We start from the raw sequence: 72089 nt of genomic DNA, 5'->3' as shown, positions 1-72089 counted from the left end.
CAATAGCTTTTTTGTCATTGATCATGTTGTAGAAATTATCATGAATGGATCTTGTGGAGCATCCTAAATCATAATTTTTCTGTAAATAGATCAGAATCATGTAAATAAACTATATTTATACAAAATAAATTGAGTTGTTCGAACATATATATGTTTACATTATATTTTGGTGCTTCTTTTTTTACCATTTTTTTTATAAGAAATAAAAAAAAGGTTAATAGGTAACAAGACACTGGGTGCACCTCAATTTACACGAACTACACCGAAAGGCAAACAAAATACACTGAAACACAAACCAAAATATACCGCTATTATTTTTTGATTACATTATACAATATGATTTCAAAAAGACATGCATAAAATGATACCAAAAACACTAGAACAAAATTCTGAGTTGTTACAATAAATCGATGAACAAAATTCTAGATAAATGGACAAAAATAATTGCTAATCACTCAAATATGTACAAAATAACATCAGAAAGATAATAGCAATATTATGTTGTCTAGTTACAGCATAAAGAGGATAACAGCAACAAGTACACTTCAATTCTCACGTAATACACCAAAAGACAAACAAAATACACCAAAACACAAACCAAAATACACCGCTATTATTTTTTGATTATATCATACAATGTGAGTTCAAAAATACATGCAACTCAATGAAACATGCATAAAATGATACCAGAAGCACTAGAACAAAATTTTATGATTTGTTACAACAAATTGATGAACAAAATTTCTGATAAATGGACAAAAACAGTTGCAAATCACTCAAATATGTACAAAATAACATCAGAAGTACAATAACAATATTCTGTTGTCTACTTACAATATAAAGAGGACAACATCACCAAGTATACCTCAATTCACATGAAATACACCAAAAGTTGTCAATGAATACTAGAGACAAACGCAGTTTGAAATATGCAAATACTCAAACATACACAAAAACAAATTCAAATCCCTCAAACACATGTAAATACAGGTTAAACTGTACGACAAACACTACGTAATATTTTTACACCAATCTAACACAGCTATCACCAAATGAAGCGTATAATGAGAACAGTAATACGTACTTCAAGGCAAAAACACGAAATGATTGTACTAAATAAACAGAATTATGACTATGTATTATTTTGCGATCGAAATGAGAAAGATAAAAATGAGAAAATTGGACAATTAGTGAACAGTACCTTCAATAATCTTTCGTGTTTTCTTTCTGTATTTATTGGTGATGATTTTGAATTTAGCTTTGAAATTTCCTTGACTTTTCGCGATAATTTTGAGAGATTATTTTAAGTCTAGTTTGAATTTTGAGCGTTGTGGTTTTGATCCTGGGAGAAGAACCATTTTTCATAATGACGTTCACGTTATTCAATAGTTGGGGGAAGCGCATGTTTATACACACTCTGATCTAAAGTTGATTTTTGTTAGATTTTGACCAATTTAATTGGACTTATTTTAATAAAAAACTTTGTATGTGTAATAGAATTGCAAAAAAAAAAGGATAATATACATATTAATGAGACTCGACCCCGAATGAAAATTTAATAATAAAAACTAGGTCATTCAATAGAAGAACCTTTTATTTACAACTTATAATACTATCGAATTTCAATTAATCAAGTAATTTATTTAAATGATTTCTGACATGTTAGGTCAACGTTTATCAATTACTTTAATAATTGGATATTGGTTAAAGAATTTTAAATTGTAAAAGATCGTTTTATCTTTTAAATAAATAGTCAAAAATAAAAAAAGATATTTACTCTTAATTTAAGACCAACTCTAACGGATGAGTTTCAATTTACTTTTTTTGACAAATTCTGATTCCACCTATTGGGAAACAGTAAAATGAGTTTTCTCACGTAATTCAAGGGAGAGGAGTTCCTTTTCAGAAGGACTCATGGACAGCCAATGGTAACTTGTCACATGGCAAATTATCTTTTAAATAAATAATTATATTAAATTATAATAAATAATTATATTTTTATTTAATTAATAATTTATATTAATTATTTAAATAATAATTAATTAATTAAGTAATTAAATTATAATTAATTTATTAATAATTATAATAATTAATTAGATTAAATAATTAAATTTTTATTTAATTAATAATTTATATTAATTATTTATATCATAATTAATATTAAATATTATTTATATTTATATTATTATATTAAATTAGCCGTTGCAAAACTAGCCGTTGTAAAATTAGCCGTTAGAAACTAGCCGTTACTATGTTACCGTTATTATTAATAAATTAATATTTTTGTTACTCTATATATACCACTTAGATAAACTTCTATTCTCACACTCTCTACTACTCTTCTTCATCTTCTTCCAAGTTTACGAAATCAAAGTTCTGCTACTATTATTTTTTGTTTGAAAAAATGGATCCAAACCAACTCAACTCTTTCTTCAATTACTTACAAAATTTTCCTCAAATTCCAAATACCCAACAATCTCAAACCTCAAACCATAGTTGTAAGAACCGAACCGATGATCGAACCGATCAGATTACTGGTTCATTAGTTTATTGGTTCAACCGATAAACCGCTGGTTAAATCGGTAAATCCGGTTTTACATAAATTCAGCAAGACAAGCATATTCATATTCATATTTCAGCAAGACAAGCATATTCATATTTCATAGATTCAAGCATATAATTCATATTTCATATTTCCAGAACAAATCAACAAAACAACAAATTTTCAAGTTTTTAACAAGCATGTAAAACACAGAACAAATCAACAAAACAACATAATTCATATTTCATAGATTCAAGCTTTCAACAAGCATATTCATCCCAGAAATTTCAACAAGCATATTCAACAAGCATACTCATAACACTGTAACAGCAAGAAGTGCAGAACAGAGCAGACTACAGAGGAGAACTGGAGCTAACCTGTTTGACAGAGCAGAAGAGTGAGGCAATGGCGAGGACGATGGCGCGGCAACGGCGATGGCGATGAGAGATAGCCGCGGGTCTATCCTGTTCCTACTTCCTTAGTTCCTTCAGAGTTCAGACTTCAGAGTTCAGACCGGCGGTGAGACGAAGAGGATGACAGCGAGCGGCTGGCGGCTGGCGGCTAGGTGAGTGACACTGTGGCAGAGTGAGGTGAGGCGGAGAGGGTTAGGCGCCGTTAGGGTTGAGGAGAAAATTGGAAAGTGGAAAGTGGGGGTGGGGTTTGGGGCTGGGGGTAGTACCAGGCTTTTCTTTTTTTTAGAAAAAAAAAATTAACCAAAACGACGTCGTTTTGGAAAAGGATTAAAAAAAAAAACATTTCCGAACCTATCGGTTAACCAGAAATTGCCGGCTTTTCGGTTTTCATCAAAATCAGCCGGTTCAACCCGGTTTGAAACGGTTCTCTTCCTTATCCGGTTACATCACTCAACCGGACCAGTTATGGATCCGGTTCACCGGTTTTCCGGTCGAACTGGCTGGTCCGGTCCCGTTCTTACAACTATGCCTCAAACTCTCAAGTTCCAAATCAAAACTTCACACTACCAAATACATTTCAAAATCCAAATCCACAAAATCTTTCTAATTTCAATTTTCAAGCTCCTTATAATAATCAATTTTCTATTTTCTAACCGCAAAATCAAAATTCACAAACACCCCATTTTCCATTTTCATCCATATTTAACCCCTCTATCGGAATTGTTACTCCAACTTTCTTGCCGTTTTCAACTCAATTCAGCGCATCAAGACATAACTCATCTGGTGTTGGTGGCTCTTCTAACCCATTCTCTCAGACTCCTATACAATCTAGTCCAAATTCGCAATATTCAGATTTTGCCAACCCTCGTGGATTAGATGCTATCGACCTTAATGATGATGATATTAGAGATCGGAGGCAAGATAGTATTCAACACTGGCATTGGAAAGAGGATGAGATGCTGATCAGTGCATGGTTAAATGTTTCAACTGACCCTGTAGTTGGTACCGATCAAAAAAGGGAAATATTTTGGAGTCGAATTCATAGTTACTGTGTAGAATTTTGCTCTGACATGACAAGGGGGGTAGTTGCATGTAAGGAATGATGGTATAAGATCAACAAGGCTGTTGCACAATTTGCTTGTTGATACGATCAAGCTAGTCGAAACATAAGGAGTGGTTCGAACGCTGATGATATAAAGGAGTTGGCTTATAAACTTTATTCCACAAATTATGGTCAAAAATTCACTTTTGAGAGGCATTGGAACATGCTTCGGTTGGAGCAAAAATGGAGAAGCCAACTACCTACACAGAGTGGCGGCTCAAAGAGAACCAAGGTTAGTGCAACTGGAGCATACTCATCCTCATCAAACCCAGAAACACCGTTGGCTGACGAGCCCGGTGTGGACTATCCCGTTCGCCCACAAGGATCAAAGAAGAGCAAGCGAAAAGGTAAGGGAAAAGCACAAGTGTCTGAAGATTTTAGCGAAAGAAAGTCATCGGTTGTTAAAAAATTATCTCTCATGGAAGATATTAAGAATGTTTGAGAAAAGGAACTAATGGATAGGGAAAAAGAAAGAGAAGAGGAGAAGGAACATAGAGCAAAGATTATGGCTATCAAAGAGAAGGAGTTACAAATTCAAGCGGCAATGAAAGAACAAGAATTACAAGCTCAAGCGGCAATGAAAGAACAAGAATTACAAACTCAGAGGTATATTAAAGAAATGGAGATAAAAGCAAAAGAAAGGGAAATGGAAAGGATGGCCAAGGAAAGGAAAAGAGATATGGATATGCAAATACTTAATGCTGACACGTCTACAATGACTGAAAAACGACGAGCTCTTCATGAGATTGCATGTGAGAAAATAATCGCCAAGTGGTTTCCTTAATGGTTCTTTGTATTCGTAGAGTTATGTAGTATGTTCCTATTTTTATTTCATATTACTGGCATGTGATGTAGTTTGTTTTATTTATTTCTGATGTAAGTTTTTAAATTAGTCAATATTATTGTGCCGTTATTGTTCATGAAAGTGACCGTTGCAAAACTAGCCGTTAAGTAGCCGTTGTAGACACACTTATAAATATCAACTATCAATGACTCTGCAACTCCACTTCAACTCTTGTTTCTCACCTCGAAAGAGAACTAAAAATTATATTTCTAGATATGGCTAGAAATTTTGATGATATGTTTAATGAGGCTTTGTACGGCAAAAGAAGACGGCAAAATAATACACTCATAGATAATTGGATCGATAAGTATTTACTCGAAGATTCAGAAGAAGAAGATATCGATAGAAGCTCTATCCCAATTACTCGTAGATGGATCAACAGAGATCGAGAAGCAGGACATGATCGCCTTTTCCAAGATTACTTTGCAGATGAACCGGTGTATAATGCTGACATTTTCCGACGGAGATTTCGAATGAGAAGACATGTGTTCCTTCGGATAGTAGACGCTCTCTCAAACGTCTATCTGTATTTCCAACAGAGGGTTGATGCAACTGGAAGAAGAGGCTTGTCGCCACTCAAGAAATGTACCGCTGCGATACGGATGTTAGCATATGGCGTAGCAGCTGATGCTATTGATGATTATGTGCGCATAGGCGAGAGCGCTACAATTGAATGCTTGGAAAAATTTGTTGAAGGTGTCATTTCAGTGTTCGAGGATGAATACTTGCGAAAACCCAATCCAAATGACGTACAACGCCTGCTACAAATGGCGGAGGGTCGTGGCTTTCCTGGCATGTTGGGTAGCATTGACTGCATGCATTGGCAATGGAAAAATTGTCCAAAGACGTGGAAAGATATGTACATGAGTGGTTATCGTGGGGTTGCAACCATAGTACTTGACGTTGTAGCATCTTCAGATCTTTGGATATGGCATGCGTTATTTGGAGTTTCTGGTTCAAATAACGATATCAAAGTGTTAGATCGTTCTCCAGTGTTTGATGATATTCTAAATGACTGTGTTCCGGAAGTCAATTATACTATTAATGATAATAATTATACAATGGGATACTATTTATCAGATGGTATTTATCCTGAATGGGCCACATTTGTCAAATCAATCTCAAAGCCACAAGGGGATAAACACAAGTTATTTGCACAATACCAAGAAGGGCAAAGAAAAGATGTGGAACGAGCATTCGGAGTGCTGCAAGCACGCTTTGTAATTATACGTGGTCCAGCTCGTTTTTGGAAAAAGAAGAAGCTTGCCAACATAATGAGAGCTTGTATTATATTGCATAATATGATTGTTGAGGATGAAAGAGACACTTATGCAGGAAATTTTGCTCAAGGCTTAGAGTATGATGATGTTGAAAATGGCTTATCACAACCTCAGCTAGGAGGAGAAGATTTTGCACCATACCATCAATTTCTCCTAAGAAATGCCCAACTTCGAAATAGGCAGCAGCATAGACAATTGAAAAAGGACTTGATTGAACACATATGGCAATTTCACAATGCTTGTCGTCAACTATAGAGTTTAATTATGTTTTTCTTTGTATTAAGTAATTTTACAAATTAGTGTAACCCCGAATTATATATTATGTATTATTGTTATATATGAATTTATTTAATATTAATATCTTTTAATAGTGAATTATTTTTAAATTTAAATATTTAAATTACATTATTGAAAAAAATTAATTACATTAATTTCAAGTATTTTAATTAATTAATTAAGTGGGACTACAATAGGGACTAAAGTTAGTTCCTCCTAATGGAGAAGAGAGAGATGCTTTGAGTTCCTATTTATTATTTATAACGCAAAAGCTAATGTAGAGTTACTTTTTATAAAAGATGGACCATAAATAAGAATTAGGATAAGTTCCCTTGAAAATGGTCTAAGGCTACGTTTATCAATCTCTTATTACTTTTGATTAAATTCTTCTTGTGCGGATTGACCTTTTTATTCCAGTATGTGGATCTGAAACTTTTCTTTATATGCAACTAAGAACATAATTTAATTCAGTTTAGAGGGGGCAAAGATAGTAACCTATATAAATTTTTTATCCAAAAAGAAGTTGTTTTCGGTATCCAAACATTCAATCTTAAACAAGCATTTGTGATTTGGTAAATCTTTGGCTGTGTATATACTAACGGAAACATTTCAAGTGCACCGAAGAGTTTCGGTGCACCAATTATTCTAATCGTTGATTTGAATTATAAAAAATATATATAATATATATTAATTGAAATCAACAGTTAAAACAACTGGGCACTTGAAATGTTTCCTATACTAACTCATAGTATTTGTCGTGATGATGAAATTCGCACGTGAAAGTTGAAACAGGCAGGCAGACATTGACGTTTCGCGTCTGTTTCGGCTTGATTGGATTTACTTTCATCTCTTATCCATTCTAACATTTTACTTGGACAATGCAGAGTAAAACAAAAGGGAAAAGAGTTATGAAAAACAAAGCATTATTGTTCATGTCTATTATTTAGCTAAAATTTAAAAATTATAATATTACACGAATGTTCTAATTTCTAAAATGAAATATTGTAATTTTTAAGACAATCGCATAATATTGTAATTTATAAATTTTATTTAAGTAAAAAAATCTGTATTTAGATGATGATAAATATTTCGTAAATTTATTATGTATATAAATATAATTAGAATTTTGATACTGGTTAGATTTGAATTAAATGAATGATATGTATCTAGAGATACTTGTAGACCAAATGCATATTATCCTATGAGTGTACAATTTTACGTGAATAGCCTATTATAATTAATTTTAATAAAAAATAAATGTGCATCGATTTAAATCTTAATTTTAGCATTTTACATCACAATTTTAAATGGGGAGATAATAATAGTAGTAGTAGATATTGTTACTTGGAAAAGTTTAGGAACTAACTAGTAGGGTACCAGTTAACTCCATTCAATTATATTGGAGCAACAAAAAGGCTCAATAACATAAAAGAAAAAATAATTATTTATACTCATGAAGTTTATAAACGGTAACAAAAGTATTTATCAACTAAGTAAAATAACATTGTACTCATAAAAGATGGGTTTTATGTGACAAAAGTATCCAAACCCTAATTTTTTGTTAACTTTTTAATAAAATTTTTAAATTATCTCCACTCCTTTATCTTCAACCTCAACTCCACCACCAAAATAACAAGGACGAACCCAAATGTAATGGCGACGGTGCCAGAGCCCTCCACCGCAAACGATGAAGAACACCACCGCTCCCTTCAAATCAATTCTCTCCATCTCATGAACGAGAAGTTTCTTGACGTAGCCTGTGTAAAGGATGAGAACTATGAACCCAGCGATAATCCTTGGAAGTTGCAACATTGGGAGATTGATCCGAATCCAGAACCAAAACCCGCACGCCCAGATCTTGTTGATATGGACAAAGATGAAAATGAGATGATTTTCGAAGCACGAGCTCAGTTAGCCAACACTAAAGGAAAGAAGGCGAAAAGAAAAGAGAGGGAGAAGCAGCTTGAGAAAGCCAGAAGACTTGCTTTTTTATAGAAGAAGAGAGAACTGAAGGCTGCAGGGATTGATGTCAGGTAGCAAAGGAGAAAAAGGAAAGGCATTGACTATAACGTAGAAATCCCTTTGGAGAAAAGGCCTCCTCTTGAATTTTTTGACGTTGCTGATGAAGACAGATTCGTAGAACAGCCCTAATTCCCTACTACCATAGAAGAACTTGAGGGTAAAAGAAAGATTGATGTTGAAGCACAGTTAAAAAAACAGGACATTGCAAAAAATTAAAATTGCACACAGGCAAGATGCCCTATCCACTATACTACATGCCAATAAGTTAAATGATCCGAAAATAGTAAGGAAACAAACCAAACTGATGCTTCTGCCACCCGAGATTTTCTGACCAAAAACCAGATGAAATTGCAAAGGAGCGGTAGTGTTCCTTGTTGTCTGCAGTGGAGGCGAAGGCGGAGGTCTCTGGAGCCGTCGCCATTGTATTTGTGTTCGCCCCTATTATTTTGGTAGTGGAGCTAAGGTTGAATATAAAGGGTGGAAATAATTTAAAAATTTTATTAAAAAGTCAACAAAAAAATTAGGTTTGGGTACTTTTGTCACAAAGAACTTGTCTTTTATGGGTACAATGTTAGTTTTCTTTGTTGATGGGTATTTTTGTCAACATTCGTAAAATTTATGGATACAAATAGTTATTTTTTCAACATAAAAAACACTTCTAAACCTAACCATAAAATTGAAAAAAACAACCACACATCCTTCCTTCCCCCCCCCCCACTCATGCCTAGTGCTGCACACGGATCGGATCGGATTGGATATGGACAAAATTCAATCCGATCTGCACTAAACTCTTCGGATCGGATCCAATATCCACACTTTTTCTACTCGGATCATATATCAAATATATTAAAAAACTTATTGCTAAAAAAAAAAACCTTTTTTCATTAATCCTAAAATATTATTAAACAAGCTATCACAGTAAAAATAATAATAAAACATATATAACCAATAGTTATTAATCTAAATTTCTAGACATTCCAGAAAATCCTAAAATCAAATCAACTCTAGCAGCAACTCAACACGTAAAAAATAAAAATCACTAATCTTATTTTAAAAAAAATGATGAAGAGCAGCTTGTGATGTAGGTCTTGTAGCTCTGGGTGGTGAATCAGTTCTTTAACTGAAATATTGAACTTTGAAATCTTTTTGTCACATGCCCTAGATGGAAAAATAAGCTGATTATTAATGAATGCTCCGGCAAGATAAGGGGATAGAATAGAGACAAGAAAGGGGACATCCGACGACAAGAACAAACGAACTACGATGAACAGGGGACATATCAAAAGACAAGATAAGAAGATAGAACAGGGATGGTGAGGCAAAGCGGCGGCGAGGCGACGACGAAGGAAGCGACGGTGCGATGATGAAGGAGTCGGCGAGAGGCAACGAGCCACGATGCGAAGTGCTGTTGACGAACACCGCAGAAGAGAAGTGAAACGGCGATAAAGAGAAGTCGAATGACGAGGTTCACAAGAGGAGGAGTTCTAGAGCTGAGGGGTCTGGCTCCGGTGGAATGATTTTGACTCTCTGAGAAGTGAAGAAAGGAACTGGGGGAGGGGAGAGAGAAGCATCATCAACAACTAAAAGAGGGGTGTTTAGAAAATTAGGGTTACTACTATGATAGTATATATATTATTAATGTATTTTTAATTATGGGGTGCGGATCTGTGAATCAGATCCGCGGATACATGTGATATCTGTGATCCGATCCCATTGGAGTGCGGATCGAATTGGATCCGGATATCTTGTGGGTCGAATAATATTCGCAATTTGCATATCGGATGTAGATAAATACCGCGGATCGATGGATCTTTATCCGATCCATGTTCACCCCGACTCATGCTGTTTTTGTGTTCATCTCTCACCATAGCGCCCTCTATTGCGATTCACAGTGCCACCAACCGCCCTCCGTCATGACGAATAGTACCTCTGGTAACCGTAGCTCCCCTACATACGACGCGCAGGGCCTCTGACCACCGCGGCTCCCTCCTCACATCACGTAATCCAGCTGAATGCTGTAACTCACTCCGTCTTAACGTGCAACGCCTTCGACCACTACAGCTCCCTCCCTCGCGTCGCAGCCATCGCAGCTCCCTCCTTACGTCGAGCATCCCCACCAATTCGCAGCGCCACTACCGCGGCTACGCCTTCCACCTCGCAATTCGTCGGGTCTAGGACCACCTCATCACCCTCCCCCTCGTGATTCACACCGCCAACCATCGTACGCCCTCCCCCTCGTGAACCCAGTGTCGTCGACCACCGCAGTGCCCTATCGCAATGCATTCCTTTTTATATTTTTTCTTTAACTATTTGTTTGTATTTTCTTACGAGTAAATAGATGTTTCTTTTACAGAATTTCATATGTTTCTTTCTATGATTTTTTATGCGGGTTACTGGATGTTTGTTTTATAGGTTTTAGGATTTTTTTTGGAGTGCGTTCCTATTGTTTTTTAATTTTTTTTCTTTAACATTTTTTCATATGTTTCTTTCCATTATTTTTTTATGTGGGTTACTGGATTTTTTTTTGCTAGGTTTCGAGATGTTTCTCTTTGAGGGCGTGTTCATGTTGTGTTTGTTTTTTTTTTTTACTTTAACTGTTTTTTCGAATTTTTTTTTATTAAATGGATGCTTCTTTTATAAGACATCAGATGTTTCTTTCTAAGTAAATAGATGACTTTTTTACGTGAATTACTTGATATTTTTTTCCTGTATTTTGGGATGTTTTTTTTTTGGAAGAGAACGGCATGCGTTTTTTAAAAAATTTAAAAAGTTAGTTAGTATCGTAGTTGATTATCTAGTAAGATTGTTGTCACTTTAATTTTGATAATATTATTCCGTTTTTTACAAAATTTATGCAACATATAATATAAAAAAGATTATATATTAAGTGAAATTATCATTAATCTAATAATAATTTGTATTGAATCACAAATGATAGAGGGTTATGACTTTTCAAATTTTTTATAAATATATTTGTAATTTTTAATTCTATATAATTAGCTTAGTTGGATAATATAATTTTTAAAATATTTATATAAAAAATAGTTTTTAAATCAATCGGTATGTATTTATTTGTATATCTTTATATGTATATAAATATAATACAAATTCGTTATTCAATAACTTATTTTTGTGTTTCAAATCAAACTTTTAAATAAGATTATAATCAAATATATTTGATGTTTTTTTTGTTGTCTCACAGTATTTTTAATATGGTAGGTAAATAATTAATTTATCGCAAATTAGAATTCTATTTAAAAATTTGTTATTAATCAATAAATTAATGTATGTATATCTAATTCTATCAGTTGTTTAAGTGGACAAATAAATTGATTATATAATTAATCCAAATTAATTAACATACTTGATATTCCAATCAAATTCGATTATTCAAAACAAACTTTAAAATAAATTACAATTAGACACACTCAAAATAATAATCAAATTCCAAGATCCAAATCAAATTTAGGTCCAACAAAAAAAAGGAGAAGAAGAAGCTCACTCACACAATGAACCTGAGATGTAAAAATCACAAAGAACAAAGAATAAAAAAAATTTAACTATAGTCAAACACAAAGATCTAAATCAAAATTTAAACTTGTATTATAATCAAACATATTTGTAGTGATAATCGAATTCCAAAACTCTAAATTTAGATTTAAAAATTCAATGAGAATGAATGAGAAGTAAAAGCAAAAATAAAAAATATAAGAAGAAAAAGCAACGAAAATTAAATAATACGAAAGATAACATGTGAAAATCAATAATACAACAAAAAAAGGAGTATACAAAATCAAACAATCAGAAGAGACTTCATCAATATACAAAAACAGAAAAAGATGGAAAAGACGAAGCAATAATGGTGATCGAGAAGGAGGAGAGAAAGTGGCTCGTGTTCGAGCGGGATGAGAGAAGAATGTTGTGTCTTGGTTATTAGTTTGGGGATTGGTTTAAATGTGTGTAAAAGTTTATATTTTACTGGATGATTTTTTTATTTTGAGAAAATGACAAATTGATAATTGACTTTTTTTTGTTTGTGGATATTTAAGTTTTTAAAAATTTAAAAATATATTTAAATTTTTTATTTCTTTAAAATTTGGACATATTAATTCTGGATCTAATTTATTTTATTTTAAAAATTTTTTTATTTGTGTATTCGTATCAATCAGATCAGTATAACGTGAATAACGTTTAATTTTTCTGTTGGGTCTGATAGACCCAAGTGAATATAAAAAATTGATATGTCTAAATTTTAAAAAGATCGAAAATTTTAATGTATTTTTAAATCCTTAAAAATTTAAATATTCACAGATAAAAAAATCAAAGACCTATTTATTTTTTTTGTTTAATCTTTTGATATTATACGAAATTTTATATATTTTTATACTGATAATTTATTTATATGACTGATTTTAGTATATTTAACATAATTGTATTTCTTTATAAGACTTTGTTTCCCTATAAACAGCCCATGTTGATATGATTTTCTTTCAAAAGGTTTAACGGAAATTTTTATGTAAACCACACAAATTAAAAGTCCATCATGAACTTTCCATTAAAATTTTTTATAACTAAGAATTCTCTTTAAGCTTGCCACTACGGGTAAGGTCTAATTGAGTTCCTCAAAAGGTATTTGATGAATATAAAATTAAATTTAAATCTCCTTTAATAGATAAAAAATGTTCAAATAATATATATATATATATATATATATATATATATATATTATATTAAGAATACAAAAATAAAAATTATTAAAATAATTTATAAAATTTAAATAAATATAAATTTATTTTTAATAAAATTATGAAAATATTTTTTAGCAAAACTGATATATATAAGCATAACTACATAAGTATCTAAAATTCTAAATAGATAAAAATTTACAATGTAACTATTTTTTATATAAAATTAATAATTAAAAATATTAAATAAAAATTTCATTAAATATATTAAATTTAATAATTTTTAATTATGAAATTTATATAAAAATAATTATATACAAGTCATCATCTAAATAAACAAATATGCAACTCAAAACTCATGTAGTTTGACTTCATTTCTTAAAAAATGGTTAGAAATAGAAAGTGTCATTTAATGCAAAATTAGACCTATTTAATTATTAAAAAAATTAAAAGAATAGAAAATGAATTCGGTGGTAAGTACTGATGAGTGGTTACTGGTGACAGAAAAGCAAGTGAGAGGCCAGGCAGGCAACAAAACTCATTGGTAGCAAAGCGCGATATTTCGCGATTTAGCCTCTCTTGAGAAAAACGGAAAAGAGAACGAGATTTCGCGATAATAAAAGCTGTGAGTGCGAGTACTCTCTAATCTCTATGGCTTTATCGTTTGGCAGTTGGGCTTTCTGACGTACATCGTGCGCACCACACGCTAACCATTCTGTGTATACGCGCTGTTCCAAGGAGCGTGAAGGCGTGACGAAGATTTGTGAAAGGAGAATGTAGCACATGTGGCATAAGACAAGAGCTACCACACCATTGTGGGGCCCGTCATACCCCCATATATTTGTTTCTAGCTTCGGAAAGTTCATTATTATTAATACATGCTTTTAGAAACAACATTAAAAAAGTAATGATTAATATTTTTAATTGTATTTTTAATATTTAAATAAGAAAAACTTTAAATATATTATTTTATGAGAATATTTAAAATATAAAAATTCAATATCCACTAGTAGTTGTTTCTACATACATTTGAATAATGAATTTTCTTCATTTTTTTAATAAAAAAATAAAGTGTAATCTTTTATCATTAATTTTATAAGTGAGACTAAAAATAAATATAAGAAAGAGAGTAATAAATGGTTAGAAATTATACTTTATATTTTCAATTTTTATTAACAATTAAGAGGATCTATTCCCTACATTTATTTGTTGATATCTCTTTTAATTCGTTGACCAAATTTTAAAAATTGAGGAAATAATTAAAATAATAAATTTAAGATTTAAAATATTTTTTTTCGAAGTATTAAGCTTAAGAATTATGTTTAGGATTTCACTCCCATTATCTTCCAAATTTTGTTGACAATCAAGTTCAACTAAGTTGACTCAAATCTAATAAAAATCTCTCTTATTATATGTAATGTGTATGCACGCGTGTTTCACTAACACAAATAATTCCTATCTTCGTCTGTCTCTTCCTCTTTTTTCTATTGGTACTTCTGTTACGTTGCTGTGTTATGTTTTTATTTCTGCTTCTCTTCTTTTTTATGTTATTGCAGTCCCTTATTTTTTTCTTTTTTATTTTTGTTTTATTTCTCTCAAAAAGAGTAAAACAAGAAGAATTATGAGAAAATAAAATAAAAAAGAAAAGATAAAAAAACGAAACAAAAAATAAGGAGAAAGAAGAAGAGTTTTAAATTGTACAAAATTTATCAGAAAAGATAACACCAGAATTTCTTAGCAATAACACATAAATATCGTAGTTTTTACACCGAAATTTTACTATAAAAGTACAAAAATATCTTTTTTAATGGTGCATTTTTTTCTTCTTTTTATTCTTCCTTCTTTCTTTTTTTTTTCTATTGCTCTTACTTCTTTTTTTAGTAGCATTGCTTCTCATATTAGACTTAGATGAATATGCTTGTACTGTATTGTAATCTTATTTAATTGAATGAATGTAAGTTCACACTTATTGGTTTGAATTCTTAGCAGAAATGGACTGAAATTTATTCTTCTTTTTTTTTTACTTAGTTTTATTTCTTTCAAGAAAGTAAAACAAGAATAATTATGAGAAAATGAAATAAGAAGGAGAAGATGAAGAAAAAAAGATGAAAAAGAAAAAGAAGACGAAGTAGAAGTAGAAGATGAGAAATGGGAGGAAGAAGAGTTTTGAATTATGTGCACCTTATTTAAATCCAGAATGCACCGAAATTCTTTAATGATGTCGAGATACAAATAAACTCAGTTACAAGCTTAGACTAGAATGCACTGAAATTAAACTTAGAATGCACCTTATTTAAATCCAAAATGCACCGAAATTACTTAATAATGACGATGCACAAGCAAATTCCTCCTCCTCCTCCTTCTTCTTCTTCATCATTATCATCTTCTTCTTTTCTTATTCATCTTCTCCTTCTTATTTTACCTTCTCATTATTCTTCTTATTTTATTCTCTTAACAAGAATAAAAATAAGAAAAAATCAAATAAAGAAGAAGAAAAAATACATAATGCTGCAAAATCATTAGGAAGAGGAGGAAAAGAAAAAATGCAGCAATAATAAAAGAACTATAGCAGCAATAAAAGAACGACGATGAGAAAAAACATGCGATAATGATAAACGATAATAACAACGATGATGGTGGTGGTGGTGGTGGTAGTGGAGGAGGAGGAGGAGGAATTCAAATGAGAAAAGAAGGAGGAAGGTAAGGAGAAGGAGGAGCTGGTGGTGGTGATGACAACGATAACAAAAGAGAAAGATGACAAAGAAGGAGGATCGGAGGAGGAGAACGTGCGCGACAGGGGTGAAGAACGTGCATGGGTAAATTTAAAACATTTGGTTGAACTTGGTTAAGTATTTTACTTGATTGTAGAGCTTTATTGTTAGGATTTAGTCAACTAATGACCATGTTTATTTTGGTAATAGAATTCACTAAATCTATACAGACCTTTTATAGGCTAAAAAGGAATCAAATCTAATGAATATATTATATTCTATAAGGTAGCGTTTGGAAGAGAGATTAAGACAGAGAGATAGAGACTGAAATAAGTCTCAGTATTGTATTTGGTGTAAAGTGTACAAGACTGAATTATGTCTCAATATCCTGTTTGATTTGAAATAAAAGTAGAGATTAAAATATTTAAAATTATTAAAATACCCCTACTCTCAATCCAAGTACTCTCAATGTCAACACACCCAATTGAATGAGCAGCATCAACAAAAACCTTTTCAACCTCTTCCTCCACCACAAATCTGAACCAATTCCTTCACCGGAATCATCACACACGGCATCGAAGTAACGTGATTCTAATTTTCTTTCCTTCACTCTTTCTTCTCTCTAATACTTTTCTAAATTATGTAACCTTTTTTTCGTTGGAAGCGGCAAAAAAAAAGGAGGCGTACCTCGATGACGTGGCCTCCAGGGCGGGTAACATAGGCCTCCATGGACTTTTTGACGGCGCCATAAGCGTAATGGAGCATGAGGATAACGTCTCCCTTCTGAAAGGTTCCTTCGTAGAAGGACCAAGCGGTGTACTGGAGGACGATGGCGGTGGTGGTGTTGTCAACGATAGAGATCTCATTCACGCTTTTGGCATTGACGAGGTCCTTGACGATGGTGCTACAAAGATGAAGGTGCAACGGCAACTCACCTAGGTCACAGTGACTATGATGGCAATGAGAAGGTGATAGTCCTAGCGACAACTACAGGTGAGGGGTTAACAAACATTTGTGCGTCTAAGAAGATGAGTAGATAGGATAACTTTGGAAATATTAATTTAGAATGAGAGTATTTTGGGTAGAAATTATTATTTAAATTTCATTTTCTGTCTTTAAAAGTTTCAAAGATGGAAGGAATTGAAGTTTTGTATTTAAAAATTGAAATTTTAGTTTTATTCTTAGTCCAACAGATATAATACTAAGTTTCAATTTTTTAGTAACAGCCTCGGTACTTCAAAAGAAATGTTATATCTAAGTGACTTAACATACTATTTTTTAATTTAAAAAACAAAAATATGTGACTAAATATGTAACATGTGAAGATAAGAAAAGAAAATGATGTGATAAAAAAAGTGTATTTGTTGTGCTGAGACCGGAGGTACACTTTGAATTAGTATTATGGCTTGTTATTAATTAATGAACTCCGTTAGAGAGACAATGAAAAATCTTGATAATGTGTACAATGGATTTTGAATTTGGTTCAATACAAAAAAAAATTCAAACAATTATTTCAAAATATTAACCATCTCAACCCTAATTTATCAAAGGAATTTACCTAAACACCCTCTTTCCTCCCCCCTTTTCACCCATTCTCATCAATCATCCCACCTCTCTGGTCTTAGAAGCTCCCTCACTGGCCATCAACTTAAATAAAAAAACCTACTTAGTTATTAAAAAAAATAATCATCCCAAACTCTAATTTATCAAAACACTTTACTCCAATACCCTATTCTTTCCCAACCAACTGCCACCCCTACCTTCATCAATAATCATCTCACCTTACCGTCACTGCTTGGCTTGTCACATGCCGCCACCGGCGTCGCTTACCCATAATGAAAATAAGCATCCACTTAAGAATAAAAATAATCATTCGCATACCTAATAAATTGAACATCCAACATATTTTAATTATATATAATTAAACCCAATCCAATCAAAATAATCATTCACATAACAATTAAAATAATCATCTGCACATCTATTAAAATGGCCATCCTAACCTGACCATTTTTGGGGATTTTCTCACTCCTTCCATTCGTTTTTATGGGATTACTAGCCATTCCTGACTTGAAACCCTCGAGATGGTATGCGACAAATGTGGATGATATTGATTGGAATTTGTATCTGAATACTCTATTCTGGAACCTTAATTATTGGGACACCATAAGTACTCTTGCCGGAGAAGTGAAAAATCCAAAGAAAACTCTTCCTAATGCTCTCTTTTACGCTTTGATCTTGGTGGTTCTGGGGTATTTTCTCCCTCTTCTAGTCGGCACTGGTGCTGTCCCCTCAATCGGGAATTGTGGATAGGCGGATACTTCTCAGATATTGCGATGATTATTGGAGGAGTTTGGATGAGATGGTGGCTTTGGGCTGATCGACGAAGGTGGAGGCGGTGTCCGCGGGAGGCTGCGACGGCATCGATATGGCCGGCTAGGAGTGCAACGGCGCGAGGTGAGGATCGCAGAAGATGACGACGAGTTTTGGACGTGTATGGGAGGTTATGATGAATTTAAGAATAACCGTACGCAGTGTGAATGAGTTCAAATGCTAATCCTAATTTTTTAAATTTAAAAATTTAAAATTAAATAATTAATTAATGATTTAATTTTTAATTTTAATTTTACTTTCCTATTTTAATCTATTGTACACATTGTACACTAAGGTTTGGTTTGGTAAAACTTTTAAAAGAGGTGCTTGTGCTTTTTAAAAGTTCAGACTCTTCATTTTGTGTTTGGTAAATCAAAAGATTATGTGCTTGTACTTATAGCTTTTAAAAGATTGGGGTACTTTTGAAAGCACCTAAGATAGAGCTTTTCAAAGTTAGCTTGTACTTTTCAAAATTTAAAAGTCTAATAATATAACCTCATATATTAACTAATTTTCAAATTTAATACTTATATTTATATCTATTATAGTATTTTTAAATTTTAAAAACTATTTTACCAAACGTAATTATTGTTGCTTGTATTTATTGAAAATTATTTTTAATTTAATTTATCAAACATAAATATTACAACTTTTAAAAAGTCATCTTTTAAAAATTAATTTTTATAAACTATTTTTAAAAAATAAAAATTTTACTAAATTAAACCTAAAACTATTGTCTCTCCATACTTTCTCCTAACTATATCTTCTATTTGGACTATAATTGGTGGTTCGTTATTAAGTTGAATTAATAACTTTACGCAACATTTTATCTATCATAACTTTTATATTCAGAGAGGGGAGGGTAAATTATTATTTTCATATTTAATGTTAGAATAAATTTTTTATTTTATATCTATCGTGTAAGAAAGTCATATTTTAGGCACAAATATTTTATTTAATTATATTTTTGTTCTTTAGTTACATTTTTTAATTTTATTTTTCTTTTATTATTATTATTTTTCTTATTCTTCTATCGCTTTTACTATTAAATCACTCCTACTACTACCATATTTGCCACAATTATAATTAGTGGCTATTTAGAAGAAAATGATAATAGATAAAATAAATATTTTGAGAAAAAAGATAAATAATTTTGACAATAAAATTAAAATAAAATAAAATATTTGAAACAAAATTAGAATAATTTAAATATTAAGAATGGAATTAAACCCTCTCTCTTTATTAATATATATATATATATATATATATATATATTCACAAGATATATCCATTGTGAATAATATATTTTTTTAAAAAATTTAATTAAAATATGTCTCAAGAATATACTTTAAGAGTATAATAATAAAATCTGGCAATATATAAAAAATGTAAAACCTGTAGTCAAACATTTTTTATGGAATTTTTAAAATATATTTTTAAGACACATATTAAAAAATATAGTAAAACGCACGATTAAACTAAATAGAACTCAAAATTATATAATTTTTTTAAATAAAAAAATGTTACATAGATCTTCCATTAGCACCTTTTTATATAAATCGAAGGAGTCTCATTTGATTTGCCAACTCTCACGCTAATTCGAATGGCTAAGTCGAATTACTATGATAATATGCAAATCGAAGTTAACTAACTAGATTTATACATGCATGAAACCTAGTCTAGTAAATCGAATCACATTAATTCAAATTAAGCATGCAATCCATGTCCTAGTAATTCGAAACAAACTGGTTCGATTTACTCCTTGTGTTGTCTTTATATAATTCGAATGGGGCTAATTCGAATTACCATGAAGTAATAAATCGAACTAGGCAAATTTGATTTACTGTGAGGGCAACGTATATAAATTCGATTCACGTTCATATCATATTTATATACGTTGGCCTCACAGTAAATCGAATTTTCCTAATTCGATTTATTACTTCATGGTAATTTGAATCAACCCCGTTCGAATTATATAAAGACAACGCAAGGGGTAAATCGAACCGGTTTGTTTCGAATTACTAGGACGTGAATTGCATGCTTAATTCGAATCAATGTCATTCGATTTACTAGGCTAGGTATTTTGTCGATTTTTAACAAATCGATGATGGTTCGATACCTAGTGGTCTTGGTGCAAAACCTACTCCTCTTTGTGAGTACCAGTTCTATTAAAGTGCATCAAAGACCTTTCGATCGGACAAAAACTTAAGGAAATCTGAAAACAATAAATAAAGACTTTGAAAATAAATTGACTGAATTTGAAATGATTTGCATTGAATTTAAATAAAGCAATAAATCGCCTTCGACAAGATCAAAGGACTTTGAATTTGAAAAGACAAAATACTAAATCTTAAAGAGAACAAGAAAAGTAAATGATGCTTGAAAAGTAAATTTGCAAGAAAAGTAAAGTTCGCAGAAAATGTAAATAAAAAAGTAAAAACAGTGGAAGAAACCCTACAGAAAAGAAACTTGAACGCAGACTCAGTAATTCACTGGGATATAAGTGTGCTTGAGTATTTTCTGAAGCAAAGTTTCAACCCTTATGCCTTCGAGTTTTCTTCTATTTATAAAAATATTCAACCAATCAAATTGACTTGTAACCTCCATGTACATTAATCTATCAGTAACCGTTCCCGTCTCTTCTACTCGTCAAACATAACTGTTAGAAATAACCTTCGAAATCTGTACTCTTCGATTTCTACACATCGATTAGCCTTTGACCAAGACGTGGCAGTTCTAACTCTTGTCAATATTCTTTGTCATAGATTCTCTTTCTCAATGTAAGTTATTCTTCGAAGACACGTGCTTACTGACCTTCGAATTTACCTTGTTGTCGAAATAAATTATTTTCGACTAACACTAGGTTTCATGCATGCATAAATCGAGTTAGCTATTTTCGATTTGCATATTATCACAGTGATTCGACTTAGCCTGATTCGAATTAGTGTGAGAGTTGGCAAATCGAATGAGACTCATTCGATTTATGTAAAAAGGTGCTAATGGGAGATCCATGTAACGTTTTTTTATTTGGGTAAATTGTGTAATTTTAAGCTCTATTTGATTTAAGTGTGCATTTTATCCATTATTTTATCAACTATTATTTCAGCTATTATAATTCATAATTCAAATATAATTGCATAATGAATCAATTATTGTATGATGCTATCAGTTTATTTTAATTACAGTATGTGTATTTTTTTAGTTAACAATATGGCAATTGGTTACTATGGAGACAGAATTATTCTATCCCGTTCCATTGTTCAAAAAATTTTCATGTTTTTGTTTTGTATTTGTGACGGCTAATGAATATTCGATATCCACTAAATATTGGATCCCCCGCAAATATTCACTGATTTTCTTAAAAAAAAGAAAGAAAAAGTTAAAGAAATCGAAAAAAAAAACCTAATACAAATACAATCCATGATATTAGACAAAATCTTAAAAGCCTTTAAATACTTAAATAGCAACAAACAAACATGTTCATAAACCATAAATACATATATAAGATTAAACTTCACAATACAATTAAAATTAAATATAAGGGTTAAGTATGATTTTGGTCTCTAACATAGAGGCCGAAAATTTATTTCGTCTCCGACCTTTTTTTTACTGCAAAATAGTCCCAAAGGTTTCAGTTTGTTTTAAAATCGTCATTTTTACTGAATTTTTAATTTTTATTACTAAATTACCTCTAATAAAAAAAACCCTAATAAAAAAAGAGAAAGAAAACGCGTAAAGGGGAAAAAGGGAAGGGAAAACGCGAAGGGAGAAGGGGATGGGGGTTTCGGGAAGAAGAGGCGGAAGGGAAGGGGAAGGGTCCTCGTTGCCGCTGCTCCTCGTCGTTCGGTCCTTGTCGTCTCCGCTGGATCTCACCTCCAAATCTCGCCGCTACTTTTCTATCTGGCTCGACATCGACGCCAGCAGATCCGCGAGGGTGGACGTTGCGCGCCGCTCGCCATTTCTTCTCCTCCTCCTTGCTCGGTCGCCGGTCATTGCTGCTCCTCGCTGGTTTCTGGTTTCTTCTAGTTCTGCTGCTTCTGCTTCTGATTATCAATTCTTCTGGTTTCTATTTTTTTTTTTGTTCTTCTGATTCCATTATCCATTGTTTTTTCTGAGTTCTGGGTTCTGAGTTTTGATGATGATGATGATTTTCTGAGTTACGGGTTCTTGTTTTTCTTTTGTTGTTGTTGTTGTTCTGCTTTTGTTATTGTTGTTCTTTTGAGTTCAGATGATGATTTTCTGAGTTCTGAGTTCATTGATGTTGCTTCTGTTATGCTTCTGTTCTGCTTTTGCTTCTGTTCTGCTTCAGCTTCTGGTTTAGCTTATGCTTTTGGTTGATTTTGGGGAAGAAGGGGGAAGGGTATTTTCGTCTGAAGGACGATTTTAAAACAAACTGAAACCTTCAGGACCATTTTATAGCGAAAAAAAGGCTGGGGACTTAATAAATTTTCGACCTTTATGTTAGAGACCAAAATCGTACTTAACCCTAAATATAATGTAGGTAACAAGCAGTTTATTACCTCTATTACTATTTTACTAGGATTATACATCAAAATAGAAGATGAACTAATTATAATTTACAAGAACGTAGCAAACCACAAAAAATACCAATTTAATTTATTTCACAGCAACAAAAAACTTCTTAATTTCACAGCAACAAAAACACCAATTTAATTTAATTTCATACCAACAAAAAAAGTAGCCAGCGATGAAAAAGAGCAATCGGCGGAGTAGAGTAGTAGTAGACCAATGGCAATGACGAGACAAAATGGAGTAGGGGTGTTATCGGTTCAGTTTGATTTAGAGTAGTAGACCAACATATAGCGATATGTTTGGTTCCTATAAATACACAACCGTTTGGTTTGCTGTTTTTACAACAACCGAATCGAATCAAACTGAACCAATAGCAATTTGGTTTGGTCGGTTTTTTCAGTTTTTAATTTTTGATTAGCGAGCAGAATATGAATCACAATAAACAGATGTTTAAAATAGTCAATAAACTGAAATAACAAGAGTATATCACATCCAAATTCAATACATTTTCAATCCGAATAACTAAATATAAAACAAACACACATAAATAAACATAAAACAAACATACTTGAAAATGTATGACAAGTACCATCTTAAAATCAAACAAACCAACAAACACTTTAGAACTAAATAACAACGAAATCAACCCCATGATTGATCTGAATCCAAGCCACTGTCTGTTGACGAACGCACCATAGACTTAACATTTGCACCTTCAGCTTCAGATGTGGGTTTACTGGGCTGTTCATTACTTGCTAGCTGCATATATATAAAGATAACATATAAACAACATACAACAAATTATTATACACATAATTTATTATCAAACAACAAGAATTACAACAAATTTTACTAAACAATAAATTAGACCAGCAACTTTAAAAATTAGGGCTGTGACCATCAACAACAGAACCAGCAATAACCACAAATTTGACTCCAAAACTTAAAGTGGTGAATGTACTAACCTTTGAAGAAGACATTGTTGAGTTGCAGGATAAGGCTTCCACTTCTGCTATTTCTCGGCGAAGATAGCCTGTTGCGATGGAGACTTGGTGACGGAAAGGGCTTCTCGGACTTGGTGACTATGACGGTTCGTGGCGCCCTCTGGTCTTTGCTACTGCCGCGACGGAGAAGATCGTTGCGGTTGGGCCTCATGACGGCACGACGAAGAACAATGCAAGGGAACGACTTCTTGGATTGCGTGAGAAGGATGCAAGGGAGGGGGAACGATGCTATGGATGAGGGAAGGTTGGACTGTTAGAGGGAGGTAGCGAGGCGGTATGGATGGATAAGTGGAACGGAGAATGGAGACTTAGTCACTACTCACTCAGAACTCAGAAGCAAAAAATGAGAGGTTAGGGTTAGGGGAGGCGTTGAGTGACTTGGGGGTTTAGGGGTTTTTGTTGTTATGTTAAAGGGTAAAGCAATAAAAATATTGACACTCTATGTATATCTTCGATTCGGTTTTATTCGATTCAGTTTTCATCGAACCAATCGAAAACCAAACCAAATTGATTAATTTTGTTGGAAAAAAAACAAAAAAATACCTATTTTTTCAGTTTTCAAATCGGTTGTCGTAATTTTTGGTCTGGTTCGATTTTGCGATAATTTTCAGTTTGGTTCGGTAACTTACATCCTTAAGACGGAGGTAAATCAGAGTAGCAAATCAATGACAAAAATTTAGCAACAACGAGGTTGTTGGTAGAGGCAATGAGGGAGAGTAAGGCTGTTAGAAGTGGCGAGAACAAGATTGCTGAAAGCGGCGACGAATCTGCTAGTAAAGGCGATGAGCTCGCAAGTGAGAGCGAGTGAGCGTGGTGACTATGAGGATGAGTAAGGCTGCGAGTGTGGCAACTATTAAGTGAGGGTGAGTGAGGAAAAGACTTAAGAGAAGAAATTAGGATTTCTCAAATAATATATAAGGGATATGTTAGTAATTTCATACTAATGAATATTAGTTATACAAGTACCTATTGTCCTAATTTACCCCGCCCTACCCTATTATTAAACGGATACCCATTTCCTATCCTCGCACGGAGACAATGTCCCTATATTTTCCCCCGATGGGTAAATCTTTGTGAATACCCACTCCACCAGAAAAAATTGTCATCCCTAGCTAACACCCAAACACTAATTAAGTACATTTAAAAGTCATATCACATCTAAAAATGAGAAATTTTCCATCCAAAATGACCTAAAATCACAAAAGACCAAACTAAAAATATGTAATTGTTAAACATCAAAATTATATCAAACATTTTAAAAATTATACAAAAAACATAAAATTATGGACAACACAGGTACTTGTGTAGAGAAGAGAAAGTAGGCACGTTCAAGAGTTGGGTCGGGTTGGTTTAGATTTATCAGAGAGAAAGAGAACTAAACCAATAAAAATTTAATCGATTCAACCTGAATCAGGTAATTTTTTAAAAAGTGGACTCGAACCAATCCAAACTGATCAAATTTGAGTAGATTCGGTTTGAGTAATTGGGTGCCGATTGAAATTTAAATTAAAAAAAATTAAAAAATATGGAAAATATGTAAATATGTGATAGAAATAGAAATAACAAACAATAAAAAATAACATAATATGAAAGAGAACACTCAAAACATAAAAAAGACATAGAATACAAGAATTAAAAATGCTAAAAGGCATAAAACAGAACAAATTGGAAGAGAATAAAGTAAAAGCATACCATTATACTATAACAGCATTAGTAAAGCAGTGAGGTAAAATCTGACCACTAAGACCATAATAGAACCACACATTGAAGCACTGGAGCAGACCAGAGCAGCGAGTCAACAGAGAAGATGATGTGTAGCATTGACAAGGTACCGTGAAAAGCAACGGTGTTGGCCAGAGAAGATGGTGGGGAATTTGATGGTAAAGTAGGATAGTGGGAGACTCGAATGATAAACTGCTGTGAAATAGGGTGTAATGCCGTAAGTTGAAAAGATAATTTGGGGTAGGGGTGGCAAAGCGGGTAGTTTGCCTCGCCCGCCCTAAAAAGGGGATCGACCAACTTGTCCTGCCAAGTACAACGAACTCAAAATGCTAGCTCTCCTCACTTTATGGTGGGATTGGCGAGCCAGTGGGCTAACTCACTTAATTTTTTAAAAAATAAATAAAATTAATATAAAAAATTGGTAATTAAAAAAATTAAATGCAAATAAAAAAGTCAAATTACTATACAATATTTTTACTATCTTTTTTTCAAATTTTTAACTTTAATAAAATTGTTCAAAATAATATCCGTCAATAGAATCATCTTTATTTTAAGAAATAATTCATATAATTTGAGTATGTATATGAAAGTGTAAAATAAAATAAATAAAGTTAATAACAAAATGAAGAATAAAAAAAAAAGAAAAAATGTGTTTAAAAATGATATAATTGTTAATTTTGTAGCACTAATCAATCTTTTATTAAAAAAAAGAAAAATAAATAACTTTTGATTTCATGGACCGACTCGTCCCGCTCCATCAAAACATGCGGATTTGGTGAGTTCCAAATCTTAGTTTAACCTCTTTTTTTGTCGGATGTGGCGGATCGACCCGGCTGATTTGACTCATTTTTATCATCCATAGTGAGAGGGAGGGAATGAAAGAAAGAGAGATACTCAGGTTTGGTCACCATGAATGCAGTGTGAGTAAGCTCTTATTCTACCTTTGCTAGAGTTAAAGAGAGAAAAAAACGGATAGCAAGTGATTGCTAAAGAAATTAGAGTTAAGGTGACGACGATGGTAATATATATAATATAAAACTAGTTGGATAGTTGGTCAATTTAGGTTTTGCGAGCATGAATTTAGTATCTGAACAAATTAACAATATATTTAATAAGACGTAATTATCTAATGGGTATCAGAATTAATTAAATTGGGTCTGGTCATTTCAATCAAGTAATTAGATTATTTATATCCATAAATACTCCAAAAATAGGTGAATTGGAATTTTTTTTGAAAGGAAATAAACTCAACACACTAAGTAGAGCGTACAAGAGCTATAACATGAACTTTAGTAACACATATGTCATCTTCAGCATAGCTATTGATAACATAGTTTACTTTGATACAATTTCTTAGAGCAACAAAACGACCTAGTAACACAGTCCACCACATCTTTTGACTTATTCTAAAAAATGAACTCATTTCTACACAGTCAAATATTCCATATAACGGAAAAGAACTCCACTGACCATGTTTTTTGTGCGTCTTTTCTCAAGGACATCATCCTCCAGCTCTCAAAGTGCTCCTTTTTAGATCTTGGGATGCTTCATGCACGACTCATATAATTAATCCATGCGGACTACACCTGCCAAACATATTCATACATAGGTGAATTGGAATTACAGATTACTTAGATTCACTATTATTGTGAAAATGAGAACGATAATTCAAATAATTTTGTTATGATTTTTTTCTATTTTAATTTATAAAAATACTATGTACCCAAAAATATTTATTTATTATATATTTTTATATAAATATATATTATTTAATTAACTTTTAATGTATATATTATATTTTAATATATTTTTATATAAATAACTAAGTTGACAGCATATTTTTAGTATATATATTGTATAATTGTTTAATTTATTAAAAAAGAGATAATAATTTTATTTTTTAATTTAAAATCAGATAAAAGAAAAAGCCAATGCATATGAGCTAAAATTTGACACTTGATTCTCTGGTAGAAAAAAGATAAACTATTTAAAAAAAATTAATCAAGAATATAAGTTAAAATTATTATTAATATAAATTTTAAAATTTTATTTTATTTGATATATAATAAATATATTAAAAATTTAAATTTTATTTGTCTTTTGAAAAATGATTATAATTAATAATTTCAATTTATATTTTAAAGACACGTATTAATTAAATTTATCCGTAGTAAATCGACCAGACAAACAAGGATGGTTCTTGACAGTGTTCCAGACAAGAATGGAGAACAAAAGAGGAAAAAACAAAAATCTAAAAACAAATTAGAAAAAAATAGAAAACGACAAAGGGGAAGTGGCCCCGGGGATGAATGCTGCCCGCGCGTGTTTTTCACATCCTCGGAAAAGTTCTCACGATAAAATGGCGAAAAACAGGATGAGACTTGACATTGAAGAGTTAATAAATTGAGATTATCGGTTCAAAGCGAAAGCGACAGTACGAATAAAAAAGATGGGGTTCGAGTGGACGTGTGTTGCGAATATTCACTAGATTTGAATAACTAGTTTCGAATCCGCGACACTCTTGTAGTTGCCTTATCAGTCACGAAATGATAAGCTATCATAAATTCAACTCACTTATCATATATGCAGTTCTACTTATCTCTGATAGGTCAGTAGAAAAAGAAAGACCCTGTACAAACGCATCGAAGATAGCGAGACCAAGTCTCTCAAAGTTCTCCCTCTCTCTCTACCTCTCTCTCTCCTCCCTTATCCGCAGCCTTTCAAACCCTAGAAATTCTCGAACTTGGAGCTCATATATCGCTCAACAACCTCTTAATTCTTAAGGATTTTGGGGTTGCGGAGTGTATGTGACTTCAGATTTGGAGTCGAGTTTGTGTGGATTGGTTCTGATTTCTCTCCGTTTCGCGAAATTGAAGTTCCCGGCTATTTTTCTTTTCGGGTCTCAAGGTTTTGGGTTCGGGTTTTTCCCGTTTGAAGATCGGTTCTCGAAGATTGAAATTATTGGTAGGGTTTCAGATTTAGGAGCTGCTATGACTTCTCTGAGCAGAGAATTGGTGTTTCTCATACTCCAATTTCTGGAGGAGGAAAAGTTCAAAGAGTCGGTGCACAAGTAAACACCCCTTTCTCTATTTTTTTTAAAAAAAAATTTGTTACCCCCCTTTTTTGGTTTTAGTTTAATTTGTCTGCTTCTTTTCCTGCAATCTATTTTGTTGTGGTTTAAGATAATTATCAATAGGCAGGAAGCAATTCATAATTCACGCAACAGAACAGAGGGAAAGTGTTTATGTTAAAATTATGTTATGTTATTTATATATGATTGCTTGTTGAAAGGGCCGTTAGGAAATCTATTTGTCTGAACTTTGAAAGGCTTTCATCTTTACGTCTTTTGTGATGGTCAATATTATTGAAAATTAGCCGAATAATAAAGAAATGAGGTGGGAAAACGCTTTTGAAATTTTGTACTAATGCTGATTTTCTTGTGAGTTTGAAAGCTTTGTAATTTGGATGTGGATAACTTAATCACGGAGCTGTGTGATTATAAACTATCTAAATGTTGATCTGTGTATAGTTTATAATGAAGATACAGGTGGTTTATAAATATATATTGTACTTTAGACAAAGATGTTTTACTTTGTTGGCTGTTATTTCACCTAGTAGAAGGTTAAGAATTGCCTGCCTAATTAGAGTTGAGACAAGATAAAATGATCATTCTTCCTCTTCATTTGCTGAGCATTTCTCATTTCATACATGAAGATGACACTAGCTACTTGTTCATGGATGCAGGCTTGAGAAAGAGTCGGGGTTTTTCTTCAACATGAAATACTTTGAGGAAAAAGTACAGGCTGGCGAATGGGAAGAAGTTGAGAAGTATTTGGCAGGGTTTACAAAAGTTGATGATAATAGATACTCCATGAAAATATTCTTTGAAATCAGGAAGCAGAAATATCTTGAAGCCCTTGATAGGTATATATTACTTTGTACCTTCTTGAAATCTGATTGTATTTGTCCTTATTTTGGTATATTCATCTTTTGTTTCTCTCTTGCTTTTTAAATTTTAGGCAAGACAAGGCAAAGGCTGTTGAGATATTAGTGGGTGATTTAAAAGTGTTCTCCACCTTCAATGAGGAACTATACAAAGAAATTACGCAGCTGTTAACGCTTAATAATTTCAGGTAATATTTGTAGTCTATGTAATGCAATGGCGTTTTTATTCCCGAGTCATATTTATCAAATTGTTTCATATTTTTTATTTTTTTGGACCTATAGACCTACTAAGCTATGATATTTTCCTTGTCATGGCATATGCCAGGGAGAATGAGCAGCTGTCCAAGTATGGTGACACCAAAACTGCGCGCGGGATCATGTTGATTGAGCTTAAAAAGCTGATAGAAGCAAATCCACTTTTCCGTGATAAGCTTATCTTCCCTACACTTAAATCATCAAGATTGCGGACCTTAATTAATCAAAGGTATGGAAGCTGTAGCTTTAGATAAATTAGCAGAGCCATGAGTCTGACTGATTTTCTCTCTGATCAGAAGACCTTGCTGTGGTTTTTATTTTATTTTATTTTTTTTAACCCCAGTTCATTGTTTGTTGGATTACTTTTGTGAACTGATTGATAAGTGAAATGTGTGGATTTTTCCTTCATGCCGCACCCAAACATTATATCTTTTAGTTTTACACACTACTTTTAACAACTTATGTGTCGTGTTCCTTATTTTTCCTAATCTTTTCTTTGTTCCTTATCAATGCAGTCTGAATTGGCAGCACCAGCTTTGCAAAAACCCCAGGCCAAACCCAGATATAAAGACACTATTCACTGATCACACATGTACTCCTCCTAATGGTCCTCTAGCACCTGCACCTGTCAATCTTCCAGTTGCTGCTGTTGCAAAGCCTGCTGCCTATACTTCACTTGGAGCACATGGTGTATGAAACCTTATCTTAGAAAATTGTTTTGTCACATGTTTTATTGATTATGAAGCTAGTTAATCATGTTGATTAATGAATATTTGCTTTCATTTATTTTGTGTAGCCATTTCCGCCTGCTGCAGCAACTGCTAATGCAAATGCTTTGGCTGGTTGGATGGCTAATGCGTCAGCTTCATCATCTGTCCAAGCAGCTGTTGTGACGGCATCAAGCATGCCACTCCCACAGAATCAAGGTTATAAAGATATAGTTACTTTCTTTTTGGATCAAGAGGGAAAAGGGGGGGGGGGGGACTTTGACAACTTTGATTGTGTCCGGATGAGGACATACATATTCTGTAGTTTCACAGTGCAAGTGTTTCTCATGAATTAATTACTATTGCCATTTTCCAAAATTAGTGTCTATCTTGAAGAGGCCGAGGACACCTCCAACAGCTCCTGGCATGGTTGATTATCAGAATGCTGCCGATCATGACCAGCTAATGAAAAGACTTCGGCCTGCTCCTTCTCTAGAGGAGGTAGTTCTGATAATTTTCAGACTTCCTGTTTAGCATAGATGTGCTTTGGGTATTTGCTCCTTAGCTGCATAGGGCTTCAGACTTTGTAATGGTTAATTAACCACATCATTCTGGTTTCATTTCTTGAAATTTAGGTTTCCTATCCGACAGCCCGACAAGCTTCTTGGTCACTGGAAGATCTACCAAGAACAGTGGCTATGACTTTACATCAAGGCTCCTCTGTGACAAGCATGGACTTTCATCCTTCTCACCAAACCTTACTTCTTGGTATATTCAATTGTTGTGGATATAACATTTGTTCACTATGATAATGCCCCACCCAATAATAATAATAATAATAATAATAATAACTTCATATATTTCTGATGGCAGTTGGATCTAACAATGGTGAAATTGCCCTCTGGGAACTTACTTTGCGAGATAGATTGGTTACAAAGCCATTCAAGATATGGGATATCTCAGCATGTTCATTACCATTTCAGGTTTTAATTATTTTTTTAAATTATTTTAATCTACTATGCATACCAAGGAGTGTTTCTTTTCCTACATTACCATTAATTGCATTCGGACCACCAACAGACCACCACTATTTAATCTGGGAGTGGTGCTTGAGATTTCAAAACCTTTTGGAATCTCATAATTGATATTTTTTGCAGGCTGCTGCGGTCAAAGATGCCCCTATTTCTGTCAGCCGTGTTACATGGAGCCCTGATGGAAGTTTTGTGGGTATGTGATGTTCAAAAACCATTTTATGTTGTCTGATGTTTGCATCATCTAATTGGTTGGTTTTTTCCATATAGGTGTCGCATTTACTAAACATTTGATTCACTTGTATGCCTACACTGGTTCAAATGAGCTAACTCAGCGCATAGAGGTGAGATTATTTTCAACAAAGTGAAATTGTTCTTAGAAAAATCAACTGGAAACTTATGATTTACAGTGTGAGGTACATTTTCTTGTTGGTTCAGGTTGATGCCCACATTGGTGGTGTGAACGACTTGGCATTTGCTCATCCCAATAAGCAACTTTGCATTGTGACTTGTGGGGATGATAAGTTGATAAAGGTGCATAAAATCTACTCATTGTAATCTTCAGATAAGAAAAATTAACTATTTGTTTTGTCTAAAGGAGAAAATCTTAATAGGTGTGGGATTTAACTGGGCGAAGACTATTTAACTTTGAGGGGCATGATGCACCTGTATATTCCATTTGTCCTCACCACAAGGAGAACATACAGGTACAATAATATATGATAGATTCTTTAATTAGTTTATGTCTTGCTTGCGTTGCATGCCATATTTTCTGCATTACTTTATTTATAAGGATTGGTGTTTGTAAATTTTGATTGATGATAGCTCTGTTACTAATTGATTTAAGAAGTCCATCGGAGTCATGTCTCACAAGCCCTGAATGTTAGTTTTGTTTTCAAGATTTATGTGTGGATATTGTATATGGTTGCACTATTCTGTTTAATACTGTGTTCATTGGTATTAAATTTTGTTATTGTAACTCTGCAGTTCATATTTTCAACTGCCATCGATGGCAAAATAAAAGCCTGGCTATATGATAACATGGGTTCCAGGGTTGACTATGATGCCCCTGGTCACTGGTGTACTACAATGCTTTATAGTGCTGATGGGAGTAGGTAAGGTGGATTTGTGTGTGGATATTTCGTGTTAAGTTTGGATATTGAATATTTGACATGTTGAATGAAACTGATTCCTTCCCCTTCCCCTCCCCCTCCCCCTCCCCCCCCAAAAAAAAAAAACAAAAACACAAAAGACTGTTTTCTTGTGGGACAAGTAAAGATGGAGAGTCATACCTTGTTGAGTGGAATGAAAGCGAAGGAGCCATCAAGAGAACATACAATGGTTTCAGAAAGAAATCTGCTGGTGTTGTGCAGTTTGACACAACTCAAAATCGATTCTTAGCTGCTGGAGAAGAAGGTCAAATCAAGTTTTGGGACATGGACAATATTAATGTTATTACTAGCACTGATGCTGATGGTGGACTTCAGGTACGTTTTAACATCTTAGTTCATCTGAGTGCGACTCTTTATGAAGATATCCCCTCATGTGTTTGTACCCTGTTTAGGGCCTTCCACGCCTGAGATTCAACAAGGAAGGAAATCTTCTTGCTGTTACTACTGCAGACAATGGATTCAAAATTCTTGCCAATGCTAGTGGTCTTAGATCTTTAAGAACGATTGAAACTCCAGCTTTTGAAGCATTGAGATCACCCATTGAATCTGCAGCAATCAAGGTTGGGAAACAGTTCCTCATTTCTGCTTAGTTCTTTGTTATATTTGGATCAAAATTCTTACAATGTGCACTTGAGTTATGTTAATTAGGCATCCGGCTCTGCTGCTGTTAACGTTAGTCCTGTCAACTGTAAAGTGGAAAGGAGCTCCCCTGTCAGGCCTTCTCCAATTCTTGTATAAAACTATCCCTGTGAACTCAATACAATATGCATGATTACAATGTTTACATACTGACTAGTCATAACATTTAGGGAGTATTTTAGGTAATATGATGATGCATTTCGTTTGATCTGTACAAACATGCACGATCATGTAGTACAAGCTTCTGGTAATAGTAATTATATTATGCTATAACCTTGCATGCAATCGATGGCAATCTTTTGGATATTATTGTTTGATGTCTGAAGTGGAATGAGCTGGCTAAGTTTTTTTGTATCTTACTCTTTATTAAGTCACTTATTTTGCATGAATCATATGCATCTTATTACTTGTATACCAAAGTTGATCAAATTCTCCATTTTCAACAAAGAATGGAGTTGATCCCGCAGGTCGAAATGTTGAGAAACCAAGAATTGTGGAAGATGCAATTGATAGAACTAAACCATGGCAGCTGTCTGAAATTCTGGATCCAGTCCAGTGTCGGTTAGTAACCATGCCTGACAGCACAGATTCTTCCAGCAAGGTTTGTTTACTGTTTGATTGTATGAAAGTGGGATTGCGATTTTCATCTGTCAAGTTTTTTCTGTGAACTTATTTAACTCTCTTGTGCATAGGTTGTTCGACTTCTATATACAAACTCTGGTGCTGGTCTCTTGGCACTTGGTTCAAATGGTGTTCAGAAGCTGTGGAAATGGACACGCGGCGAACAGAATCCCACTGGGAAGGTAATCTTAGCAGAATATATAACCGCTCAAATCCTTTCTTGTGTATGTTGTGTGTTTCTTTCACCCTTTTCATAGCGAACAGACTTCTTACACGCATGATTGCAGGCAACTGCCAGTGTTGTTCCACAACATTGGCAACCCAACAGTGGTCTTCTTATGACCAACGATATCTCAGGTGTCAATCTTGAAGAAGCAGTTCCTTGCATTGCACTCTCAAAGAATGATTCATATGTTATGTCTGCCTGTGGTGGGAAGGTTTCATTATTCAACATGATGACGTTCAAGGTATGCATTCAAATAAACTAACCCTGGTAATTCTTAGTTGCTAATTTTTCTAGTTACTTATGGTTCAGTGTGTTCCAGGTAATGACAACATTCATGCCACCACCTCCTGCCTCTACTTTTCTGGCTTTCCATCCTCAGGATAACAACATAATTGCCATCGGAATGGAGGATTCTACCATTCATATTTATAATGTCAGAGTTGATGAGGTGGGCACAATCTCTGATTTCTTGTTTTTAATTTTTATAATAATATTTTCAAACAATCTCATTTTCTTTTGGTTCATATTATAGGTGAAATCAAAATTGAAGGGACACCAGAAACGTATTACTGGTTTAGCCTTCTCAACAAATCTCAACATCCTTGTTTCATCAGCTGCTGATGCTCATGTATGTCCTTTAACTGTTCTCCTTTCATTCAAGATTAAAGTCATGGGAAATCAATTGTGCAAATCAAGTGCCTAATAATTTATGATTCTTTGGTGGTGATCCGTTGTTAGTTTTCCATCTTTTCACTAGAGATTATCCCATGATATTTGGATTGCTTCGGTGTAAAAAATAATAGAATAGCCTTGTTTGATATCGGTGATCTTTCTGAAATTAATAAATATTTTTACTTCATTATAATTAGCGAGTCCGATAGGAATTGTACCATATGCAATATGTCGTTGCTGTTTAATACTATTTTATGTATAGTTTCCATAAGCTTATAATTTTCCTTTTCATTACAGTTTAATCTATTGAATTATTTTGTACAGCTTAGCGTGTGGAGCATTGATACATGGGAGAAAAGAAAATCGGTTCCAATACAGCTACCTGCTGGAAAGGCGCCCACTGGTGACACTAGAGTGCAGTTTCATTCTGACCAACTACGCTTATTGGTAGCCCATGAGACTCAATTGGCAATATATGACGCCTCTAAGATGGAACGCATTCGGCAGGTATGGAATGTCTCCTGTGGTATTGATAGAACTGCTGGTTTTTAACAAGAAAAATAAACTGAGATATGCTTATAAATTGATTGTCTGCAGTGGGTTCCACAAGATGTTCTTCCTGCTCCTATATCATATGCAGCTTATTCCTGCAACAGTCAGTTAATTTACGCTACATTCTGTGATGGCAATACTGGAGTTTTTGATGCGGATAGCTTGAGACTACGATGTCGTATTGCACTATCAACATATGTGCAATCAGCAACTTTAAGTGGGTAAGTTAAGAGTACTGGTTGGACTATTCATATTTTTTAAATATCAAATTTGGTTTTGATTTATTTATTGTGATATGTTTCTTTCATTTCGATGCAATAAAAATGTTTCTGCATCATAGTGTTCTGGACTCGATCTGTGTTGTTTGTATATTGCAGAAGCCAATCTCTGTATCCTGTTGTTGTCGCCGCGCATCCAATAGAGGCGAACCAATTCGCGGTTGGATTGACAGATGGGTCTGTGAAAGTAATAGAGCCCAGTGAATCAGAGGGTAAATGGGGAACTAGTCCACCCATTGATAATGGAATATTGAACGGTAGAGCAGCATCTTCTTCTACAACAAGCAACCACACACCCGAGCAGGCACAACGATAAACAAGATTCATTGTATCATAATTAGCATTTTTATTCTTTTAATCTGTAATTTTATCAACATGGATTTTTAGATTTTTATTTTCCACCTCCCATGTCCTTCAAGGTATGGTCTGGGTCAGCTTGAACATAAAACGGTACATGTTTAGATGTTAGCTCCTGTATACCTAAATTTGTTACTAGCCAACTATGATTACATTATTGGTATTTCATTGTAGTGTTCCTGTTATCAACATTGCGAATATGTTCATTCTTACATTACATCAGAGCACACAGTTCTGCTGCACTTATGAGTTGGTTATGTAATTCTAGTAAAAGTATATATGTATGATTATTTATTTTTGTTGCTCAAGACATGTATAGTGAGGAAAAGTTTTTTAAGGCTTACACTTCGTATAATTTTGTTATGAATTACAACACTCTTTTAATGATTTCGTTATGAATTTTGTTAAGAGCGTTGCAAATTCAGTCGGAACAGGTATACCTATTGATTATTGAATATACAAGAAGTAAATCGTTCATGTAACTTATTTTATTTAACAATAACTTACATAGCAATGATTTATAATTTTATAAAATATAACTCTGCTCATTTCTGTCATTGACTATTTTTTAAAATTTAAATCAACAATTGAGATAATTAATGGACTTCATCTTCAGAAGTGTGGATTGTTCTTTAGAAGCCAAGGCAATACTAATCGAAACAACTATAGTTGGTATTCGGTAGTTGTATAGTTTGAACTTTGAACTTTGACATAAAGTAGAGATGAATATTGCCGTTGACATAATAATCTCGCTTTTTTATTCAGTACTTTAGTGGGTTTTGGTTTGAGACGAAGCTGTGTTAAGACATTTTCGACAGAAAAAATATAGAGATAGTAACAAAAGATATATACTTTTTTATTATTCTTATTAATTTTTTATAATTGTATTTTTTTTTTATCATTTTTTGTCTAATTTTTTTTGTATAAAAAAAGTGTAAATTAAATTTTATAATTTATTTTAGTTTATCATCAAATAAAATATAAAAATATTAATTTTTGTGTCTATATTTACTGTGTCTCATTTTTAATATCTTGTATTGTCCTATTTTCAGAACTAAATGTAACCTGGCACCAGATTCGATGGTCCCAAGATATTTGGACCATTAAATGGTCCCATAACAAAACATGTTTTTTAAATTTTTTAATAACGGTTAAATAGTCTTTATTTAATTTTAATTACAAATTAATTTTTTATATATTATTTAATTTAAAAATTTATTTTTATTTTATCATTTATCTATCATGTTTATTGATAATAAAAAACTAAAACAATAACAAATTAGATCTTTCATTAATCATAATAAATATTTTATAATTTTAATCGATCATAATTTTATCATTGATCCAGTTACATACGTATTGGGTTAAAAAAATCGGATTTGTTAGAAATTTAATCGATTGGAATTGATACACAATCGATTGAATTTTGCAAGGCTTGTGGAGTTTTTCTTATTCAATCAATTGAAATCATCAAAGCAATTTGGGTTTAGTTAATTCAATCGATTGGTTCTGTTACACATAAAAATAACCAATCAACATTCTTAGAGGTATTTATCGTCCCATTCATACTTCTATATACGGAAATAAGTCATATTTAACCAGAATTTTTTCTCATTATAAATTAAAAAAAAAACTATTATTTTTTCAATAAAAATAATACTTATTTCTGTGTACTCTTGTGTATTTTTAGGAGACTATAATGGTTGTCAGTCTATTGTGAAGTTTAAGAATTTGAGTTAGCCATTATTTTTAGAATTTGAAATGAAGAACTCTGCATAAAAAAACTCGTATTTGGGAAATTAAAATTGAAAATGGAGTTTTGAAAAATAATAATTTTTTTATTTTATTTAAAGAAAAATTAATTGGGTAATATGACCTCGATTGGGTAATATGACCAATCCATTGAATAAGCAAAACCCCACATGTCTTGCAAAATTCAATAGATTGTGTATCAATTCCAATCGATTGAAGTTTGGAAAACTTGAATTTCAATCGATTAGTTTGTGCATCCAATCGATTGAAATTTTAACAAACACGATTTTTCCAACCCAATACTTATGTAACTGAATCAATGATAAAATTATGATCGATTAAGATTGCAAAATATTTATTACTATTAATGGAAGATCTAATTTGTTATTGTTTTAGTTTTTTATTATTAATAAACATGATAGATGAATAATAAAATAATAATTTATAAAATAAAAAATAAATTTTATAATTAAATAATATATAAAGAATTAATTTATAATTAAAGTTAAATAAAGAGTATTTAACTATTATTAAAAAAATTAAAAAAATATATTTTATTATAAAATTATTTAATGATCCAAACATTTTAGGACCATCGAATTTTTTACCATGTAACCTTAGGAACCATGCTCTATGTAGGCTTCATATTTGATTCAAATTTTTATGTGTAGGAACTTTTTCCCAACCACCCCCTTAAAAAAATAAAGAGGAATTCTTGAAAACTATTGCACTAGTATATTTTGCTATTTATATCCAACTTTATCTCCTAACTACAAGTCAAAGGATTGATCAAATTTGATCCGAACAATCGAGTTTATGTTAGCTAGGACTATAAACATACAAAAAGGTTACCTCATTTTTGTAAGTGAATTTTTGTGGAGTTAGAGACTACTTACTCTAAAGGTATTATCAATTCAAGAGAAAGGGATGATCATGGATACCGAAACTGAGTTTTAAGTTTTGATTCAATCTATATGCTTCGTACTGTCTTGAAATAATTATTCTTTTTCATAATAATAGTAAGACATTTTTGTTTCTCTCTTTCTGTTGATAATATATTTACTCTATATTTTATTCTCTGTAATAGGACTAGTGAAATGTTTAAGTAATATGTATAAGATCATTCATTCAAACTACATTATCATTTGTCAACTATAAGTGTACTTTAGACGACATATCTAACCATTTTAGGATATTTTTAATCCACTCTACTTAAAGAATTTCACGAAGGAACAACTTGGATGTGTTTTATAGGTCTTTCTTATTTTTAACTACAAAAATTCTTCGCATACAAGCGATTAAGGCTTGTAAGCTTTACAAGTCCAATTAAAACTAACGCTTAAAACGCGCTTTGAACCGTTCTTCTTCTTCTTCGTCTTCTTCTTCTTCTTTTCTTTTATTTCTTGTCTTCTCTTTCTCCTTTTTCTTCTTCTTCTTACTACACGTTCTTCTTCCTCTTCCTTCTCTTCTACTTCTTTTCTTTCGTTTCTTGCCTTCTCTTTCTCCTTCTTCCACTACCAAAAATATGGTGATTAGCCACGGAAAAAACCGTGGCTAAAATCAAGAAATTCCGTAGCGATTAAGCTTTAGAACGAATACATTTCCGTGGCTAACAAGGGCGACGCCTTTTCAGTTAGCCACGGTTTTCGTCCGGTTAGCCACAGTTTTATGATGCGTGGAGACATTTGAATAGCCACGGTTTTTATGTTATTGGCCACACTCTAAACCGTGGCTAAATGACAACAGTGTAACCAACAAGTATAGCTTTGCCACAATTTTTCCGTGGCTAATATTGGTAAGCTGGGCTTTTTTCCCACATTTTTTCTGTGACTAAACATTGTTAGGTTATTTAGCCACGGTTTTTTCGTGGCTAATCATAAAAGATAAATTAATATATATATATATATATATATATATATATATATATATATATATATATATATATATATATAAAATAAAGATGCTACTTAGAACAAAATTATTTTATACAAAATTAAAAAGATTAGCCATATCCATATAAGTAATATTTTTAGTAATAAAAATATGAAATTTAAGTAACAGTGTTGAAAAGCAAATATCATGAACTAAATGAGTTTAAACTATTATAAAATCAAGTATTAGAATGTATCATTATTAGATCTCTAACGTCTTCATTAGAATACCTGCAAAAATATTCAAATAAGATTGTGTTATCTCAATTCATGAAAAAAAAAGTTCCAAGATATTATTTAAAATAATATTTTAATGTAGTTAAAAAAAAAAAGGTAAGAATGCATACCCAATAATGCTGAGTTTTCATTTTCACAACATAAAATATCTTATTGAACTCGTCATCAATCAATATATATATTGCTAGACTTGATATCCTGGTGAACAACTTTCAATTCAATTGCTTCATGTAAGTAAATAAGCAAGCCTGTCAAGAATAAAGGTAAAATAGAGAGTGATATTAATGATATTTTCTCATATTAAAATTTAACTATAGTATTATTTAACGAGACAAACGAATACTATTAGCGAAATATTGGATTGCAATCAAAACCATTTAGAGAAAAAGAACTTAAAGTAAAAATAAAAATGTGTTAGAAATTACTAAGGTCAATATTTTAAAGTAGAAAGTTGAGCTTATCAGGTAACTATCGAATAAAACTTTCATGCGGACCTCCCATGTAAGTGTCCCTTATTCCATGGCAACATGCATCCATTACTCTAAGTTACCATTATTCGCATATTCATCCATTAGCAGCTTAAATATTGAAACAAACACTAAAGCAAAAATACTATTGATAATACAAAGAAATAGATAATTAGATACTATGTACTCGGGAGTTGTGAGAGCACAGATAATAACTTAAAGAAGTGCAACTTTATTCAACGTTGGTATCAGGACCTTTAACATTGTCTTCTACTTAGTTCAAATTTATCCATATTCATATAAGTTTCAATAATTACAAAGCTACAAAGCTAAATTAAAAGTTGAACAATTTAAAAGAAAACACAAACTTGCATGGAGATCCCAGCATCGACAAGAGCCAAAGTTGCAGCATTGATACACGCAGATCAAAGAATTAGTGAATGGTCAAAAAAAAGTCTTTTAAATACAAAAAAAAAGTAAAGATCAAAGAGAATATTAGATAAACATAAAAAAGGACTGCTTAGGATTCCTTCCATTCTTCGTTGTAATTCAGGATTGCCTGCAAAATCTTGATTTCCGCTATTTTGGGACCTTCTTTGGTGACTTAAGGCTGAAATTTATTAAGGATACAGAGAAACTGAACAATAGTGTGAACCTGTGAGGGAGTTCTTCTAATTTTCTAGTGAGTGGGCTTTACTTTGGTGTTGAGTGAAAATTACTTTTAAGTTTTCTGCCCAAAATTTCACTTGTATTATTATAAAAGTTCATTTAAATTTATTTCAGTAAAGTAATTGAGATTTTTAATTTAAATTAGTAGTTAACTATAAAAAATATATAAATTATAATATATACCATATTTCAAAGACGGTACATACTAATTACTGTTTCAAAAATAAACTTACGTTAATTTATGTTGGATATTTTTTTTACTAAATTAATAAAAAGATAATAAAAAAAATAAAAAAATAAAATTTAGAAAAACTAATGCATATTGTAAATTAGAGACAAAAAAAATATACTCTTTTTTATCATGAATTTTATATATGCTTTTAACATTCATTCTCAATTAATTAAAGCAATAAGTATATACTCTTTTTATACTATTTCAACTAATGCATCTTTTAGTCACCAAAAAAATTAATGCATCTTCGGTTACTCAATGCTGAATTTATTAAGGATACGAAAAGACTGAACAATAGTCTGAACATATGAGAGAGTTCTTCCAATTTTTTAGTGAGTGGGCTTTACTTTGGTGCTAAATGAAAATTATTTTTTTCCGCCCAAAATTTTACTTGTGTATTGTAAACGTTCATTTGAATTTATTTCAGTCAAGTAATTGAGATTTTTAATTTAAATTAATAGTTAACTATAATAAAAAAATATAAAATTATTATTATATATCATATTTCAAAGACAATACATACTAATTAGGATTATGGATTTTGACTCGGATTTTAAAAAATAAAAAAAGATTGCCAAAGAAAAAAATATTAAAATTTTGTAACTATTTCAAAAATAAATCTACGTTAACTTATGTCGGATATTTTTTTATTAAATTAATAAAAAAATAAAAAATAAAAAAATAAAATTTAGGAAAATTAATACATATTGTGAATTAGGGACAAAAAAAAAATATACTTTTTTTATTATGAATTTTATATTTTTATCATTCATTCTCAATTAATTAGAGTTATAAGTATGTACTCTTTTTATATTATTCCAACTAAAGCATATCTTATCAATTGAAAATGGCCGGAAAGGAGAGAGAAAAAATCATCGACAAACTAAATAAGTCTGCACCCTTAAAAATTGAAATTTATTATTAAGGTTTAAATTTGGAAAAAGTAGAAACTACATATAAAATTTTTGAAAGAGATGGAAGAAAACACTAGAAGCGCGTAATTTAAAAGTAGACATCGTTTGATTTCGTCACGGTGAACATTGGATCTGTGGTAATTGAGAGAGTCCAATTCAAATTGGCCACAGACAAACAAAAACGTGGGAAACTTTCGCACAATTTAACCACGGAAAAGCAAAACGTTGCAAGTGATTACGACGATCATGAAAATTTGCCACTACTTCTTGTTCGTAAGTATTTTCCCGTGGTAAACTACCGTATTTCTGGTAGTGTTCTTCTTCTTACTGCACGTTCTTCTTCCTCGTCTTCCTCTTCTTCTTCTTCATTTACGTGTTTTTCTCTCTGTTTTTTTTTTCTTCGTTATTCTCGATTTTCATTGTTTTTTGACATCAACCTCTGAAATCGTTTTTGAAGAAGAAGAAGCAGCAGAAGATGAGGAGGAGAAAGAGAAAGAGTTCTGAATTATGCATAAGGTGTACTTAAACAAATTTTGGGTGTATTTCTTAAATCCTTTGGGTGTATTTCTATAATCATTTGGGTGAATTCCTATAATCGTTTGGGTGTATTTCTGTAATCGTTTTGGTGTATTTCTGAAGTTCCATTATCTTCAAAACGATTTCAAAGCTTGATTTCAGAAATCATGAAAATCGAAAAAAAACGAAGAAGAAGAAGAAGAGGAAGAAGAGGAAGAGGAAGAGGAAGAGGAAGAAGAAGAAGAGTCGTTCATAATACATGGTGAGTGTAGCGCTTTAAAAACAGAAAACTGTTATATAATGCATTAAAAGGCCCGTATGTGTAGCAGACCTTTTTTAATTATTTGTTAGATATGAGTGGAGAAATTAAATAAAAAAAAAAAACAAATAATCTTTTACCTTTCCAATGTCATCACATTATATGTTTGGTTTGAAAAATAGATCCATGTATACGATATATATGACATTATGGAACTATGCAAATTGTACTAAAAAAATTATATTGCTGATAAACATGATTTCAAAAAATATGAGCAACAAATAAATCTTTAAAATATTTAAATATAACAAAAAAATAATAAATATTTTGATGAGATGTTTTTAAATATAATTAAAAAATGAGATATTTTTATACCTAAAAAATTTGTTGGTTTTGTATCTAATGAATTATTTTTGTGAATAATTGAAAAGTTTTTTTAAAAAAAATCTAATGATTGAATTTTTTTTTATTATCTTTTGCATGAACTTTTTAAATACTTATCAAAACGTTTCTAACAAAATTCGAATAAAATACAAAATATTTGTCAAATATAAAATTTATTTATTGCTTATAAAAGAAAAAAAAAAGATATTTTATTATTTTTATCATATTTTTAAAATTATTTTTGTGAATGATATACTTTTCTAAAACTTTTTAATAGTTTACCTATAACACTATTTAAGGGAGAATTTTAAAATTCTTGCAATATTAATGTTCTAACAATTTTAGTCATTCGCCTCTATTATAAAAAATATATATAATATATTAATTAAAATCAACCCATAAAATTATTAAAACACTAGTATTTTAAAAATAATTGAAAATGTTTCTACTACTTAATTACCATATTTTTGTTTTTGTGTTCGAGCAATCGTGCCTAACTAATAATGATTTAGTAAGATGTAAGTGCGTCACAAGTGACGTAGAATAAGAGATACTAATTAATCTTCAACCGATAGGAGACAAAAGTATTATTAAGACAAATTAAAGTTGATGAAGACGATGCGGGATCTGAACCTTGACTTAATAAATGCATTTCATATTTTACAATTACACTGTTAAGATTTTCAGTGATCCTTTATTTGTTTTCTTAATAAGGCTGTAATAATCAGACTAATATTTTTTAATAATTATACATTTATACATCAAATTTTCAGACATTATAATAAATACCATAAGATAAATAAATCCTTGAGTGGATTACAGAGTGACAGCTGTTAGGTCGTGGGACCATAAACTTTGAATAGAATAAAGTATATATAGGAGACAATGGTTGATGCTTGATATTTGTTAATTACTTAATTATCCCATAATAATAAAGTTTTTCATGAGTAGTGGACAAATGCTATTTGAGTCAAGATTTTATTTATCAAATAGATAGTGTATTGTTTAAATAGTATTATTAATGGTAGTAAGTTAGTAACCTAGTATTTGTTTATTTATTTTCCTGTTCACAAACATTAAAATTAGATTAAAAAAAAGATATATTTTATATGAGATAGATTTGATATGTGAAGGAATGCATGTGATTTTTATATATAAATAATTGATATATAAATAAAATAGAACTAGTGTAAATAATATATCTTTATAATTTGTTGTTATTAGGTGTAAATCTTCGGGTATCAATTTCAATTAGAACCAACAGATAAACCAAATTTGACGAGTGGTCAATTTACTCGTTTGATTAAATAAGTATTAAGAATTTGAATTTGATAATAAACTTTTAAATAAAATTCAAATTTACAACGAATTAATCACATCCCTACGGAACTAGAAAATATTGTGAGAAAATAAAAAATTAGAACCAATAATTAATTCCTAACTAGAGGAAGAAACCCTTAAAAGCCAAATGATCATTTTAGAAACCTAATGTAGTTTGTCCGTACTTTCTATCATAATCACACCCACTTCTGGAAATGGGAGCACCTCAAACGGGAGAGTGGAATCCCATAGTGGGTCTAGTATTTTATGCCTTTCTTACTCAAAATACTCATAATTCACCTAATATTTTATTATGCAAAGTTAAACATTTCAATAGAGCAAGTGATTACACTTTAAGCATTCATTTGAAAATTTAATGTTGATACTGTTAGTATAAAATAATTTTATATGTATATTTAATTACGTAATATCACATCATTAAAAATTATTATTATTTTTATTAACTGTATAAATAATTATCTAAAAAAATACATATAATTATACAAATATATAAAATATTTTATATTGTTAGTATATCGAAATTAAACTCTTTATTTAATTAAGTTATGAAGTGTTATAATTTACTTAATATTTTATATCACTTGTTTCAACTGAGAAAGTGAGCATTTATTTAAGTTGTGAATGTTATACTTATACCCACGACTTGTTTGACAACTGTCCTTGAAAGGTAAAATTAAAATCACTATAATATACGGATTATAATTTTCAATACTAGCAATCATAACCGGATTGATGGCCATGCTATATAACCAAAAACCATCTGCCAAAGCCAACTGTATTTAGTGAAACCCCATTATAGGGAAGATATGAAACATCAAAACTGGTCATTGCTTTCAGTTAAACTCAATATCCCTAATAATATTTCATATATTGTTCCACTTGATACAATGTAAATGTTTAGAAGTATAATATTATGTTTGTGTCAAACTATTATTTGATAACATCTTTTTATTCCAAAATAATCATTAATTTAGACAAAATTGTACATGAATAAGTTAAGGTATTTACTATTTAGATATATTGATATTTGTGTCTATATAAAAATATTACTTTATTATTGAAGCTGATAATTATTTTTAAATGGAGACACACTGAATTATAAAGCCTCTATCTTTTTGGGGTTGTGCCATGTAAGTGTGCGCACTACTTACATTATATCTCATGTATATTTTGAGTAATAGTTGTAAAGTTCATATAACCAATATAGAATGTTTGATATAAGTTTTCAAGTAGCTAATCATAGAAAGCTAGATGTATTTATATTATGATGATATACAAGGAGTCAAGGACTTCGGCAAAAAGCCTCTTGTTTAATTAATGGTACGGTGCAAAATTAAAGTAGCACTCACTATATAGACACTTGTATATCCTTACACAACTTTATTACAGATAATTTTTTAAATGTTCCTTAGACTAGTCAGTTGTATAAACTGTACTTAAAAATTTATAATTGTTTTTTATATTAAATAAATTTTTTAATTAAGTCATTTCTAATTTAAAGAAATATATAATTCTTTTAGATTATTCATATCTGTATTTAATGTAAAATAAATTATGAAATATTTTAAAAAAAATATTCTACAATTATTGTATTTATTTTAAAAATAACAATTAGTAAATATTATTTAACGATTACAATATTTTATCTTATATAAAAATTTAATTAATTACAAACTTTGAACTCGTAAATCTAATAAAATTTTTCGTAAAACTATAAAAAATAATAAAGGACTCATCTTTAAATGTTATATTCTTTGCTAATTAAATAAATTTTAACTCTTTATTATCTTTTATAATTTAGAATTTAAAATTTAAAATTCAGAATTTAAGATTAAAAATTTTGAATTTAGAATGTAAAAGACACTGTAATCCTTAGTTTCAGCCACATTTACCTAAATCAAATTTCATAGATAATGTTAAATTTTTTTTCATGGTATCTTTAACTTAACAAGTCAAAAACTAATTCGAATTAATTCGTCGTGAATTTGAGCTCCACTTAAGGGTTTATTGCTAACCAATGGATTGATGTATGCACAAAATGTGATGTAAATTTTCGACACTTACTTAAGTGGACAAGTAAATTGACTATTCAACCAAGTAAGTTGGTTGTACATAATGTTATATATAAAAGATGAATGTGTATGAATGTGCTCAATGTAAAACCTAATCTTTATTATTTCTTTAAATAGGAATGGTGTTTGTCTGTCCTTGAATTGAAAATGCAAGTTGCTTACACCATGTGATGGATATGTGAAGTGATGATCAAGTGTTATAAATAGGCAACAAACATGTGTAGTCCTAACACATTAATCTCCCTTTAATTAATCATTATTAGCTTATAGCTAATTAAGTAGATTCCATAAAGATAATATGGTAAGCCTTGTGTTGTTTCTACTAATTGCTCTTTGTCCAGTTATTATGATCAAAGCATGGTCATTCAGTAAGCCACCATGTCCAAATTGCGGTGACCTTGCAGTTCCATATCCACTCAGCACCAACGATAATTGTGGCGACTCCAGATACAAAGTTTACTGCAACAATAACAAGTTAGAATTCTTGTCAGCCACAGGAAATTACTATAAGATCCTTAAAGTTGACCCTTGTAATAACAAGCTTGTTCTTCAACCACCCCTCATACTCAAAGAAACTTGTTATTCTTCTGATGTTGTTGATGGAGGGTTTCTCTTGGAACAAGACTTGCCCTTCAATATTTCTACACACAACACTGTCATGTTGTTGAATTGCTCTGAGAACATCCTTCTTTCCCCTCTCAACTGTTCCTCAAACAGTATATGTAGGGTGTTTGAGGATAAGGTTGAAGAGGGAAAAGGGTGTTTTGGTAAACTTTGCTGCCATTACTTGAAAGATTCAGCGATGAATTCTCATAAGATAAGAGTGAGGGTTGGAGGGTGCACAGCTTACACTTCCTTGGTTGATTGGAATCCTGATTCTCCTCCTGACTCTTGGAATTATGGGATTGAGCTTCAATGGTTGCCTGCACTTATTTGATTTTATTGGATCCATGCATGCCATGCATGCATGCATATTCCTGCAAAACCCTTTTCTTGTGTGGGATCTTTTTATGTTTGCTTTTTCATGATGATGAAATTGATCGATATCAAGGTGCAAGTATAGTAGTAGAGGTCCTAGCTTTTTGAAGTTTGTGATGTTATGCTGTTGCTTAGTTTTGGTTTTCGGCTTAGAATAATAATAATAAGCCAAATTATTGTTTGTTTTGCTTTGTTCCATTTCTTGTTTGAATAAGGATTTATAAACTTGGTCATAAAGTATATATAGTATCAATAACTATTCATTTGATGATCATGTTTCTTGTTTACACAAACTATAATAATCAGAAAACTCGGTAAACAATAAGCTAAGCATTTTGACCTGAAAGCTGAAACATTAAAGAGGATCCGTTTAGTATATATTTGTGAAATTATGCATCAATTATTAGAGACTTTCATTATATGCGTATCTGTATGTGAAAAAAAAGAGAGTAAATTATGTGTTAATTTAGTTAAATATTTCAGTATCTCAGTGATAAATTTAATCAATAACAATAATTTCGCATATATTATCAAACATCATACCAAATTGTGCATATACGTCTCTTTTTGTTTTAGGTAAGTAATTTCCAGGGAATTCATTGCACAGAGAATGGCCAGGCCCATCAGGGGAAAAGATAGGTTTAGCCCCTTATTATTCCACAGTCCAAAAGAAAAAACCCCTTATTATTCCTAGTACCAAAATAATAAACTATTCATTATTCTTGAGTCCCAAAGGGCAAAAACATATAGTAATGTTATTCCCTACTTTCGGCCTTTTGGGGGATTACCTAATTTTGTTTTTGTTTATATTGGGGTACTAATCGACAACACATTCAAGAACATAAAGAAAAAAAAAAAAGATAGCTAAGAGTACCTTGTTCTGGTATGATAAATGGGTTAAGGAAGAGAATTCCATAATTAGAGCTGCCATGAATCCAATCTCTAGGGAAAAAGAGAAGGATACTGTTTCAGAGTATGTTGATAGCAATGGTGACCGGAACTTTAGAGAGCTCAGTGCGCTACTCCCAGATCCATCCATAGAGGTGTATGAGGAAATAAACAATGAAGGGGGAAGCCAAAGACACAACTCCTTGGTTCGAGAAATTCAGAACCTAATAGCTAAACCATGGGAGATTAAAGGTCACACTCACACACACCCCTGCCGCTGCAGACCACCTTGCTAAAGCCAGCATCAGGAGACAATTTGGTTTTCTTTTTTTAGATAATCCACTTATAGGGGGTGCTAATCCCTCTCCAATTAATCTCTTGTTTTCTTTTTTTGGGATTAGGCCCCGTTGGATTACCAAAAACCACTTCAAATTTTTTCTTTAATAAATATATTATAAACTTCAATTTTTTAAATTTTTTGTTTATAAAATCTTTTTCAATTGATAACCTTAAACCTTAATGTATGCCCTAAATGAGTTTTAAGTCATTTCTGGACTATCGAGGAACAAATAGGATTACATAGAACAGTCTTCATTTTAGATTTTGAATACAACATTTAAACGTAAACATTATAAACTAAAATAAATAAAAAATAGGCATAAAAGACCATGAACATTCAAATGGTTTTCATCCTTAGTGTATAAGATGTTGGAAGCAAAGAGATGCAAGTGGGGTATAATATGGAAGCTAGCGAGCAATGAAAGCTTCAGTTTACTTACAGATACAAGCCGTTAGCACATAACATTAGAACTTATCTACTAGACATATGTTTGCTGCGTCAGTCATTCCAACAGCTGAGCACAAGCCATTCACAAACGTACAACAACCTCCAAAACACCTAAACCTACCTCAACCTCATTTCTTACACATCAATGACAATCCACCGAAACGAGAGAGTAAAATCAACCATGCTCACACTGCCAGGGAAAAATTATACTAATATTTACTATGTTACTAGAATACTAGGTAGATAATATTATGCTGTCACTGTGGGTCTTTTTCCTTCCATAGCATCTTTCTTCTTCCGACAATTTGTGCAGAGGAATGGACCTTCCCATGGTTTAGATGCTGGAGTGAAAAAATGGCCGGAGTTTACAGATAAGCTGTCACCAGGTGTTTGATCCACCTGGCAAACAGCACAGCGAAAAATCCCAGAATTCTTATTCAACGGGAAATCCTTACCCAGCCTGCATTTCAAAAAAACATAATACTTCAAAAGTTGTGCATGCATGTACTCCACCCAAACATAACACCTCAAAAAAGAATTATAAGAAGCTATTACACTTCTAGACACTGCCAGAAAATATAAACTTATGTTACAGTCTGAGAGACCCCCAAATGTTACCTTTCAGCAAGCATTGCAGAGCCCTCTTCAAATAACTCCTCCACAACACCAACTGCAGAAAGCTTATTAGTAGATTTGTTCGAGGAATTCTCAGATTTCTTTCCAAAGAGAATCGAAGTTAGCATATTATGTTTCTTTCTTGGAATTGGTGGTAATACAGGAAGGTCAGAAGGAATAATATCTACAACAAGGCATGTTGTATCATCCTTCAGGCCTCTGGACCTTAGAGCTTCCTGGGAAACAAAGGAAAATGCATTTAATACGATAAATAAATGATATCCATTCCTAGAGAATATACAACGCCAGCAGAATCAATCATCACCTTAACCACTAGCTTTGCTGCAAGCTCTGCAGGTAGACCCCGACATGAGTTGGCAGCCATATCAGAAGATAAAGCATCCCAAATGCCATCAGAAGCTATGATAAGCCTTCCGCCAGCATTTGACAGCTGGGGAACCAAGAAATACATGTTAACATTGGAACCAAACCTTTCATGTCAAAGGGCTATCAGATGAAGACCATACTAATGAAACCAGCTCACCTTCACTTGCTTAACATGCGGTATTGGCACAATAAATTCTCCAACATCTGTATCACCTATTGATCTAGATAGGCACAATCCACCAGGCCAGCAGCGAAGAGGCCCTACCTATAATACATTTGGGAAACAAAAGCAGTGAGCTCAAGCAACGCTGTTTAGAAAGGAGAAAGATGATTACATATTTCATCATACCTCATTGCCTCCAAAAACATTGAGTCTTCCTACTTCACCACCACTGGCAGTAACGCGCTGCCTCTCTTCTTCATTCTCTTCTAGTCTGTGGTCAACTGTCAAGAGAGAAACTACACCTCCCTGAGTATCTAGAATGCAGCGGGAATCCCCAACAGATGCAACAGTGACAGTCCATCCATCAATCAGAACAAACGTAGCAGTTGTTCCAGAAGTTTCTCCTGCAGATAAAATTAAATGTCAGCATATGCAAACCAGATCCATGAAAGGATGGAAGAAGTTGTGTGTACCCTTTTGCTGAAATTCTATGTCAGTTTTCACAAAACCAACAACAAGGGCGCGAGGAAGAGCCTGAAGCCACGAATCCCTGCTGATGTCTTGCGGTATTGCACTCAGAACATTGTTTAGCAAGTTTTCCTTTGCAAAAATAGCAGCTGATATACCATTATGCCCATCGAATATCTGCCAATCAAGAATTCCTTATCATAAGGAGTGGGCGAATAAATTCATGCTCCACTTGATCGCTGAGAAAATGTAAATAGATAAATAACAACGCCCCCAATTCTTCTATTAACCCTGAAAAACAAAGTTCTATCCGCTGGGCAGAACCAATTACCATACCAATTCAGCATCAGTATTAACTTAGGCTATATTCCCATTTCCAAAAGATTCAAATATTCCATTATTATTGAATAATAAAGACTAGTATAACCATTTGAATTAACTTTCGTAAATACGCTGGAAAATCCACGTCAATCTAGAAAACAAATAATACCGCGAAGACAGAAAACGCTGTCGATTGATCCCCAGGAATCCTCTGGCAATCTGTCTTAATTAGGTAGTAATCTTCTCCTTTCTTGGCCAAGCCAGCTTGCCCGTACTTCACAAAAGGCTTCTCAACTTTATCATTTCGAAGCTCACGGCCAATCAGAGTCGCCAACGCAACCGGCGGAGCTTTCATCCTTGTCCTTGATGATAATTCACCCTTGCTCATCTTAGTTCAGAATTCCACATCTCTGGAACTGCAGAGAATAAATCTCAACCATCAAAATTAAGTCGAATAAAATTAAACAAAATAAAGAAAATTTTGTAGAAGGCTTTTCAAGTCTCAGCTACTAGATCTACAATTTTAACGTCTCAATTTTATCAGCACAGTCCATTCACAGAAGAAAAAACAAACTCCATAAACTCCCACACGATTAATTTACGTTGCAAGTTAAGATCCACCCCAGAAGCAACAAATCTAAAATCGTGGAAGCACGATAATGTGCATTACAGCTTAACTAAGCAAAGCTAATCCAGAGCTTCACAGAATCCGAGAAAATCAAAGTTAATCTGTATATTTGGCGAAGCAAAATATATGAAATTACATCACGAACCAAAACAAGAAGAATTAAATATCAATTAGGATAGTGCATTTCAATTTTATTTTACTTTCCAGTGAAAACAGGGTAAGTAGTACATGTTTCTGAATTATTCGGTAAAAAAACCGAGTAAAATTCGAGATTCCTTTTAAGGTTGAGAAGGGAAAAAAAGGACAACCAAAATTCTCGGAGGGGGAAAGGAAAGAAGATTCTGGAGAAAAGCAAAACTGACAGATGAGAAAAAATGCGGTAGATCGGAGGCGGAGGATTCAGCAATGCAGCATCAGCAAAAGCACGCGCGCTAGCGCTCTGATTGTGGAAGCGGCGGAGCCGGCATTTTCCGAAGAATTAGATGGCGATAAACCCTAGTACCGGCGAAGTAGAAGAGCGGGGAGCACACAGAAAGAGCGAGAAAGAGAGCGTTGATGCTTGCTATGATCTGAGAGAGTGTGATTTGATTGGTTGGGTAGAGAAATCCAGAGAGAGAGAAAACGCGGAAAACAAAGGAGGAGGGTCCTTTTTGGTTTTGAGGTAAAAAGGATTCTTCATATTGACATTTTTGTCCTAATCTTTCCACCTATATTTTCAGTCGCAATGGAATATTACGTAAATACCCTCCCTCCTCCCCCTACCTTTTGCTCCCTTTGTGCTTTGTGCACAGCGGCTCACGTTAACCATTTTGCATTTTTATTTCCTTCGCAGGATCTTTTTACAGTTTGCACTGTTTTGTTTTGTCTCCATCACTTACTCAGCCAGTTTTACCTTTTTTTTAATTGAATATAGTAGATGTATATTAAAATTAATTATTACAATTAATTATTAATATAAAATATGAATTTATTTTTTATATATTATTAATATAAAATTGTTTATATTATATGTGTATTTAATTATATAAATTTATGATAGTAAAAATAATCATTTTTTATATTGAGTTGTATGATTGTGTAAAATATTTTATATTATAAATATATCAACATTAAACTCATAAAATATATATTAAAATATAAAATATATATTAAAAATAAGTTAAATAACACAAGTATAATAACTGTTTGATAATAAATTTGATGTATAAATAGTATTTTTTTTATTACACGTTGAATCTTTACATTGTTTATCCATATTTTCTCTATATTAAGAGACAGTTTATTTTGATAATAAAAGTATGAAAATAAATTATTCATTTATATAACTAATTTGAGGTAGTCGATTAGTCAATTTATTTGTTCACTTAAATAAATATTGAAGTTTGAATTTAATTTTGTATATACAGTAATTTATTGACTAGTAATATGCCTTTAAATTAAACTCAAATTCACGACGAATTGATTTTTAACTTCTTAATTTATCATATTAAAAAATATTTTGAAAATAAATATTCATTTTTATTTTATGATAATCATATATATTAATTTATCATGTCTAAAAGGTTAATAATTTATTATTTTATATAATTCTTTATGTCCACTAATAACTATTGTTAATAACATTAGCAACGGTTAATATTTGCTAATGTTTTCTATTTTTAATGGGTTATTTGTGATTTGAAATTTGAATCTTTTAAATTTTAGATTTTTATTTAAGAAAGTAAAGTAAGATTTTTTATCTTTTTTATATTTTTTTGTCTCACTTATGAAATAAATGATAAGATATCATATTTTATGTTTTAAAATGAAATTCAAAAATAATAAAAGATAATATTTTATCTTTTAAAATGAAATTCAAAATTTATAGGATCCCAATCCTAAAATTTTCTATGTGAAAATTATTGTCTCAATATTACAGTAAAAATAAAGATGTCACGCAACATTTGATGGTATGCTGGTGATAAAAGTGAAATATTGATAAATTTATTTATAAATTAATAAAAAATTAGTTTTATGTCAAGAAAAATAGTTTTTATATGATAAAATTTGTAAATAAAAAAAAGTAATTTATCTTTTATTATTTATAATTAAATTTAGAGTAATAAAATATGAAAGTAATTTTGTAGAATTGATTTTGAGTAGAAGTGAGTTTCTGCCAACATGATTTATGTTTGGCAATTTTTACTAAAATTGATTTTGATAAAATAAATATTATTTGGATAATATTAGTTAAAATCACTTCTAGATAAATAATTAATTAATTACTAAAAAAATATAATATTAAATTATAATATTTTTTTTAAGTATATTTAATTTTTTAATATTTTTTATATAGTACTCTAATTTAGTATATTATAATTTTTAATTATTATAATAAAAATTAATATTTATTTATGAAATTAAAAATAATATATAAAAATTAATAACTTTTTAAATATTTTTTTATAGTAAAAATTAATATTTATTTATTAAATTAAAAAAAATATAAAATAACATATTTTAGTACTCTTTTTAAGTACTCTTAATAATCTTATTTTTATTATTATTTTAGGTTCTAATTTTTTAAAAGTTATATTTTTATTATTATTTATAATTAATTTTTTATTTAATTTATCATTTCTAATAGGAACAATAATACATATTATAAAAAATTAAAATATTAAACAGTGCACAAAAATTAGAATAATTATTTTAATATTCTCAGTATTTATTTAAAAAAAATTATGAAAAAACCAATAATAACTAGCAACAAACCTAAACATAAGTTGAGTAAACGCAGAAACTATAATTTCTTGCTTCTAGTAAACCAGTTTTTGGGATGCAGAATCACGTTGACGTTCAGAAAAAAAAAATTGCCAAACATTAAAAAATAACATTCAAAACATTAAAATGTACTTTTATCTTCTCCAACGTGTTTCCAAACACAGCCTAACAGTTTTATACTTTTATTTGTTGGTTCAACATGTGAAATGCTTATTTGCTCTAAAACCATCGTTATCCTTTTAATAAATCGAAATCATGGTTATGTTCTGTATTTTAAAATGTTTAATTTATTATCTTTATTAGCACACTGAAATGAAATGAAGCGTGGACAATTGGACAAATCTGTAAAAGTAACTGCAATTTTTTTAATCGTGGAAGAAGCTGTAAATAAATATATAGTGTTCTTTCATTTTCAAATCAGGGAAAATTTTTCACATAAAAAATGTATAAAAAATATGTTGTGCTGATTTGGCCATGTGCTTGTGGGACCCATCAACTTCCGCTGCGCATTTGGTGGCTTATGCCAGCTGGAAAATACTACCCATCTTCCTACAAATTGATAACTAACTGTAGCCCACAACATAACTCCATTTTTTGGTCCCTTCCCTATTTTAGTCCCTAAAACGAGAGATTCCTACATGGTTTACAAATTTTTTTTGAAAATTAATTTTAATATGAGAGATGTAGGGTGTGTTTGGATTGTAATTCACTAAATTGGAATTTAAATAAAAATATTCTATAAAATTAATTTTAAATAGAAGTAAGTTTGTGTTAATATAATTTATGTTTAACAATTTTATATTAAAATTGATTTTAATAAAATAAATATTGTTTAAATAATATTAATTAAAATTACTTTTAGATAGATATATAATTACTAAAAAAGACATAACATTAAATTATAATATTTTTTTTTATACATTTTAATTTTTTTGTATTTTTTTTATATTTTTTTATATAATATATTTTTAGTACTTTTAGTACTCTTTTTTAACATACTATAATTTTTTACTATTATTATTATTTATGGTTAATTTTTTGTTTAATTTATTTTACTTAATAGAATCAATAAATTATATTATAAAAATATAATAATAAATATAATACACAAAAATTATCATTATAAAAATATATAATGTCAAATAAAAAATAAAAAAATATAAATAATAAATAATAAAAAAAGAGCTCATATAAAGAGAAATAATAAAAATTCTATAAATAATACAATAATACGTATAAAAGATAAAGTTGGTAAAAAAAAAAATAAATGTTAAATGTTAATGGCTAAAAGCCAGTTAGTGCAACTTAGAAGTTAAAAATTGTTACTTCCTGTAAACATGATTTTGAGACCAAAATCACTTCTACGTTTATTAGGAGGAAAATTAGCTAAACCAAAAATTAGTAATCTAATATATTAATATTTGGTTGGAATAGTGTAATATATCGTAATAAAAAAATGATCCTCTCAATTTTTTTTTTAATATGATTTTTATTATGTATTTTTAAGTGAGATTAAGAAAAAATATGTGAAAAAAATACTAAATAATAAGAGATCCACTTTACATAAAAAAAATTGAGAAAATTTATTTTTTGTCATTAGTTTTTTGGTGGCTGTAACAAAAACTAAAACAAACAGAAATACAACATTGAAAAATTATATAGCAAAATCCTTTAACAAAATTTATTTGAGATCATCACTTAGTTGAATCCACCTCGATTAAAAATAAATACTCTTAGTCTTTATTTTAGCCAGATAGTCAGTAACAACAGTAGCGTCTCTTTTAATCTAAGTGAATTACACCTCTCAATTTTTACTTAACAATTCTATAATCTTTTCGATAATATTTATATTATCACCTGCAACATAATTGCTAATATTGTAAGTAATGTTTATTTTTTTCTCTTTATAAGAAGTTGTCATTAGCAATGGAAAGAGTTTCTCTACGCATCTAAATTTTGTTAGTAATTAAGTTCAATTAAATTGGCCCAAATTAAACAAAATCTACTCACACAAAAAATTTATGCTATTTTTCTTCTTTGTGTTTCTTCGTGCATATCCTCTCTTTTCTTCTTCTTCTATTGGTGCAATTATTGTTGTGTTTATTTTTTTTCTTTTCTTCTTTTTTCTCATGTGATATTACAGTTATTTATTCTTCTTTATTTGATTTTTTTTATTTTATTCCTCTTAAAAGAGTAAAATAAAAAAAATAATGAGAAAATGAAAGAAGAAGAAGAGGAGGAGGAAGAGGAGGAGGAAGAGTTTTGAATTATGGAGAATTTATAAGAAAAAAAACACTAAAATTTCTTAATAATAATAACACATAAATTTTTTAGTTTTGACATCGAAATTTTGCTATAAAAGCACAAAAGTATCTTCTTTAATGTTATATTTTTTTTATTCTTCTTTCTTTTTTTTTTCTTCTTTCTGTTGCACTTATTTCTTCTTTTAGTAGTATTACTTCTCATATTAGACTTGAATGAACATATATGTATGTATTGCAATCTTATTTAGTTGAATGATGTAGATTCCTCCTCTTTCTATTAATTTTGTATCATTATGCATTTTTTCTTCTTCTTTATTTGATTTTTTCTTGTTTTTATTATTGTTAAGAGAGTAAGATAAGAAAAATAATGAGAAGATAAAACAAGAACGAGAAGATGAATAAGAAAAGAATAAGAAGAAGATGATGATGATAATGAAGAAGAAGGAGGAGGAAGAATTTTGAGTTATCATTAAATAATTTTGGTACATTCCGGATTTAAATAACTTGCACTTGGTCTGTGCTTATTTTGAACTGAGTTTGTTTGTGTATCGTCATCATTAAGTAATTTTAGTGCATTCTGGATTTAAATAAATGCACTTTTCGTCTGAACTTATTTTGAATTGAGTTTATTTGTGTTTGTCATCATTGAGTAATTTTGGTGTATTCTAAATTTAATTTCGGTGCATTATAAATTTAAATAAGGTGCACTTTTAGTCTAAACTTGTTTTAAACTGGGTTTATTTGTATGTCGTCATCATTGAAAAAATTCAATGCATTCTGATGAGGAGGAGGAGGAGAAAAAGGAATAAGGAGGAGATCGAAAAAATTCAAATGAAAAAAAGAAAGAGGAGGAGGAGATGGAGGTGGTGGTGGTGATGACGATAACGAAAGAAGAAGAAGAAGAAAAAGAAATGGTCCACATTGAATTACAATCAAAAGGGAAAAACGAAAAGTTGCAACTAAAACAATATGCAATAACCATTAACGTAAAAGAGAAATGAGTTTATCCAACAGCTCTTCGTGCGGCTTTTGTCACTAAAGGGGGTTTTCCGGGAGCCAATGAAGATCACTTCATTCCATACTCTCCAATTCTCCCATGTTGTATAAGCTGCCAAAGCTTTCAATCGTTGATAATCTCCACTCTTTTGAAGGGATTTGGTCAATTGCATCCACCATCGCCAAGAATTTTCAACTCAGAGAGGAATGGGTAGTTGGTTGTTACTCCAAGCTTCAATGGAGTCGAGACATGACCAGAGGCAATGAAAAACAGACTCTTCCTCCAATCCACATCTTGGATAGTCTGAGTTCATTGCAGCAATTCTTGAGTTTACTTTCTTCTTAACTAGTAAGGCCTCGTGCATCACCTTCCACAAAGAATTTTTAATTTTCGGTGGATACTTTAGCTTTCAAATTGAGGACCATAGTGAGCTTTATTGACATTGTTCAGGTAAAACTTCGATGGAAGGGTGAAAGAATTGGAAAGCAACCTTGTACTCTGAAGCCACCGAGTAACTCCCTTTTTCGTCTTCATCCAAGTCAGTGTGTCTTCTCCTTTTTGGATGACTGTTTTGAGTATGGCTGTTGCTACTTCTGTACTAAAAATGCTGGTTATCATTGTCTGATTCTATTTTCTATTTAGCTGAATTAACTCTGAAACCATTCTAGTGGTGTCTTGTATTGGCATTAGGAATAGGGATTATAGCAGTAAACTCATGAACTCATGAATTCTTTTTAATACTCACTGAAATGCCTCTGCCAAATTTCAAAGTAAACCTTTCTCCAACACATTTCTTCCCTCCAACACACTCTTCCATCTCCAAGATGGATTATTTCCAACTTCACCTCTCAAAAAGTTAGAAAATCTATAATATTTACTTTTATAGATTTTATGTATTAGGGAATGAGATTTAGTCAGAATTCTCCATCCCTGTTTAGCTAGCATAGCGAGATTGAATGCCTTCAAATTTTTTAAGTTTAAACCCCTTAAGGTCTCGGTCTTCATGAAACTTTTCAGCTAATCCACTGTATCATTCTCTCTGTATTTTTCAGCCCTCACCAAAATTGCATCATTGCTTGCTGAATATCATCAATCAATGTCTCTAGAAGTTTGAAAAAATTGAGGGTATAAATAAAAACTGCTGCTACCACTGCCTTGATTAACAACTCCCTATCACTTGAAGAAAGAAGTTTTCTTTTTCAGTGTTGTAATTTTTGAGAGATTTTATCCTTAATATAGTTAAAAGTATCCTTTTTAGATCTTTGCACAACTGCCGACAATCCCAAGTATTTATTTTGATTGCCTACGTGGGGAATCCGTAACGTACTAATTAGCTGATCACACACCTGGATAGGGGTGTTTTTGCTGAAAAAACCGAGAATTTATCTAGGTTGACCATTTGTCAACTAATCTCCTCATAGACTTGTAGGATCTCAATTAGGTGGTCTCACTCTTCTTCTGTAACTCCAGTAAAAAGTATTGAGTCGTCTGCAAAGAAAAAATTATTGACTTTCGAACATCAATGATTAAGCTTTAGTCCAGAAATATCTTATCTCTGTTCTTTTTGTGGTGCAGGTGGGAGAGTCCTTCTGCACAAAATAAAAAAAAATTAGGGAATAAATGGTCTCCTTGTCGCAACCTTCTACATGGTTTAAAGAAACTATGAGGTTGTCCATCTACAGTAATAGAGCAAGAAATTGTTGTCACTAACTCCTTAATCTAGTTCATCCATTTATCACAGAATCCGAGTCGTTTCATGATATCCCAAATAAAACTCCATTCCACTCTATCATACGCTTTACTCATATCGAGTTTCAATACTAAGTCAAACTCTCAATAAATCTTATTCCTTAAAAAGTGCGTAAATTCATGAGGTTGTCCATCTACAGTAATAGAGTAAGAATATGTTGTCACTAACTTCTTAATCTAGTTCATCCATTTATCACAGAATCCGAGTCGTTTCATGATATCCCAAATAAAATTCCATTCTACCCTATCATACGCTTTACTCATATCGAGTTTTAATACTAAGTCAAACTCTCCATAACTCTTATTCCTTAAAAAATGCGTAAATTGATATGCTATCAAGACATTATCACTAATCAGTTGCCCTTTGATAAAAGCACTCTGATTGTTATTGATGACTTTGTTCATAACATAGTGTAGTCAATGCACCAGAATTTTTAAAATGATCTTATAAAATATACTGCTAAAGCTTATCAGTCTGATTTTTTTCATAGATGTAGCATGTGGAATTTTAGGGATAAGACATATATGGGTATGATTGAAAGATTTTAGAATCTTACCTCGAGACATTATTCTTGATTTCACTTAAGAATAATACTTGAGGGGAATGAATTTATGAATCCTTTTAAATATTAATAACTAATTAATAATAAAAAATTAATAAATTCGGATAGTTTTCTAACATTCTTCTTTATATAATTAGAATTTGAATAATTTACGAATTATAAAACTGAAATGAGTACAATTTTGTCCTCCCTACATTTATATAAATCGCGAGTCACCCACAAGTTTTAACAAAAAATATAAAACCTAATGAAAGATCACAATTCATGCCTAGAAAAAAGAGTAAATCGTCGGCCTTTTCTTGATTTTATGCTCTTCATGTACGATAGTAGGGAAAATCCAGCATGCAACCACTGATTGATTTATGGTCAGAATCACATGCAAGTATAATACTAAATATTTTTTCACGATTTATGTTCATCAGTTCCAATTCTTTTTATAGCGTTGCGCAGAACCTATGTATATAATAAATAATTTAGATCGATCGAAGCTCAACTGTGATGAGAGTGGTTTTTTGAATTGTGATAAAGTTGAGTACGACTGTGTTTTACGTGATCATGAGGGGAATTGGCTAGTCGGCAGTACGATTCTGGGTACTAGTGTTCTTCGTTGTGAACAACGGACTACTTGGATTGGGCTATAGATAAATTTAGAGCATGGTGCTTCTCCATTATTCAATGCGAAACTGATTCTGCTTAGGTTTATTTTCTAGTAAATCAATAGAATATGCCGGTACAACATACAGAATATGATCTTTTTCAAAAAAAAAAATTGATCTAAAGATGTGTAGTCGAGCCTCATTCAGCTCTGCACTAATTCACTGCAGACTGCATGGCTAGATTTGACATCTTTTGTAATAGTGATCAGTTCACATGGCTCTCCAACCTTTGGATGATTGGCTGCCTCTCCTGCAGCAGGACATAGCTTAGGCATCTTTTGTTTTTTCTTTCTTGTCATCCCTTTCCTTTTTTTTTTCTTTCCAACACCAAAAAAAAAAAAGAAAAATACGAGAGCCAATGGAATATTTATACAATGTGTACAATGGAGGTTTATAGAGTATTAGAGATATAATCATTAGTGTTACTTTTTCCCATCAGCTGAAGCTTTTGAGATGAGTGGTATCATGTCATAGTATTAGAGCGCTAGATGTTAAATAGATCAGAGTTAATTAAAATTTACACCCCTAGTTCTTGGTTCATGTGTATTAAGAGTGCACTTATTTTAATTAAAAAAAAAACTCTAAAATTTAAGAGATCTACATTTATTTCTCAAATACGTACAAGTAGATCTCTTAAATTTTAAAAAATGTTTTATCAAACAAAATTTTTGTTTCTTGTACTTATTGAAAATAATTTATTTTAGTTTAACTTACGAAATATATAAGTGTTACAACATAGGTTCTATACTTGCATGTGATTCTAGCCCTAAATTGTGATTGCATGCTGGGTTTTCCTCTGGTACATGAAGAGCATAAAACCAAAAAAGGCTAACGATTTATTTTATTTTTCCAGGCATAAATGTAGTTTTTCACTAGGTTTTATATTTTTGTACAAATTTGTGGGTAATCCATGATTTATATAAATATTGGGAGAGCAAAATTGTAATCATTTCAGTTTTAGAACAATCTGGTAGTATCCATCTTCAACTAGTTTAATTTAGTAAATTATCCTTGAAATTTAATAAAAAGATTTTCCTATTATTGTGGACGCTTCAAAAACTAGTTATTTATTTGAAAAAGATAGGAATCAGTGTAAAAAAAATTGAGAATGAACTAATATTAATTTAAATATTAAAAGAAATAATTACTCATTTTTTTTATTTGTTAATTTATTTAAATAGCTGCACATATACATCATTTGTTGTGTACTTGTCATTTTATTAACATTTTCAGTTTTTCACACTACTAAGTACTAACCACTTTTGTTTTGAATCTTTTTCACACCATATCTTTTCATATAATTTTGGCACCAACTTACGCATTGTAACGCTGCAAAGAATAATATACATACATAGACATACAAAAACCACTCTCTCTTCCCTTCACAAAAATTTTAAATACATGCAGTAGTGGAGCAAGAAAACATGAATTGGCATTAATAATTGTAACAACTTTTTCACTTGGCACCCCCAATTCTTTTCTTTACATCAGTCGCTGCAACCTTTTTTACTTGACTACCTACTGCTGCTGCTGGTTTCCTTGCTGCTGGTGCGGGAGCTGATGATGCAGGACTCCTATATATTTTCCATCCAGTGTTATATAAAAGTAAAACAAAAATATTCAACAAAGAAGTAGTTTAGTTGTAAGAAATAAAATACCTGTCCACGGTCTTTGTTGGTTTAAGAGGAGTAGTAGTTGTTGTTTTCTTTGGTTTAAGGCTTGATGAGGCGTTTGAAGGAGTGGAGGAGGTTGATTTAGGTGTTGGTTGCCAGTTCATGTCTGATGCCTCAGATGAATTATCATTGGTTGCCATATCATCATCATAATCATATGAAGTTGGACTAGAAGATGGAGATGATGGTTTGTTATCTGCTTCCCATTGTGCCACTAGGCTATCATTACTAGTTAAGCTATCATTCCTCTTCATTGCCATCGCCATTGCCATCTTATTATTATGGTTGTTCATCCAGTCCCCAGAATTTTCATACCCAGTTTCCATGTCCTCGTAATCTAAGCTTCTTCTTTTCAGCTTCGATTCGTCCTGGTTTTGGCCCTTTCAAACCATACATACACACCAAATTAAATATCAGTTTTGGACTCACAGGTTTATTATCAACATGACCAGTGAGTAGAGAATACTAGGTGTTTTGTTCGCGTTTTTATTTTTGTGTTTTATTATGTTTTCAAGATTCTGTGAAGGAAAAAAAGAAAACAGTAGAAATTATAAGATTATTATGTTTTCAGTTTTTGCTTCATGTTTTTTTGATAAAATTCTAAAAACAAAAAACACTGTAAATGAAAACTCAAACTAAACAAAATATTGTAAGCCAAATAAGTTAACCTTTTTTTTTTCAATTTATGGTTAGACTTAATAACATTGTTACCTTACCTCTGAGTTAGCAGAATCATCTCTTGGCAGCTTCCTAGCACCTCCAGTAGAACCCAAATTACGTAGTGAAGGAGTGGATCCATGAGATTTATTCAACTTTGCTCCATCAAGGTTCATGCCTTGATATTGTTCTAGTTCTGCATCCTTCCTTGCTAAGGCTGCCTTCAAGCTAGCAATCTACACAAACAACACATTACAAAACTCTTCATACAAAGTAGTACACACTATGATATAACAAAATGTTTTTCATAATAATTAATAAGAACCTGGTCTTTGAGATCTTTGACATCAGCACCATCTTTACTGCTACCACCACTAGTATTAGTGTTATTACCACCAGCTTTATTATCACCAGCATTGTTAGCTTTAGCAGCACCAAGTTCAACAGTGGCAACACGTTCTGCAAACTTAAGTGTACTAAGTGTTTCTCCAACTGCATCAGGCTCAGGACTAATATGAACAAACATTAGTGTCTTTGCTTGCCCACCTGATACATACAACTTACTTAGCTTCTTATATTGAAAGGTGACAAATGTAGCAAGGAGTGGATAAAAATTGAAAATGAAATGCATACCAAGAGAATCTTGAAGCAGTTGGGTGAGTTTGCTGTTCCTGTAGGGAACATGGGAACTCTTTGCAGCAAGGGAAGAGATAACATCTCCCAAGGCAGAAAGTGACTTGTTGATATACTGAGCTTCCTTGAGCCTATCTCCAGTAGCTTCAGTTTTATCAGCCCTTTCGCTTCCTGCTAGATCAACCAGATGCAAGCTAGCATGAATGGTTTTCGGCGATGTCAGGTATTTTCCTTGAACATGAACTGTTAGGCAACTGCAATAACAATCAGGTTTAGTACCAAATAGAGAAATGTAATGTTTTTAACACAGCACAACACAAGTTTTGCTTACCTGTGAGAACGGCTACTACGAGAGTTCATGGCAGTAGAACCAACAGCTCGATTCTTGTTTCCCAAGTTCATCAAGTTTATGACATCAGCAGTTGTTGCAACAGGAACAAGGTTGGCATCAGGCACATTGAGTCCGTTCTGGGAACGGTTGCGAATTTCTAATGTGAGAAGGGGTTAAGGATCATATCACATGTTCAATAAAATCATTTCATCTACAAATAAATAAAGTATAGTATTGTATATCACAAATGAAGGATATTTTTTGGTAGCTCCATCTGTGCATAGTAGATCTCTGACTTGCTCATTGTAAATCTCAAGCATCTGAACACCAATCTCATAGATAATGGTGTCCTTCCTCTGATCCTGAAGTAGGAAAAGATCATTCAGGGCACGGTAGTTGACACCCATGGTTTCCTCGGTAAGATCGTCTGGCCCAGACTGCATTCAACATTCATAGAGTTATCATTGCTCTAAGAGAATCAACATTTGTAATCTAAGCATTTTTTTTTTACCATAGTGAATGTTTTTCCTGATCCTGTTTGGCCATAGGCAAATATGCAGACATTGTATCCATCCAACACTGACCGAATCAGAGGTTGTGTGTCGGCGAAAACTTGTGCTGAAAGCAAGCAAACAATGACAGTGAGTAAGCATACAAATATAAATAAATAAAAATATAGTTAAAGAACACAAAGAAAGACCAACATTGTGTTGCACTAGGACCAAAACATTTGTTAAAATTGAATGTCTTCTTCCCCTCTTTCCCATAATTTGAAGGTGTTAAGATTGAGATACTTCCGTCATCAATACTACCGACACTCTGATTGGGCGATGGAGCGCCCAAGAAGGGTCTAACTCTGCAGTACACCCTAATATTCCCTACCAACATACAATAAATAAGTCAATTAGAACATAGAAAAACCAGTGGCCAATGTTATCAATCTTAATTCTTTAACCATTAGAATTTACCTTTCAGATCCTGCACTTGATTATATAACTTACGGTTCTCCTCAAGAACTTTCTGATATCCTGCAGCAGCAGAAACTAAGCTACGCACATGCTTGCCTATTTATTATAGGAAGCTAGTTAGTAATTACATAGATAACTGTTATTCATAATCTTTCTTCTCCTTAAATTGCTATTAGTATTATCGTCATTATACTTACATAGTACGAGGAAATCTTCCTGGTACTTCTGGTGCATAGCCTGTACTCCTGATTTTGTTTGATGGACTATAGTTTTCAAATCCTAAAGAATGCCAAGAATAAAATCTCTATTTACCATCAACAATATTTGAATGGTGACACATCAGTGTATGTTACAAAATTACCTGGAGACTCTTGTTTTGTCGTTGGACTATCGCTTGTTGTCGTTGGACTATCGCTTGTTGTCGGGATCTTTCTTGTTGTCGGACTATCTCTTGTTGCCGGATCATCTCTTCTTGCCGAGCTCTCTCTTGTTGCAGGGTTCTCTCGTGTTGCCGGATTATCTCTTCGTGTCGAGCTCTCTCTTCTTCTCGGAGTTTCTCCCCTTGTCGGATTATCTCTTCTTGTCGAGCTCTCTCCGCTTGTCGGATTATCTCTTCTTGTCGGATTAACTCTTCTTGTCGGACTCTCTCCCCTTCTCGGATTAGTTCTTGTCGGACTCTCTCCCCTTCTCGGATTATCTCTTCGTGTCGGATTAACTCTTCTTGTCGGACTTTCTCCCCTTGTCGAATTATCTCTTCTTGTCGAGCTCTCTCCCCTTGTCGGATTATCTCTTCTTGTCGGAGTAACTCTTCTTGTCGGAGTCTCTCCCCTTCTCGGATTATCTCTTCATGTCGAGCTCTCTCTTGTCGGATTATCTCTTCTTGTCGGAGTAACTCTTCTTTTCGGATATTCTCTTGTTGTCTTAAGAACTCGAGGCTTGGTCCATTGTCCCGAGGAAGATCTAGATCTTTTGTTTCTTCTCCCTTTTCTTCCATCTCATCTATTTCTTCCTCCTCTTCTTCCATCTCAACCTCTTCGGCCTGTGTTTCTTCCATCATTTCTTCCATTGTTTCTTCTTTTGTATCTATCTTCTCTTCCTTTTCTTCCATCTTTACAATCCTCGAAACAAATAAAAAATCAAACATTCCAGATCACGACAATGACAAATGTAAACATTTTTCTTTTGCTGTTGTAAGACAAATACCTCAAGAATAAGAAATTTTACCTCTTCGTCAATAGGAGCAGCTTTTGAAACCAAAGGTTCTGGTTTAGATGATGATACTTTATCTTGTTGAATTGCTCTAAGCTGTTCTTGTTGAATTGCTTTAAGCTGCTCTTGTTGAGCTGCTCTAAGCTGCTCTTGTTGAGCTGCTCTAAGCTGCTCTTGTTGAGCTGCTCTAAGCTGCTCTTGAATTTCTCTAAGCTTCTGTTTATTAAAATCTTATATTTAGTTTGACTCATAAAGTATGCTATATATGCAATGGTGAGCATGCAGTTGAAAATAGAGACATGTACCGCTTCTTGTTGTTCAATGAGTCGCTGTTTATCTGGGTTGAATGGTGATGCTGTTTCTTGTTGAATTTCTCTAACCTGCTATTCATTTAAAATCACATATTCAGTTTGATTCACAGAGTCTATTATATACATACAATGGTGAACATGCAGTTGAAAATAGAGAATGCACACCGTTTCTTGTCGTTCAGGCAATCTTTCTTCATCTGGTTTAGATGATGATACTTTTTCTTGTTGGATTGTTTTAACCTGCTATTCATTTAAAATCACATATTCAGTTTGATTCAGAGTCTATTATATACATACAATGGTGAACATGCAGTTGAAAATAGAGAATGCGCACCGTTTCTTGTCGTTCAGGCAATCGATCTTCATCTGGTTTACATGATGATACTTTTTCTTGTTGAATTGTTCTAATCTGTCATTTAAAATGTCATATTCAGCTTGATTCACAAAGTCAATCAACTATACATTGGTGAACATAGTTAAAAATAGAAACATGCATACCCTTTCATGTTGTTCAAGCAATCGATGTTCAAACTCATTCATGACTTGACTGAGCAGGGATTCAACTACCTATTATAGCAAATAGGTACTATGAGTTTGGATAAGGAGGCGTAAAATCAAGGTGGTTGAAACCTAAGTTGATAGGAACAATAACACTTACAAAAGGAATTTCTTCTGTCCTCTTATTTGACAAATGCTCACGAACTAATGAAATTAAAGAAGGATAGGTTGAATTCTACAAATATCAATCCAACGAGTTAATTAAATTTGATATATCTTTAAAAATTGTAAATATGAATAGAATAGAATAGAATCTCCTCTAACCATCTGGATGAGGTTAGACTTGGGATCATTGTCAGTAGCAGAAGAATCTTTCTCCCCTAATGTGTTCCCCATGGATTTCATCATGGATGGTTCAGAGTTTCTTCTTAGAAGGGTTTTCATCAAGGGTGGTTTTGAATTTGGAAGGCCAGCCAATTTCCATGACCCAATTTTCCCTCCCTGTACCCATTCCGCATAGGATTTGAGCTCTAACAAACAACTCACCACCCTTGATAAATTTCCACCCTACAAACAAATTACTAGTAAAGTTAAATAACAACATTGTGGTTATGCCATTTGATTTAGTTGAATATAGTAACTAGTAAGCAAGCACCTTTTCCATATCGGAAGCTTCAAAGGTGGGAATCCCCATTTCTCCCACAGCTTCAATAAAACTCTTCACATTTTCAACATACTGAAACACAATCGGTGCTCCTCCATCAGTCACTAGAACAGAATCCTTGGGGGCTTGAATTATCTGTTATTAGAATTCAAGATGTGAGTAGTTGAATTAATCTCATAAGATGTGAATGGAAAAGGGTGAACATGCTGTTGTTTTTCCGTAAAGTTGTTAGTTGAAAATTTTTAGATGATTTAATATTTAATGATTCTTAACTATTAATTTTACATAAAGAAAACTACATATAAATCTCCATTGGAAATTGAACCGGGTACCTTAGGAATTGAACCGGGTACAACTTTGTTGAGAACATTGCAGAGGATAATACCGGTTCGCAAGGCAACCCTGAAATCTTCCTCAGAAGGCTCTGCTGGCAAGTCTCTCCCTGCGACTACTCCAAGTGTTTTACGCATCCATTCAGTAGCTTCATTTCTTCTCACCGCTGTTCAGAATTAGAATTATGATGGAGATTCGCGTGCGGTTGTCTTTATGTGAAATTGATAATTGAAAATCATTAGATGATTTAGCAGGTTCGACAAAATTATCATCTATATGATTCTCAACTATCAATCTCGTATAAAGACAATTACACGTGAATTTTCATCCAGAAACATACATACACATCAGCAAATAAACAAATCTCACATGCATGCACGTGTTTTCATCTTAAAAAGAAAAAGGAAATGAGAGGCAGGGGATATTATGATATATACATGCTTCTTCGTCTCGCCGTGACGCCAACTTGCCGTCGAAGTGGCCGCCGCGCTGCTGAAGAATGTCTTCCACAACGGATACAGTATTGAATGGCACAGCTTCCTCCGTCGTCATAATAACTATGCCTCGGAGTATAAACTCAAACAGGAAAAATGAAAAAAAGAATCCAAAAACCGCTGGGAGAGCCAGCAATGAATTCAAAAATAATGTACGTGGATCAAAACAAAGACAAAAGACAATGTAAGAGGAAAACAAGCTTGAGCTTTTCGGAGAAAAATAGCAAAATTCAGAGAGTTAGGAATGAAAAAACAAAACAAAAAGAAACAACTAATAATTAATTAATGAATGAATGAATAAATAAATGAAAGAATGAAAGAATAATGAATATGTATTGCAGAGAGGGGAATGAGAAAGAATTTAAGAAAGCGAGAAAAAGGAAAATGGGGTTTGGATTATTGATTGTTGGTCCTTTCTCTCGCTTTCTTGTTTGTTCTATTTTATTCTATTCTCTTCTCTGTCCCTTTTAGTTTGCTGCCTAATAATATTGTTCACGTTGAAAAGCCAAAACCGAACCTGGTTCCGAGCCTATCGCTTTGTCCCTTAATGCATGTTTTATATTTAACGGGTGGGTAAAAGTAAAAGCAACACTCTATACTCTCCTTTTTTATTTTACTTTTTTCTTATTTTTCTTAGTCCCACCCTGTTTCTCTTCTCTCTGTAATAATAAATTATTTGGTATTTATTTTCTCTCTTTTAAGGACGATGCTTCTAAATTGAAGCAAAATTAAATTAATTTAAATTAAATGATGTTTTTAAATTTTTATTTCTTATTATTAAGTTACATTGAAACTAGATTATGTATAGAACAAGTCACCAAAAAAAAAAAAAAAAGATTATGTATAGAACAATAGATAATACCGTACCTTTTTTAAAACTTCTGACGGAATTTGTGTTTTGATATTTGCTTTAGTCTGTTTTCCTTTATATTTATACTTAGAGGTTAAAATTTTCAATTCACTGTTAATACGCCTTTATCATACAATTTGAATATTTGTTTATTTTATATTATATTAATAATACTATATGACCAATAAATATTATTATTTTAAATTAGTATTTAATTATTACATAAAAAATATATATATTTATATTTATTAAAATTTATATATATAAATTAATAAAAATATTTAATAATATAATTTAATATTTATATTAATTAAATAATTATCAAAATTATTAAAAACTGTTCTCCTGAAATTTTTTTCTAGCCTACTTTATATGGAAGGCCGTGCTTATTCATGATGCAAAGAATTAGAGTACAGAGTATAATATAAACATGGAGGAAATAGATAAGAAAACGGGTAACGGTATCATTTTTATTAAAATTTGATTAGTATTTAATCGGTAAAAAAAGAGTAAATAATTTTATATTATTAAATAAAATTTTATACTATTAAAAATATTAATAATGAATAATTAATGACTATAAATTATAAAATTTGTTGACCCTAATACTATTGGGTTTTACTAAATAGACAATAACTTTTGAATTGAATTGAATATGCGACATATTTATTGTTCACATTGTTTAGTATTCTCATTATCTACCTATACTTTTCCATTATTATATAAAAGACAGCTTTTTTAATCAACTAACAATACCTAAAATATGATATATAGTTACACTTATTTTGCGATTCTTATTTTTAAGTATTTGTTAGATAATATTATGTTGTAATGATTACATATCTAATTTAATATTATAATTCATATTTCATTAGATAATATTGTAATTTTTTTTTTTTTTCCAAAACTCTAATCATTATTTGAGATGAGAAGAAAAGAGACGAGACGAGAAGGTAACATTGTTTGCTATTCGTTATGCATTTGTTGTTTATCGTTTATCATCAATTCTGGTGACACAAAATAATAAGTAATAAAATAAAAAAATCTTAAAAAGTTAAGATTGCATAGTTAATATTGTGAATCAACATTTAACATTAAAAAAATCTAAAATTCTTAAAAATAAGAATATTTAAAATTCAAATAAAAAATATTTAAAATTTAAACTCAACAAAAATTTATTTTTAGTTATTTCACTTAATTTTTGGTAATCTTGACAAGGTGTCGAATCAAATTTGTATCAAGATCTCAAGTATCAAAAAGCAGATACGACTCATCTAAATAAGAGTGGGCTTGACCTGGAAATTATTTAACGTCCATGTCAAAATGTTTGAGATGCTTAGATTGTGACAAATAATAAAGAATTGCAGTAAAATAGATGGAGCTTTAAAATTTTAATTGAAAAAAAAAACAAATTGCTTGAAGAATGGAAGTAAAAAATAAAATGCGTGAAGAAAATAAATGAAAAAAATAGAAAAAGAAAATAAAAGGAAAGCAAATAAAAGTAGACTTCTAATACTCATATCTACATATACTCCATAATCTGTGATGATCTAGTGTTTTTGAAGAAGTCCCATAACTCTTCTAAGTTTCTATTATTTATAGACTATGGAGATGGACTTGTTATGGAGCATGTTGTCAATTATCTTCCTCATTTTTCTCGGTCATAACCTTGTCTTGGCCATAAAGAATTTTGTTCCTCAAGTTTTGACACCCACGTCTTCCTTAGTTTTCAAGTCCCACGTTTTCTTTAACTTGCTCCTAAAATTTTGTACCTATGTTCTTCACTTCAGCTTGAAAGTCGAGTAGCAAGCCTTGATGTTCAAGGAAAGGCAATAACTACCTTTCGACTTCGACGCTCTTTGTACTATCTTTCTTCGACTTCATCTTACCTGTTTCTGCTTCTGTGGTTGAAACACCACTTCTGTAGTCGAAACTATTGGCAGTCAAAGCTCCTTCTTGTCGAGAAAAATCCAATTTTCGTACCAATAAATTGCCCCTTTAAAACTTGTTATTTGTTCAAAAATACAAGTTTTAATGTCGGGCATGTGCAATCTTTTCAAATTCTCAAAAATTTGAAAAGACAGTTACGCATTATTTAAAATAGAACACTCCTTGAATAGAATACTCCTCAAATTCTCCTTGTCAGACTACCTCATGAGTCGATTTGGGCTCTTTAAAAGAAACTAGTCGTTTATTTTTCCCAGTATGTAGCCCGATAGTTTGGCTTAGCCCAAGTCTTACCCTTTATGCTGTCTCTCAACTCTAAGGCCCAAATGATTCACTATGAGATATCGAAGACAAAAGAATTTGACAAGATGTTAGAGATAAACCACCAAAAAATGTCGACTCAATAACAGTATCTAAATATCAGTTGTTATTTCTTGTTGACTCCTGGTTTTCATGAGTAGCGGTTAAAGTATTTTTCTGCTCACTGTACATTTGTCAACCAAATCCTCTCTAATATGGTATTTTCTATTGTGCAGATAACATAAAAAAAAAAAAACT

General features: G+C 31.7%; 4 protein-coding genes across 5 annotated transcripts; 2 read left to right on the top strand and 2 right to left on the bottom strand.

The window, feature by feature from the left end:
• The first annotated feature begins 28036 nt into the window (after window positions 1-28036).
• Window positions 28037-36204, top strand: LOC107646517 (TOPLESS-related 3). Its single transcript, XM_088489857.1, has 25 exons — window positions 28037-28577; window positions 29252-29431; window positions 29527-29640; window positions 29778-29936; window positions 30223-30397; window positions 30504-30633; window positions 30797-30915; window positions 31050-31182; window positions 31288-31397; window positions 31572-31641; window positions 31716-31789; window positions 31884-31979; window positions 32060-32152; window positions 32433-32560; window positions 32698-32932; window positions 33010-33177; window positions 33266-33349; window positions 33705-33857; window positions 33949-34059; window positions 34165-34344; window positions 34423-34551; window positions 34636-34731; window positions 35100-35282; window positions 35373-35548; window positions 35705-36204. The coding sequence occupies exons 1-25, from the start codon at window positions 28498-28500 to the stop codon at window positions 35919-35921; spliced, it is 3393 nt and encodes a 1130-aa protein (XP_088345983.1). The 5' UTR covers window positions 28037-28497; the 3' UTR covers window positions 35922-36204.
• A 10753-nt stretch (window positions 36205-46957) lies between these two features.
• Window positions 46958-47951, top strand: LOC107648015 (wall-associated receptor kinase-like 20). The gene has a single exon (XM_016352045.3). The coding sequence runs from the start codon at window positions 47035-47037 to the stop codon at window positions 47671-47673; it is 639 nt and encodes a 212-aa protein (XP_016207531.1). The 5' UTR covers window positions 46958-47034; the 3' UTR covers window positions 47674-47951.
• Window positions 47952-49277: 1326 nt separating this feature from the next.
• On the bottom strand, window positions 49278-52656 carry LOC107645938 (Protein phosphatase 2C family protein). 2 transcript variants are annotated; one of them, XM_016350093.3, is made up of 8 exons: window positions 52334-52656; window positions 51513-51759; window positions 51028-51199; window positions 50741-50958; window positions 50549-50656; window positions 50330-50455; window positions 50008-50240; window positions 49278-49849 (listed from the first exon to the last, which is right to left on the bottom strand). In XM_016350093.3, the coding sequence occupies exons 2-8, from the start codon at window positions 51729-51731 to the stop codon at window positions 49639-49641; spliced, it is 1287 nt and encodes a 428-aa protein (XP_016205579.1). In that variant the 5' UTR covers window positions 51732-51759; window positions 52334-52656; the 3' UTR covers window positions 49278-49638. The 2 variants fall into 2 exon arrangements, with proteins under 2 accessions (XP_016205579.1, XP_088347616.1); XM_088491490.1 differs by lacking the exon at window positions 52334-52656 and adding an exon at window positions 52014-52179.
• Window positions 52657-62307: 9651 nt separating this feature from the next.
• On the bottom strand, window positions 62308-68933 carry LOC107646518 (kinesin-like protein KIN-14I). Its single transcript, XM_021104012.2, has 22 exons — window positions 68678-68933; window positions 68240-68406; window positions 67899-68042; window positions 67568-67810; window positions 67404-67478; window positions 67244-67312; window positions 67080-67154; window positions 66911-66988; window positions 66740-66817; window positions 66450-66650; window positions 65587-66333; window positions 65423-65504; window positions 65226-65321; window positions 64962-65135; window positions 64769-64875; window positions 64516-64694; window positions 64258-64419; window positions 63927-64180; window positions 63619-63839; window positions 63353-63529; window positions 62622-63016; window positions 62308-62537 (listed from the first exon to the last, which is right to left on the bottom strand). Exons 1-22 carry the CDS (start codon window positions 68790-68792, stop codon window positions 62420-62422), a joined length of 3957 nt encoding a protein of 1318 aa, XP_020959671.1. The 5' UTR covers window positions 68793-68933; the 3' UTR covers window positions 62308-62419.
• Between the last annotated feature and the right edge of the window lie 3156 nt (window positions 68934-72089).

Source organism: Arachis ipaensis, chromosome B6 (genome assembly GCF_059453495.1).
Source record: "Arachis ipaensis isolate K30076 ecotype BB chromosome B6, ASM5945349v1, whole genome shotgun sequence".
NCBI classification, from domain to species: Eukaryota; Viridiplantae; Streptophyta; class Magnoliopsida; order Fabales; family Fabaceae; genus Arachis; species Arachis ipaensis.
The sequence above is the reverse complement of the archived record's forward strand: the minus strand, read 5'-3'. Positions and strand labels throughout refer to the sequence as shown.

What these genes read in the sequence shown, in the direction of transcription:
- LOC107646517 (XM_088489857.1), top strand. Translation starts at nt 28,498, where the DNA reads ATGACTTCTCTGAGCAGAGAATTGGTGTTTCTCATACTCCAATTTCTG. An exon ending in GGGATGATAAGTTGATAAAG is followed by an intron (nt 31,980 to 32,059) that starts GTGCATAAAATC and finishes AAATCTTAATAG; the next exon opens with GTGTGGGATTTAACTGGGCG. An exon ending in AGATGGAACGCATTCGGCAG is followed by an intron (nt 35,283 to 35,372) that starts GTATGGAATGTC and finishes GATTGTCTGCAG; the next exon opens with TGGGTTCCACAAGATGTTCT.
- LOC107648015 (XM_016352045.3), top strand. Translation starts at nt 47,035, where the DNA reads ATGGTAAGCCTTGTGTTGTTTCTACTAATTGCTCTTTGTCCAGTTATT.
- LOC107645938 (XM_016350093.3), bottom strand. Translation starts at nt 51,731, where the DNA reads ATGAGCAAGGGTGAATTATCATCAAGGACAAGGATGAAAGCTCCGCCG. An exon ending in CATAGAATTTCAGCAAAAGG is followed by an intron (nt 50,959 to 51,027) that starts GTACACACAACT and finishes TTTTATCTGCAG; the next exon opens with GAGAAACTTCTGGAACAACT. An exon ending in CAGCAAAGCTAGTGGTTAAG is followed by an intron (nt 50,241 to 50,329) that starts GTGATGATTGAT and finishes TTTGTTTCCCAG; the next exon opens with GAAGCTCTAAGGTCCAGAGG.
- LOC107646518 (XM_021104012.2), bottom strand. Translation starts at nt 68,792, where the DNA reads ATGACGACGGAGGAAGCTGTGCCATTCAATACTGTATCCGTTGTGGAA. An exon ending in GGAAGATTTCCTCGTACTAT is followed by an intron (nt 65,322 to 65,422) that starts GTAAGTATAATG and finishes TATAATAAATAG; the next exon opens with GCAAGCATGTGCGTAGCTTA. An exon ending in ACAGATGGAGCTACCAAAAA is followed by an intron (nt 64,420 to 64,515) that starts ATATCCTTCATT and finishes ACCCCTTCTCAC; the next exon opens with ATTAGAAATTCGCAACCGTT.